This window comes from Heterodontus francisci, chromosome 2, assembly GCF_036365525.1.
Source record: "Heterodontus francisci isolate sHetFra1 chromosome 2, sHetFra1.hap1, whole genome shotgun sequence".
In the NCBI taxonomy this organism is placed as follows: Eukaryota; Metazoa; Chordata; class Chondrichthyes; order Heterodontiformes; family Heterodontidae; genus Heterodontus; species Heterodontus francisci.
The window spans coordinates 118,986,109-119,058,197 of NC_090372.1; the positions used below are offsets into that span (position 1 = coordinate 118,986,109).

Below are 72,089 nucleotides of genomic sequence, written 5' to 3' on the forward strand. Positions count from 1 at the left end.
CCTCCCTCACTGGGAGTGGTGCCCACTGCTGGGACTGCAGCCCAACTGAGTACATGGAGCTAGGACTGCAGGTAAGTTTGGGTTGCCTCGCCGAGGGTAAGCAGTCTTGCCTGGGCGAGGCAAGGGTGGTCATTTGGGGGGAAGGGGGGCGTCTTTGGTGGGGAAGTGGGGGCAGCCCTCAATCAGACACCCTGTGCCCAATTATCAGGGCCCCCATCCCTCCCCATCCCCCACCCCCACCCCGTGAGCGCTGAGAGGCCACCAACTTTCACCAGGTGGCCTTTCCCGGATCCAGGATGCCCACTTGCCATGGGTAAAATCCCCGTAGAGGTGGGTGAAGGCCCTTAAGTGGCCATTAGTTGGCAACTTAAGGGTCTTGATTGGTCTGGGGCGGGCAGCCCATTTTCTGCCCCTCCCCACCCTATGTAAAGTGGGGCAGAGGCGGAAGCGGGTCGGGAAGGCCTCCCAGAGTCTCCCGCTCCATTTTACGCCCCCCCCTCCGCCTCCGTCCAGCTCACTGGGGTGACGAAAAATTCCGGCCATTGACTTCAAATGTACTTCTTTGGCTATGACGTATTTAAGGATGTCTTCAGCTCATGGTAGAAGCAAGGTACAAGGTTGTTCTTTATTTCTAGGTTACTTTCACTTGTGAGATTAGAGTTCAAAACAAACCCAGATTGAATCATAGAATCATGGAATCGTAGAATGGTTACAGTACCGAAGGAGGCCATTTGGCCTGTCATGTCCGTGCTGTTTCTCTGTAACAGCTACTCAGATAGAATGAATGTTCCCCCTGTAGAGCCAGATCATGAATACTTGAGGCTTTGGGCACCAAAAGCTTCAGGGCCCACCTGCATGCTGTGCACAACACCTCCCAACATGTATAACAGAATCTGAAATAAAACGAATCTCAGAAATAATGGGCTGGATTTTACAGAGGCCTAGATGCCGGGATCTGTGGTGTTTGAGGGGGGGAACATAAAGATTGCCCCTGATAAGGACTGCCACGGACCTCAATGCCAGCAGAGACCATCCCGATATTGCACCTGCCACTCGGCAATGGGACCGTAATTTAAATATTCAAATAAATTTGCTTACCTACATTAATGATTTTCCGTCACTTCCTGAAGTACCGCCGCAATTTTCATCCCGGGGGCCGGCACTCTGTGCCTTTGGATCCCCATTCAGGGAAACAAGACATAACACTGGTGGGGAGAGGCGAGGAGGTAAGTTTTTCAGTGTGGGGGGTGGGGGGGGGGGGGTGTTGGTGGTGTGCGGGGGTTGAGGATGGGGTCAAATGAATGTCGTGTGCAGGGATTGGTGGGAAGGGTTATAGTTGAAAGTTTGTGCAGTTTGCAGGGGAGAAATATCAGATTGTGAAGTTGTTATTTTTGAGAGGGAAGGGCAAATAATTAATTTAATTGATATGGGGGGGGGGTGGGAGGGGGCAAAAGAAATGTATTTATTTTCTTTCATTTCTTGTTTCTTTAAATATTTCAATTTACTGGTGGAGCTAACAGCAATTTAGAAACGGTGTCAGCGCCTGCACGCAAGCTGCTGACGCCATTGCCGGGGATGGGCAACCCGCCTCCTACACTTGATCGGTGGGGGTTGGGGGGAGGTGGTTAGCCCGCCCCGGCTATTTAAATGAGCCGCCACGATTGGAACTGTGGCCGCTCTTTGACGATGTTTTCACCTGCCACCAATTTCAGCGGCAGGCTTATAAAATTCAGCCTATTATCTTCTATATTTAGAATTGGTAGTTTGCTGCTTTCCTGTCACAGAGTTTTGTCTGATTATCTACATTCTCAGTTTACTCTATTAACTGCCAGCACACTTATATTATCATAACAGGCTGAATTCTATCGGCACGCCGCTGAGAAAAATTCTATAGGCCCGCCTGCCCGGTTTGCATGCCGAAGAGCCACTACAGCTCCAAGCATGGCAGCTCATTTAAATAGTCGGGCGGGTCCCCCCCCACCCTGACCACATGGAGAGGTGGCCCGTCCGTCACTGGCAATGGCGTCAGCTGCCTGTTCGCAGGTGCTAACGCCATTTTTAAAGGGCTTTGAGTCTTTCCGTGAATTTTTAAGAAAGCAGTAAACATTTATTAAAAAAAGTTAAAATCGGTATGTTTGCACCTCTTCCCCGCGCTCCCACCCCCTCCCCCCGCAATAACCACAATATTCAATACTTGCCCTCTCCAGTCCGAAACAATTTCCTTTTTCAAATGACCCTTCCCTCCTCAAAGTGCATCAAATATTAACTTTACCCCTACTCACCATCCCCTCCACCAATGAGAAGACTTTATCGCTGCTCCCCCCCCCCCCACCCCGCACAGAAAAACTGACCTGCTCCCTCCTCCCAACCAGTGTGGCACCTCAATTCCCCGGATGGGGATTGGAAGGCGTGGGAGCGCCGGCCAGTGGCACATAGATCACAACGGGACCGGAGGTGGAGGTGGGCTTGCAATTATGTCAGGTATGTTGATTTATTTAAACAGTTAAATTCAGGGCCTGTCGCCAAGTGGTGGGGGGCCACCATGAGGCCTCTCTGCCTCCGTGGAGATCGGGCCAGGCCCTGCCGGCGCCGAGGTCTGTGGCAGGCCTCATCTGGGGCAATCTTCATGCCCCAACCCCCGCCACAGATCCCGATGACGAGGCCTCTTTAAAATCAAGCCCGAGATGTTCCGTTTAAAGAGAGATGGCAGACAATTTTGTCCTACAAAAGAACTAAGTTATACCCGCTTTTACTTCACTATCACTGTAGCCCCATGAGACTGGGCATGAAAAGGTTTGGTGCCAAAAGTTGCTCCAAGAACTGGGAAGCGCATGCAAATCACAGGCATGAGTGAACCACATGCACAACATGCACACGCTACTTTTAGATTTTCTCCCAGGCTGCTGATTTATAGCAGTGCCCAAAAGATTATGGGGTTCCATATTTATCCGTGTCCCTGGGAATGGGTATTAAAGGCATGTGTGTTAATCCACTCCTGATCCCTTGTCTGCTGGCCGCATGTGAGAAAGGTTTGAGCAGTTTCCACCAAGGCCCTAGTGGACATGAGTTTCTACAGCGCAAAATGATCACAAATTCAGCACTAAGACTGTTGTTATGCTCAAGTGAAGTGCAGCGATTGACAATACAAGAACTCAAACTGAAGAGTTATAAACAATGGACTTTGCTTTTTAAAAAAATGGACCATGTGCTTCAAAATGACTGCCAAAGCTCCAAAGACCTGCTCTTGTATATTCAAACCGTCTTACTATCTGGCAAGGACAGAAGGATACATTCCAAAGGTAATAGGTGTCAATTACATCAATCCTAAACCCATCAAGAGACATTTTTGAATTGAATGGATTCTTCTGAAACAAAGAAGGTGTGAATGAGCCACATCCTGGGCCATTGTCGGTCACCACAGGGAGGAAAATGTATGTCTCCCAATAGAGAGACTTGAGAGACTTTCAGCTTAAAAAGTAGCTCTCTGGAGAGTGAAGGGAAAAGAGAGAGCCTGTTCCAGCTGGGAGAAAATCCAGCAAGCCAAGAAGAAGATGCCCTGCTGTGAATCTACACTTTCTACACTTCAACTTGTGCAGCAGAGAACTGGAAGTGATCCCCTGTCTTCAGACTGAAATTTCAACCAGCAGAGAAATCTACAAACAACACAGGCCTGCAAACTTTAAAGAAGAAATTGACCTCTGAGAGCATTCAACAGGTTACTGGGAACCCTGAAATCCTGCCTCACTTCAAACCCCTTTCCTCTATTCCCCTCTATCTATTTCTTGTGTGTGTGTGCGTGTGAGTGAATGCATGTGCAGGTGCTGTTGCGACCATTTTGGGAGTGAATATTTGCTCAATAAATATTTAATCTTCTGTTTTAAACCTACAAGAAAATCTGTCACTGTCTGTTTATTTGACAAATAAAACACAGAAGGGTTAAAACCCTAATAACAAAAACACTTGCTGTGGTCAGGTGGAGTTGAACAGTGGGGACCACCCACATCACTCACCACCTGGCCATAACACTGTTGTAAAGGATAACTGGTGTGAGAAATGATAAACTGCCACACTAGTGTAGTAGGGTATGCATCTTGGATCAGAGCTGAAGCATATTGTTGAGGCAAGGCAGAGGAAGCTTTACTTTGCATCCAGCTATACTTGATCTGATTTGAGACTTTTGATGCTGTCATTGGGACCTAGTTTTGCCTTTTCATTGCTGATTTATATGAGATTTATTCAATAGAAAACCATGAACAGCTTGGGCCTGATTTTATGATAAGGGTTTCTGCCTCACCAAACTCTTACAATAAGGATCATAATCTACCCATATGTGCCCGAAAGCAAAACTAGCATCCCTCAGCTTGATGAACACTGAAATAATTTTTTTAAATTACATTTAGAAAACTGCCCAGGGGTATGGGAAGTAAATACAGAATTGTACTTGGATCTTCCAAATGCTGCTTCCCACCTTTGTATGTTCTATTTGTCAAAAACGGAAATGTCTAGTTAACTTCTTTAACTTCAAAATTAATCAGTACTTTAAAAAATCCGACTGAAAGAAAGCTTACAGGTTAAATAAATGATAACTATGCAGCAAGGCTGTCATATCCTGAAACGTTATCAGAACAATCATCAACTGCGAATACAGAAGTTATTTACGTAATATTTACAGCACATAAACAGGTCATCCAATCCAACAGGTCCATGCCAGTGTTTATGCTCCACAGAAGCTACTCCAGCCCTTCTTCATCAAACTCCATCAACATATCCATCTATTCCTCTCTCCCTCATGTCTTTATCTTGCTTCCCCTTAAATGCATCTATGCTATTCGCCTCAACTGCTCCTTGTAGTGGTGAGCTCTGGTATCATCCTTGTACATATTTTTTGCAGCTTTCCCCAGTGTATCCATATCCGTTAATGATATGGAAGACAGACTGATTACAGTAGTGTAAGTATGGCCTAACCAAAGGTTAACAAAGCTTCTCTGCTTTTCAATTCTATCCCTCTAGAAAGGAACCCCAGGGCTTTGTTTGCGTATTAACCTGCATTGCTGCTTTTAATGATTTGTGTATCTGTACCCCCAGATACCTTAGTTCCTCCACCCCATTTAGACATTTATGTTCCAAGGAGTATGTGGCTTCCTTATTTTTCCTACCAAAATGTACTACCTCACACTTTGCAATATTAAATTTTATTTGGTAATTACACACCAATTCTTCAAGTTTAGTACTGTCTTCATGTATTTTATGACATTCCTTGTCTGTATTAACTATATCCACCAATTTGGTGTCATCTGCATATTTTGAAATTCTAGTTGCAAATCCCGAGTCCAATTTTTTTCTGTAACTGTTGAACAACAGTGTCCCCAGCAGCAATCGCCATAGAACACTACTTCACACCTTTTGTCAATTTAAATAACTACCTTTAACCTATTCTCAGTTTTCTGTTTTGTGGATAGCTTCCTATTCATTCTTCTACATGTCTCCTGGCTCTGGCCTTAGTCCTGAGTCTACTATGTGGTACCTTATCAAAGGCCTTTTGAAAATTAAAATATAAAATGTCTACCTCATTATCCTCGTCTACCCTTTTAGTTGCTCTTCAAAACATTCAATAAGGTTGGTCAAGCATGACCTCTTTTGAAATCCCGATTATTACATTTTCAGTTTCCAGATGTTTTCCTGTTAAATCTTTGAGTAAGGATTCCATTATCTTTCACTTCTTGGCAGATTAATCAATTGCTTGAGTGTTGTTAAATTTCCAGCAATTTCCCTCAGTGCCCCCACCATCCTCTCCAGCCCCACCTACAACTTCACATTTTATCCCAAGTAACATTCATGCCACACAAGTGCCAGGCAATGATGATCTCCAGTAAGAGAGAATCTATCCATCACCCCTTGACATCCAATGTATAACCATCACTGAATCTGCATGATCAACATCCTGGGGGTTATCATTGACCGGAAACTGAACTGGAATAGCCACATAAATACTGTGTCTACAAGAGTAGGTCAGAGAATGGGAATTCTGTGGCTAGTAACCCACTTCCTGACTCCCCAAAGCCTGTCCACAATCTACAAGGCACAAATCAGGAGTGCGATGGAATACTCTCCACTTGCCTGGATGAGTGCAGCTGCAACAACACTCAGGCAGCTCGACATCATCCAGGACAAAGCAGCCTGCTTGCTCAGCATCCCACCTACCACCTTATTCATTCACTCCCTCCACTACTGATGCACAGTGGCAGCAGTGTGTACCATATACAAGATGCACAGCAGCAACTCACCAAGGCTCCTTCGACAGCACCTTCCAAACCCGCAACCTCTTCCACTTCGAAGGACAAGGACAGCAGACGCATGGGAACACCACCACCTGCAAGTCCCCCTCCAGGCCACACACCATCCTGACTTGGAAATATATCACCGGTCCATCACTGTCGCTGGGTCAAAATCCTGGAACACCCTCCCTAACAGCACTGTGGCCATATCTGAACCAGATGGTTTGCAGCACTTCAAGAAGGCAGCTCACCACCACCTTCTCAAGGGCAATTAGGGTGAGCAATAAATGCTGGCCTAGCCAGCGCTGCCTACATCCCATGAATGAATAATAAAAAATAATTAGAAGGATAGATTTTGGACTTGGCTTTACTACATGATCAACATCATCACTATTCCATGATAATCCAACAGGTTGCTTTGCTTTAAGGTTTTTTTCCAGGATGGAGTTCTTTGCTGCTATAAAGTGATGTATCTGAATGATTAGCTGAGAGTTCATGGAACTTGCCCACAGACCATAGGCAAACTCGTAGGAAGATCATCCAATAAAGACCATTATGGATCTTTGTGATTCATTTGGCCACTCATTAAATGTTTTAAAAATTATAATTCTACATTTCTTGTACCAACTAATTGCTTCTTTCACCAAAATATTAGGCTAAATATTGTTGTGGGTGCAGAAACTGGCCATGGCCCTGCATGGGAGTTATGCCGCCGCGATCCGTGGCGGGCAGCCACTTAAGATATTGACAGTGACCACCCCCCTCAATCATGTGGCAGGGGCGGGCTTGGCAACGTCATGAATGGCGTTACCTGATGTGAGAGCAGGTGCTGGTGCCATGTCTAAAAGGCTGCCAGCCCTGCATTCAATCTCTGCCTGCATTGCTCTGAAGTTAGCTGGAGCAACAAGTCAGGATTGTTGCAGAAATCAATCAATCATTCATCAAGCAACACCACTGGGCACCTCTGGTCATGGCAGAGGGCCGGGCAAGGGTGGCTGCAAGGTTCAGTGATGCCTCCCTGCTTATTCTCCTCCAGGCTGCAAGGAAAAGGCGGGAGGTCCTTTTCCCCAGAGATGGTATTAGAGGTCCTCTCGCCTGACCAAGCAAGCCTGAACGGAGATCGCAGAGGAGCTGAGCAGCCCTGGGGTCACCCCATGAGACTGGGTCCGGTGTAGGAAGAGGGTCAATGACCTCCTGTGCTCAGCAAAGGTAAGTGGCATCTTTCAAAAGTGCTCAGTGTAATCTGGTTGCCACTACACGGTATGCCACATAGGTGCTACTGCCATTTCATAGACAGGGTGGTCAAGGAGGATTCATGGCACATGACTGACTGCATATGTAAATCAAGTCTCCCTCGTGAGTACCTCAGAGCATGTCATACCCATGACAGGGTGAATCTGTATGCCAAACAAGGCATCCTCCAGTTGTTGATGAACAAGTTATTGTACCCCATGCTGGTACAACCATGATGTTGACGTTTTGCAATGTTCTATATCTGCATTCTTGCTTTTTCAGGAGAAGAGGGCCACATCAGTAAGAAGGCGTCCAGGACCATAGGCCGGGTGTCCAACCTGAGGCCTCTTTTGTAAGCTGAGGAGGAGGCCTGGAGTTAGCTGGGATCCAAGGAGCACGTGCCATCTCAGACATGGAGCTCGGGGCCCCAGTTGAAGAGCATGATTATTGAAAAACATGGAATGATTCCAAATTTACATCCCCTAGCAGACGCTATGCTGCCATTATTGCAACACGTGTACCACAACACCTTAATGCCTGTTCTTCACATTGTATCTTGCAGGGCGATGATCGGAAGTGGCCCCTAGAGACCCTGGAAACAGCAAGCACCTCTGTGGAAGACACACACTTAGAGGATGCATCGTTTCAGGACACTCCTGCACTTTCCACCAGTGCAGATAGTCTCACCTTGCTAGGTATCCGATCGTAATTAGATTTGGGGTCACGAGCTGGTGAGACCACAACACCCGCACCCAAGCAGCTGGCACAGGCTAAGACAGCTGAACCTCTGACAGTTGGAGAACTGTGGGTAGCCACGCCCATGCTGAGCCCCAGGCTGATGGTGTCAGCACAGGGCACGCGAGAGCTGCAGGGAGAGGTGAGGCAACATCTGGTTGAGGTACCGGAGGCCAAGTGCAGCCTTAAACAGACAGTGGGGGAGGCCATCCATGCCATGACAGCTTCCATGTCACAGGCATGTGAGCTCATGGCTTTATCCACGGACAGGGTGGTGCCCCTCAAGGAGAGCCACATTTCACGGTGTGCCATGACCTGCAAAGCATCACCTCAGGCAGGAGTTCAATTCAGCAGTTGCTGGCTGAGAGATGGACCAGGAGCATTGAGAGCATTCCCGCCCATGGTCCTTCACCAGAAAGCAGGGAGGTTCCAACGAGCCTTAAGTGATTTGAGGAGAAGACGCACTCCACATCTGGGGTCTCCCTCAGGGTGATTCGAGTGTGGACACCGGCTCCTCAGCCCTCTGCCAGTGAGTCCAGCTCCAGCAGCCATGACACCTGAGGACAGTCCTGCACTGCTGCGGGAGGCCTTCAGGCAGCTGGATCCTCCAGGCCTCAGGCGCGCAGAGGACGACCGCCGAAGTCATCCCAGGCCAAGGCGCATCCTGACCAGCAGCCTGCCTCCAGTCCAGCTGCTAGTGCAGAGGTCATACCACAAAGGAGCACCCGTAAAAGGTTCAAAAAGACACCTTGACACATATGGGTATGCAGGGTGCGACAAATATGTCATATGCACTTTAATTAAATGTGCTTTTCTGCCAATCATCAGCCTTTTTTATATGAATAACGCACACCATCGTGCATTTCCATTACATCATATGCCTGACAGTACTGCCAATGTAAGCAATAAGATTATTGCCATGCCAATATGCATGATGTGGCACTGCACGGATGCAGTCACACCAGCAATGGCTCAGTCAGCTGCTGCCAGTCATGCTGGAGAGGCAGATGTTACAGAGGCAGAAGACTTCAGACAAGATGCATGATGGTGGTTTGTGGTGTGAGGAGCATTTGTTGCACTTCAGGGATTGTGGAAGTGCTGAAGAATCAGGCGCTGTCTTGCCTCCCTTGCTCGCTGCTCACCATGTCGGCCCTCCATCACTGCTCTCTGTGCTCTCATGTGTAGTTGTTCCTGGTTTCCCTCTGTGTCCTCATCATCTAAGGATGTCTCCTGCTCCCATATCTCATCATCCTGCAAGGCCTTCCCCCTCTGTACTGCAATGTTGTACAGAATGCAGCACACAACAACGATGCGCCCAACCCTGTCTGGTGCGTACTGTAGGGCTCTACCTGATCTATTGAGGCAGCGGACGTGCATCTTCAGCATGCAATGGCCTGCTTGATGGCTGCTTGGGTTAAGCTGTGGCAGGCGTTGTAGAGCTCTTCAGCCTCATTGGTCGGGTTCCTCATTGCATCAGAAGCCATGTCATCAAGAGGTATCCCTTGTCCTCAAGAATCCACTCCTGAAGGTGAATGGGTGGAGCGAACAGTGGCGGAACCTGGGACTGGCACATTGATTGGATGAAAATGCTTTCTGTTTAGATTGTTCCATGGGAGCCTTGATGGCCACATGCGTGCAGTCGATGACTGTTTGCACCTGTGGGAATCCCTCAATGGCCCCAAATCCAGCAGCCCTCTTGGCATCACTCTCATGGTCCATCCTGAAACACACTTAGTTGCTGGCTCTCCTATACAAAGCATCAGTAACATCCTTAATACAGAGGTGTACTGCAGATTAAAAGACCCCACACAAGTCACTGGTGGATTCCTGGATTGATGCAAAGGGGTAGAAGTTTAGTGCTACAGTAAGTTTGGGGACCATAGGGTGACCACCAAAGCCCATTGGTTGCAGGTCAGTATTCAGCAGTGCACGGAAATGTGTGACAGCCTCTCTGCTCAATCACAGTCGTCACTGGCACAGGCATCCAATACCTGCAGGTATGTCATCTGAGTCCTACAGACTCACTGGCATATCTGGGCTACTCTGTGCCTTGGTGGCTACTGTTGCTCGCATCTGGGAGCTTCCTTGTGGGCTACATCTGCCCCTTGGTCCCACCTCTGGCGGAGATGCCTCATCACAGCAAGAGGATCCAGGAAGACACGGTTTATCATACCCATCTTCATACCCATCTCTATGCTCCTGGTAACTTTGGGTTCCTTCACAAGGTCAATGACACCTATCTGGGCAGAGAGTTGTGTTCATTCTTGCTTCAGCAGTGTCCCAGCATAAGCTGTGTGGTATGGCATGAATTTGCCTGCACAAAAGCTAAGTAAGTGCGAGCCAGTCTGATCACTGTTATATCATTTTTGTTGCCTGCACTGGACCACCAACAACAGGAACGTATAGAACTTCCCAGTTGTGTGCCCCTCCCCCCAGCAAAACAGTTCATCCACTTCCAATGTTGTCTCCCTCCCCCCCCAACATTGGTGCCCTTCATGATAGAACCTCCCTTCACAGAGCATGGATGTAGTGTTACAACCCTTCCCCCCACACCTTCTCAGAGCATGGATGCAGTGTTCCAACCTTTCCCTCCCAGCCTCCTTCATGGAGCATGAATGTAGATTTCCAACCCCCCCTCAGGCGATTTAACTTGGTGTCGCAAAGAAAACAGAGGAAAACAAAACATTCATTTACCAACCTTTACAGGCACCGGAGACTCTTGCTTCGGTGGCACCAGCTTTTCAAGGATGGAAGAGTGAAGGCACTCCAGTGCCACACATTGAGCTCAAGATTGAAAACTGCTATTAGAATTGGGGCGGATTACATTTGTACATATGTACGCAAAGAGTTATTTAACATATTTAAAGTAGGGTCCCATCGCAGAGCAGCAAAGGTGCTGCCACGGAGCCTCACCACCACCCAGAAGATCGGAATCGGCAATCCCGGTGTCGGGCTTCATGACAGCTGGAGTTGTTCTGATTCTTCAGCCCCCCCCCCCCACCCCCCCGCCACCCCACCACCATGAAACGTGACGTTGGGCTGAGAACAAAATCCAGTCCGCTTTTTCCTGGATTTGCCGACATTATTCATCCCCATTGTATCCTTGACAAACTGTTCCACACTTCCAACACTTTCACTGTAAAATAGTTGAATGTAACTGTCAGGCAAACCCCCCCCCCCCCCCCCCCCCACCTGCCAAGACTGAGGGACATATGATTTCATCACATGAATATTGAAAGTTAAAATTGCAAGCCCCTGACTGGAAAGACATTTGCATAATACCAGATAGTGTTGAAACAAAGGAACCAGTCCCTGCCCCAATACACAGAAGAGACCTGGTCAAACCAGTCAGTCATGTGACCATCTGCTGACCAACTAGTGGAGTTTTAAATTGGAAAAACGGAATTTGAAATGAGAAAGACGTGCTCCTGGAAATGAAGCAAGAATTACCTCCTCTCCTGTCTGCCTGCCTCCATCTCTTTGCCACGGAACTGAATCTTGTGAAAACATGTGAACCTCAAAGAGAGAGAAAAGTCTCCAACGTGAACAAGGTTTAAAAGGAACATTGGGCCCTGATGAACAGCAAGACTGCTGACAATCAAGTGAGCTTGAAGCACAGTAAACAAGAAACTCTTCTGATATTGCCTCAAACCCCTCTCTACTATATTATCCTCTTCTCTTTGCTGTCCCTATTTGCATGTGTGTATCCCATGTACATACTAGCGTGGGCACGTTGTATATCCATAGGCTTTAACCGTATTAGAGTTTAAGTTTAAATTTTAATAAAATTTCATCTTTCTTCTTTAAACCTGAGACAACCTGGTGTGTTGCTTTCTTTGCCTTATAATTGGAAAGCTGTGAACAAGGATTCACAAAAGGGGGGGAACTCAAAACACAGTGTGTTTAAAAATAAAACCCTGTTACAATAACACCAGGTAAAGACCGCAAAAGACCCCTAGAGACATTTCTCACCTGGTCGTAACAGTAACTTTGAAACTTTGTGGGATAAGAGTCACTTATCCTGGTTACACATGTAGTGAGTATATCAAACAATTTGTCACAGTGGATTTTAGCATCAAGGCATTGCCCTGAGGAATGAGCCAATGAACAGCTGTCACTTATTTTGTTTAGCTGAACCATGTGCAATGTTTGTGCATGTTCTTTCTGGATGCAAAGAACAGGGCACTGTGTATTAATATATAATATAAAAACAAGAAATGCTGGAACCACTCAACAGGTCTGGCAGCATCTGTGGAAAGAGAAGCAGAGTTAACGTTTCGGGTCAGTGACCCTAGTGTATTAATATATGTAGCTTCCAGTACACTCAAATGCGCCACACTGCCAGCCTACTGACAATCTTAAATTGGTTGTCAGCGTAATTCTTAGCACAATGTCAAATGTTGTTTCCTACATTAAAAATACATACAAAATCCATTTTAAATCACCATTACCAATGGAGATCTTCCCTTTCGTGTTTTATGTCTTGATATTTTTATTCCAATATAAACGATGGAGTGGTGTGTATTTCTACAGCTTAATTCACATAACCTATGCAACCACTTGTCTCCACACGTCTGCACTGTTTTTGACTTGTACGGCTGTTGAGCTGTACGACAGGATTTTTCAAAAAGCGCATAAACTCTACACTGAAAAATCCAGCCACACATAACGCGGGTTACCTAACGGTACAGAACAAAAATTATATTTTGGTAAAAATTATGGGAAATATAATTGTGGATGATATAAAACGTGCATTGGGATAGCAGACATTGTGGAAATTATATGGACCATTGATTGCACTTTATACTGGTTTCAGAAAATGATGGCAAAGTTGAAGTTGACGTCATTGGTTTTCCAGTTGGAGTCACATTGGAGCATCTTTGAGCCAGACTGACAGCAGTGGCCGGAAAACCCGCTCTATAAATGTACCAGGTTCGAGCATCAAGCGAGAGACTTGAAGAGTCCACTTGATTCCTCTGATCCAGTGTCGCCTCAAGTCACGAGTCACAGCGAGAAATTGACAGCGAAACTCAGTCTCTGTCAAAATCATGAAGTTGCAGCTTTTCACCATGATCTGCGGCATCTTTCTGCTGGCTCAACAGTTTGGCATGACGTTGAAAGGTAAAAGGTTCAAAATTTTCTTCATTTTCTTAAAACAACAATGATAACAATTGTAACTTACTTAAAAGTAGTTGCGCTGTGCTTTCGAAGGAGAAAACCAGGACCCAAATTGAGAAGTTTCGGAACTGAATCTTCGCGGGGTAGTCAAGTTTATCACAGCCCCTGCTCGGGGGCTAGAATTTACCGTCAGCTTTGCTGGTAAAGCAGCAGAAACGAAAATACACGAAAATGTGGAGTGTTCTTCCGTGCTTATTAATAAAGTAGGAAACTGGTGAGCTTGTACTTCGGTTTTGTAGAATTAGGGATTATCAGTGATGTGATATCAGAGACTGGCAGAATCACTGAATTTCAGCATCAGACACTTTGGTAATTTACATCCATTAGATTTACTCAGTATACTGGAAGAATGTTAAACGAAGTCAATTAACAACATCCTTGCTTGAATTCACAGTGGAGTTCATCTAAACTGTGCCTCAAAAATCTCCCTAATCAGTGAAGGTTTTTAAGGCACAGTTTGGACTAATTTTATTGGAATGAGTTCACACTTGAAGACTTCCTGTTTATTATTTGTAACTTATATTACAGTTAACGTTTTCATTGCTTCTCCCCACATTCCTCTTGGAATAATTTCTCCAATATCTTTCTTTTCTCTTTCCCACCCTGGAAATACTTTATTCTACAGTGGGGATTACGTTTCCTGTATTGGAGAGACTTTCCCCAGTGTAAATGCAGCTTTAAACAGTCATAAACAGAAGACATGCGTATTACTGCTAGTTTTAGCACCTAGGTCTGTGTTAGCTGATGTGATGAAACTTCTGTTTAAAGCATGGCATTGATGACACTGCTATTCTGATGTCTGAAGGACTTGCAGTTCCAGTTCTCTGGCTTACAAGGCAGAAATTCCAGGTGACCCATTTTAGACATTAGCTACACCTTGACTCCAAAAGCTATAGCCAACATAACAGATTCTAGCTCAAACTGACCCATGTTGTTAGCTTAGGATGTGACTCAGGATAGAAGTTTGTCAATGCCACTCTGTACTTGGTATTTTGTATTAGACTGGGTCAGCATTGCATTTGATCTGGGACAAATCTGGAGGATGATTAATCCAACTAAATTTAAATTCATTTAATTATATTGAAATGTTTATACCTATTGTGTACCCCTTTCATAAGAATTTGATTAAACACAACAGAAGTCATACTCATAATATTCAATTTCTAAGTGTCCTACGGTAGAGTTCATTAATGTATTTTAAGCAGTTATCCTTGTATATACTTAAAACCCTGTGTAATTAAAGGGAAGTGACAGTTAAGTACTGTACTCCAACCTATAATCTATGAGGCAATGGGTGGAGTACTTCTCTGATACTTCCTATCCTCAAATCCATTTTGTTTTGACTCTCCGTAGAAATCTCCATTGGAGTGATAATGACTGGTCCAGATTTTGTGTCAAAGTAACAGTGAAGCTAATGGCATCATTGTCGTTTGTGTGCAGATGGTACAGCAACTTCAGGTCAGCAGCAGATGTGCAGTTAAACTCAAAAATCCAAAGTATGCTAACTGAGTTGCAAATCTCCACTGTTCACTTTATGAAAGTAGCATCTTCCTATCTGCCTCAGGACTAAAATGCATTGAATGGCATGAAGTTGCTATATTTGCACAGCAGATCCAAACTAAACTCACCACAGAAAGTTAAGGAAAGTCATTTCAAATCTGAGTACACTTTTAACAATGTGATAAGCATTAATTACTGCCAGTAAACCTCTGTGGCACCGAAAGTTAACTATTACAAGTGTGGAGTCTCATTCCTTCCAACTTTAATTGCTGTTGGTGATTTTAAAAATGTACAATTTAATTTTTTGAAAAAAACTTTTCCTTTCTGTGTCTTGTTTCTTTCTTAATCAAATGAACCATTCCCTTTCCATTTAACTTTCTGTACCTGATTTAACATTGAATTCACCCACTATTATTTGCACTTTCTTTTCAGTTCTTGTGCAGTTACTTTCACAATCCTTTAATCCGATTGGTTCTGGAGACAGAAATTTGCTTGCCCTGTTCACTCAGGTTCCAGATGCAGCAGATCTTTCTGTTTTCAGAATACTTCCTGAATCTCATTTGTATTGGAAGCAAAAATGTAAAGCAGTGATGCATGGGTTAAAACAAAGAAAACTAATGGTAACTTGTTTGTATTCTGTAATTTCACATTATGCTCCTATATTTAAAAAGAAAAAAAGGTGTATAATGTAGAATTTTTATTAAGTGTTAAAATACAGACATTTATTGCCTTTTTTAATACATTTGCTTTGCTGATGTTTTGCCTGGCTAGATCAGTAATTTGTTTAGTCCAAAGAGCAATGCATGCCTTGAGATTGTGAAGTCATGATGTGTACTGGGTTATGAAGCATTGTATCAGTGCCAGGTACTGCATTGTAGTTTACAGAATGTTACTGTACTACCTGCATTCCATTTATTTATTGGTATCAGAGCAGTTGACATGGTTAGAGCTGATTTAGGTTAAACAGTTCTGTATTGGCACTTCTGTGCTGCATTAAAATCTGAAACCGGGCAGTACAAGCCTAATATAAGAGGATCACACACATTCTGAGGTGAATGACAAATTCACAATAAATCCATTACTTAATTAATGTTTGATTGCTTTTAAAACACACATAAGAAGAGTAAAGGATCATTTAAGTTATCAAAATGAAAATTAGATGCCCTGTTAAAGAAAAAAGGACTTGCGTTTATATTGCACCTTTCACAAACTCAAAATATCCCAAAGTGCTTTACAGCCAATTAAGTGCTATGGAAGTGCAGCCAACTTGTCCACAACCATAATCATGAACATATAATCTGTTTTAATGATGTTGGTTGAGGGATAAATGTTAACCAGGATACCGTGAGAACTCCACAGCTCTTCTTTAAATACTGCCTTGGGTACCTTTATAGTTATCTGAGAGGGCAGACGGGGCCTTGGTTTAGTATTTCACCTGAAAGACAGCACTTTCAACTGTACAGTATTCCCTCAGTACTGCATTGAAGCATCATCCCAGATCTTGTTCTCATGTCTCTAGAGTGGAACTTGAACCCACAACTTCTGACTGAGATGAGAGTGTAATCACTGTGCCACAGCTGACACCTGTTTTCACTAGATCTAAAGTTGATGTTTAATTTTTGCAGCTAAACTAGTCCAATGTTCCTAGTACGCAGTTATTTTGTTATGGTCGCTCAGACTTAAAAATTTCAAATGCTTAACTTGAAAGCTGAATAGGACTACAATGCAGATTTATGTTCATTAACATCAAATTGCTCCAAGTTAGAAAATGTTTTAATAACGCGTCAATATTTTATTTATCAAACACTGGAACTGGAAATGTGAATTGTTTCCTAAAGCCTTATGAATGGAGAAACTATTCTATTCACTATCAATATTTTGTGATTATGGTAAACTGTCACACAACATTTGACTGTGCCCTAACACCTATTAAGGCAGATCTTTTTAGTGCACACTTCCCTTCACATTTCAGTGTCAAAAGCTATTTTCAAATCATGCTCCAGTTATTCTCACAACAGGTCATCTAATTGTTTAGCTCGACACAGCAATGTTACTCCAGCTTGTCTCTCAACACAATGACCACATTTGTGTTGTGAGATTCACATGAATGTCAGAATTTCCTTCAATTGAACATTGAAAAGACCAAAGTCATCTTATTGAGCTTCTACAACTCTTGTCATAGGTCCATCCTTCTCCTAGTTTGTAGTTCAGACCCCATATCATTCACCCTCAAGATCACCTGCCTTCACCTCCACAACCTGTGACTGCCTTTACCTCAAGCCATTTGCTGCTGAAACCCTTATCCACAGTTTTGTTATCTCTGGACTTGACTTCTCCAATGTTCTAACGGCCAGTTTCCCATGTTCTACCCTTCACAAACCCCAACTTGCCCAAATCATGCAGCCTCTTTTTCCCTAGGGCTTTTTACCCATCACCTCCATCCTTGCTCACTTCCAATGTATTGAATTGAAAATCCTTGCCCTCTTTTGCAAATCCCTTCATGACCTAGTCTCACCCTAATTCTGCAACCTCCTCCAGCCTTACAGCCTCGCCCACACCCTTCAATTCTCTGAATCGCCTTCTGTGAAATCTCTTTAATCCTTTTGTCTGTTCTCGGTGGCAGAGCCTTCAGCTGCTTCTGCCCTACTCTCTGGAACTCCCTCCCTAAATGTCTTTGCCTTGCTTCTTCTTGCCCCACCATTAATAACCTCTTCACAATGTACCTTATTAACCATGTTTTTGGTCATTTCTCCTAACTCTTTCATTCCTGTTTGGCATCCATTTAACCTCTGTGATGTGCTCAGAATGTTTTCTACATTAAAAGTGCTGTGCAATTGCAAATAATGTTCTGATGAAAGATCATCGACCTGAAACACTAACTTTGTTTCTCTCTCCAAGAATGCTGTCAGACCAGCTGAGTATTTCCAGCACTTTCTGTTTTTATTTCAGATTTCCAGCATCTGCAGTATTTTGATTTTTGACAACCAGGTGAGAAAGGTGTCTCGGGGTCCCTCTCAGCCTTCACCTGATCTGACCCTAACAGGGTTTAATTTTTAAAACACCATGTTTTTAGCTGCCCCTTGGTGAATCCTTGTTCACCGCTTTCCAATTATAAGGCAAAGAAACCAGCATGACCAGGCTTTCTTAAGCTTAAAGAAAGCAAAGTTGAAATTTGTTAAACTTAAACTCTAATTCGGTTAATGCCTACAGATACACAATGCGCCCATGCTAGCATGCATATGCGATACACACATGCAGATAGAGACAGAACTGAGTGGAAGTGTTTGAGGCAATCTCTAAAGAGGGTTTTTGTTACCGATCTTTGAGCTCACAGTAGAGTCCTTGATTGTAGGTAGATCTTGCTTTTCGTTGGGGCCAAGTATTCTTCTTAAATCTTGTTTTCTCTCTTGGGGTTCATGTGTCTTCAGTGGATTTGGAGTTCCGTGAGAAAGACGTGGGAGCAGACAGGAGAGATCTTCTCAGTCCAGGAGCAAACAGTCTTTCTCTTCAAACTCTTTGTGGCTAGTTCAAAAAAACTCCTGGAGCAGCCAGCTAGTCATGTGACTAGCTGGTCCAAACAGTCCTGGCCCCTGTGGATTGCATTACTCATCAGGCCCTGGAATATGCTTCCTCAGCCTCTCACTGTCCGGTAATCAATATCCATTGTGGGTTGAATGTGTCAGGGAATGGTCCTTTGTCTACACAAGCACCGTCTGTTAGTATGCAAATATTTTTTCCAGCCACGGCTGATCTGTTCAACAAGTCATTTCCTCACTCCAGCAACAGTTAAAAATCAATGTTCATATGAACAAACACATGTGCCTCATTCTTGGCCATTCCATATTTCCATTTAGAGTTTTTAAATTGTAGGTGATATTTTCCATCGCAACAGTTTACTGTCTATTCTCATCTCTTTTCCACTCCTCTGGAAACAAAGACGGCTGCTGAGTTATGGTGTCACATGTGTCTGCTCCCCTCCAACACCTCACCCGAGTAGCCATTTTTCATATCGAACCCTAGCCAACCATAGGGGAGAACAGAATCACAACAAATTCAATCTACTCATGACTGAAAGTCCACACAAATGCATTTTCTATCTGGAGTCACTGCTGGTGATCAGAAATGGGAATCTGGCTGATTTTTTTCCGTGCAGCACAAGGGACTGAGGCAGTAATAGCGCACTCGATATTGCACTGGCTAAGGACAGCGTTTTGAGTTCTATATTCTGGAGGTACTTTTATTAGTCAGTAATTGTTTGGATTTACATTGTTTCATGTTTCTAGGCACCAGGACTTCTGTTTACTAACTCAGTCTTCATGCAATTTTATTGAAGTTACATTTGTATTTTTCTAGACAACCGAGAAGTCTGCTTACTGTTACCAGACATAGGACCCTGTAAAGCCTTGTTCCCTCGCTTTTATTACAACAGATACACTCAGATATGTGAGAAATTTACATATGGTGGCTGCATGGGTAATGAAAATAACTTTGAAACTCTGAAAGAATGCTCGTTGCATTGCCGAAGAATTAAAAGTAAGTTTCTGTTCAAGTATTGTTTCCTGTTAAGTAATATGCAGCTTTGCCAACAGGGCATGTTCATTTGGAAAAAAAATATGTGACAGGAAGGGCGAGAGTTCCTGCTTATTGGAACAGCTTTAAATAGAGTTTGAATGCCTGATTAAACTGAGCTGTGCAAATGATGCTTACAAACTACCAATTGGAAGAACAAAATATTATTTTACACTTATTCTCACATTAAGTGTTAATATTTAGATTTTTCCTGCTTTTTAAAAAATTATCTGCAAAGATTTTGCCAGATTATTTCATAGAAAAGTTTATATCTAGTGATACTGCTTTAAGATGATTTAAAACTACTTTTTCTGAATTCACATTTCCAAGAATGAATGCAAATTTGAAAAATCCCATCCTTTCTTTGGGGCCTTACTCTCTATGAGACCCTTTATTCCAATATTGAAATAAAAACAGAACACAGAACTAAAACATTAACTCTGTTTCTCTCTCCACAGGTGCTGCCAGATCTCCTGTGTATTTCCAGCAATTTCTGTTTTTGTTTCCGGTTTACAGCATCTGCAGTATTTTGCTTCTACCTGTATTGATGCTGTTTAGATAGTATGTTTGCTTAAAGTGCTTTCACAACACTATTTATAAGAAACGATTGTCTTTTTTTTCTGCGACACTTTTATTTCTTCTTCTTTGAAGACCTTGTTTCATGCTGAGGTAGGGATCCAGATGCCCTCTGGGACCTTACCCAAATAACCATTCTTCATATGTAAACTTAGACACAAATGTCAGCAGACTTTTCACAAAGCTTCACAATGAGCCTTATCTTGTCCTTACTTCTTGTCCCCAAACACACACTTTGCAACCGTAATCACTAGATCACAATAAGGGGTGGGAACCCAGACATCCTTCCTTTCTGATGCTTGAGGCCTGACATTAAAGCTGGTTGTAGCACCCCACTATTTCCACCCCAGCTGAGCTGAACTAATTCAGCACTGACCAAAAATTAAATTTGGGGCCTTCTCATTTTGTATGGTTTGGTTTCCCACAGGTTTGTGAATTTACCAACTGAGCCGCTAAGGAGTTTAAGTCAGTCCTTTGATAAAATACAGTATGTGAAATATAATTAATTTATTTTGCCCCAATCAAATAAAAAAAATGAAGAAAATGCAGACTTTGGTTAACCTTATTGAGAGGGAAAGTGAACTTGGGCCATTCTCTGTTAAAAACTGATGTGACCTGTAAGTAGAAATTGGAAAGGTGAAAAATCACATGCAACTTAGAGAAATTTATGAAGATTATCGGGAACTCTTGTACGGAATTCCACATTGTAATTAGTGAGATTTATCCCAATGCTTTGTGTATGAAAACACCTCTGACAGCTTGTCTGGTAATGGTGTGAACAATCCCTTTCAATGACGTCAGTGCACAAGGTGGGACAAACCAGAGTTGTAATGGTCAGTGATCAAGTTCAACTATGCCACAAATTATTCAATAGTGATAAATCAAAAAGTGGAAACTTCTCCTGTAATAATTATTTATATCTTCAATCTCATTAGAATGAACCCAGCATGCTATATCTGCTTATCAATATAAGATTTTGGCCATCTGCCCTAATGTCTCCTTATGTGCCTCGGTATTTAATTTTGTTTTATGATGCTCCGTGAAGCACCTTGGAACCTTTTTATAATGTTAAAGGCACTATATAAATAGATGTTGCTATTGTAAGTTGTTGTATCCCCATATCCCTTAATTTCCTTGACAGGACTGTTTCACTGGCTTTTTTGAATTACTTGCGTGAAATTGGTGGCAATAACAAATGAGTAACTTTTCTTTCAGCTACATTTAAACATATAGGGCTGCACTCCCCGACGTTGTGGGTCATGGCGAGGAGGGGCCCGGAAAATGCCTCCGGGACAGGCCTGCCACGGGCCTTGATGTTGTGAAGGCCCCGCCCCATATTACCGGCAGTGGCCAGGCCTCGTGGCGGCACCCCCCCTCCCCCACCCCCACCCCCCGGCCGCTCGGCGACGGGACATCCATTTAAATATATTAACACGTGTAAATGAATGAATAGTTACTTACCTTGTTGCGCCGGCCGTCCCACTCCGATATTATGGTCGATGTCTGGCACTTACACGCTGTCCAAACTCCAACCAGTGAAGTATGGCGGAACACTGGTAGGGAGTGGGGAGGAGGTAAGTATATCAGTGCGGGAGGTGGGGGGAGCGGGGTCAAACTGACATGATTGGTCTAGGGGTGATGGGGGGGAAAGTCAGGTACACAAGGTGAGTATTTTTGGGGGTGGGAGAGGGCAAGTGATGAAATGTAAGTTTATTGGGGAGGTGGGAGAGAGGCTGGGAACATTTATTTAATTATTTGGAATAAGTTTTAAATACATGTGTCTTTAAAAATTTAAATTACAAGTAAGGGCTGGGAGCCCTTTAAAAATTATGCTGGTGCCTGCGCAGTGGCATATAATATTTCGGCGGCTCGGTGGAATAAATCCTGTGTGTGCGGGCTGCCATCTTTGAAGCTCACCACCGAAATGGGTAGCAAGCTAGTAAAATTCAGCCTATAGTTTTACATTTGGCAGTAATATTGCCTGTGATTTATGATAGATGGGAAACAATGTGAACAAATTTAACATTTTTAATTGCAGAGATTCCTAAAGCGTGCAGGTTGGAGGCAGATGCAGGACCATGCCGTGCTTCCTTTACCAGATATTTCTACAACTTTACAACAGGACGGTGTGAGGAGTTTTTATATGGTGGCTGTAATGGAAATGATAATAACTTCAGGGAAATGTCATCTTGCCAGATGGAGTGCGAACCAAGATCATGTAATTATTTTAAAACACATTTTTCTTTAAGTCATTTTAAATGGAACAATAGTTTCCAATGCATAAAGTTAGATGCTTTCAAAGTTATGATTTCTTTACAGTTGTGCCCTCATTCTGTACCAAGCCCAACGATAAAGGATCTTGTACAGCTGAAATCCTACGGTTTTACTTCAACCAAGAGACCTGCACTTGTGAGACATTCAGTTACAGCGGCTGTGGCGGAAATGACAATAACTTTGTTTCTCTTAAACTTTGCCAAAAGATTTGTCAACCACGTAAGTCACATAATCCACATTACACATTGGCCCTGATATTTAGTGGGAGGTGTAGTGTTCAGAGTGTGGGGGCGGGGTGGTGTTTGCAGTAGTGGGGGGCATGGGGATGTGTTCTGGATAGGAAACATGAAAGTATGGGTTTTCTGGATGTTCTGCAGATATTAACTACAGGATATCTTTTACATTTTTCCCTGAAGGTCTCATGCCCAACAGCCAGCCTGATTGACAGGCTGGATGCTTATTGGCAGGGAAGGCCTGTGGCACAAGGCCACAACTGAGGAGTAGAGAGCAGGAAGAGAGGGAGAGAGAGATCACAGTTGCAGGGGGTAGAGCGTGGAGGTGGGGGGATCCTGGAGGGAGTTGGCAATTGTAGAGCTGGAAGCGGGTAAGCTTGTTGGACCTGGAGGAAATGCTCCGGCACCTCCTGGCTCACGATTAGTGCTGTAAGTGCATTTACCTTCTTGCCTCCTTCTACCAATTGGGTTTTCCAAGGTTCATGAAACCCAGGTAAAAGGGTAAGAAATAAAAAGCCTGCAAAAAAAAACTGGAAACATGCAGCCTCCTTACAAGCTGTTATTGACTGACCCATCTCCCGACAGTGGATTGGTCGGCCGTCTTTTTTGCACTTCTTTTAAAGCTGGAAATGGGCAGATGAAAGGTGGGTTGGACTGGTTTGAAACTTGTAAAGTTTTTACCTTCTCACCCGACCCAAACCTACAATGGCTGTCAAATTTTCTGGTAATACACTGCAATTTATTTCTAAATAAATTTGCAACTTCAAATTGCATTGTTAATCTTTAGTGCGGCCAGAGTTGCTCTCCAGTGAGAGAGCACATAAACTCTTCCACAATGACTTTCACTAGCTGCTGTAGCCAGAATACACCTCCCCTTTAAGAGGTGCTGGCTGACTTTAGGTAGTGCAGACTAGGTTTTAGTAATGTTAGCCTCACACAAACTTGGGCCCCTTGCTGAGACGTGCAGCCACTCCACAGCAAGTTTAAATTAGCAGCAGCATAAAGTTTAAACGGGTGCAAGTTAATTGCGCATCATGATCCCTGTGTCCATTTTCAGGAATAATCGAACTTTTAGCCCCTTTATTCTTTGAAACTCATTCTTTTTCCCACATTATTCCCTATGCTATAGTAGGGAGAAGACACCAACTGTGCAGCCCAATAAATAGGCCCAAGTGTGGTCCCAGCATAACATGCCTACATCGTGCAAAACTTCATCTTTTACATGATATTTTTCTCATATATAAAGCTTATGTTTAGAATAGCCATCTTTAACATATAAAACAATCTCTTTGTGGTTAGGCATTCAATACATATAACAAACTCAGGCTCATATAAACTAAATTAAGCATTAATCAGATGATTAATTAGATTAAAAAGATAGCGAAAAAGACATAAATGGTCAAATTAAAAAGATCCATACGTCAGAGCTAACAAGGATGCTTCAGAAACTTTTCTTTGCAACAATTTGTTTCAAAAATGAGAAACTAATTTCCAAGAACATTTGGACATTGATAAGGTGGACCTACACATACCATGGTCTGAAACAAGTGAGATAAAAAGCAGGTAGCTGCAGACAATCTAGTCAAGCTTGCTTTATGGGCTTTCTACAAGACATTGGTCCCAATGAAGGCAGCTTCAGAGCATAGGGGAATGAAATTGTGTGTGCAAAACCCAGAAGACATGTCGGTGTGTTGTGATCTGTGATCATAATTGAATTCAAGCAATAATTTTGAACGTATGGGTTTCCCTCTTCAAGCTGTGCCATGAGTGTGCTGTACACCTGCATGACATGACCTCAGCTGTATTTAAAGGGACTGTGCACAAATGGAAATTGGAGGTGTTTGGAATGGATGGTGCTGGGAGAGCAATGGCAGCTCCTAGATTCAATGATGTGTCACTGGAATGACTGCTGGGTGCAGTCAGGAGCAGGAGGGGCATATTTTAAATAGAAGGAAGAGCCCTGTGGCTCTCACCAAGAAAAGGTGTAGTTGGAGCGAGCTGAGGAGGTGAGCAGCAGCTGCATTGTGCCCCTGTCTTGGATGCAGTGCAGGAAGATATTTAATAACCTAACCAGGTCAGGAAAAATGAGTACTTTTGCTGATTAATCTACATTAATATATAATTTTACATTAAGTGTGAAAATGATATCGTTCATTTTGAAACTAGGGCCTTATATCTGAACAAAGGAAAGTATGCAGGTATGAGGGGCAAGTTGGCTACGATGCATTGGGAAAATACACTAAAAGATTTGACGCGATACAGGCAATGGCTAGTATTTAAAGAGGTATTACATGGTCTACATGGGGTGTATGGGGTGTTCAGATAGAGGTAGTACCTTCGTATTTTCAGTAAGCTGCATCCAATTTGTAGGATGGACTGGAATCACTGGTCCTCATCCACACCCAGCTCTCACTGCTGGCTCCAAGCGCCATACCCAGGTACACTGTCTCATCTGATGGGTGAAACGTAGTGAGGGGAGAAATGATGAACATAACACCACCTGGACGGATGTCCCTCTTGATAAATGTAACGGCCAGGGCAGGAGGATTCCAAGTGGCTCAAGTGACCATCATGTTCTGGACCAAAGGCGTACCACACCATATTGTGTGGGCTACGATTGTTGGTATACCAGCTATGGATAAAATAGCAAGGGAAGGAGGGTCTCTTCGAGCCTTCATCAGCAACCCACCTAGGAGAGGGAAACTCTGAATCCAAAACTACAACTTGGAGACCTCGCTGCTGCCATCCCAGTTCACTGGGCCATGATAGATGAGCTCCAGGCTTAAAGAGTGGGGTCAGTCAGCACAAACTGTACTCCACCTGAAAACACCACTGCACAGGCAGGAAGGCAATCCATCCACCCCAACTATAACTCAACAAGTAAGTCCTGTAGCGACGGGAAAGGGGTGAAAATGGCAGGTGCAAGATGGCACTGGCAGCCGCAGTTCCAATCCTGCATGCAGGCGGATCAGGATACTGTTCGTTTTGATGATGACCTAGAGACGACATCATCACCCGGTAGCACCCTGAGTGACCAAGCAGCCTTTCTGAAGGACAGCACTGTTTGCTCTGAAATTGGAGAGGGGCCTAAAAATGGTGGCCTAAACAAATGCTCGTCTCCCTACCACCCAGTTGGCTTGCCGCAGTAAATGGGCATCTCTTAATGCGGTCAAACCACGACAGAGAATAAAAGGCGAACTCTTAACCTCCTAACATCACTTCAAAACGTAGGAAAAGAAGAAAAATTCTGAAACTCGCCTGCTGAAACGTGAGAACAATGTTTGACTCTGGTGACAACAGCTGCCCCCAACGACGCTCAGCCCTGGTGGCCCATGAGGTAGCCAGACTAGACATTGATATAGCAGCCCTGAGTGAGGTCCGTTTCTCAGAGCAAGGCAGCCTGACAGAACACAATGCTGGCTACACCCTCTATGGTCAGGTAGACTTCAAGGTGAACAATGCCTCTTCGGTGTCGACTTCATGGTGAAGAAGACTATCACCACTAAACTTTCAAGCCTGATAATCAGCCACTCTGAACGCATCATGTCCCTGCTCCTGCCACTCCAAGCCCAGCAGCATGCAACCCTCATCAGTGTCTATGCTCCAACCCTGAAGGCTAACCCAGCTGTCAAAGATAAGATTTTTTTAATTCATTCATGTGATGTGGGTGTCGCAGGCTACGCCAGCATTTATTGCCCATCCCTAATTGCCCTTGAGAAGGTGGTGGTGAGCTGCCTTCTTGACCGCTGCTGTCCTTGTAAGGTAGGTATACCCACGGTGCTGTTAGGAAGGGAGTTCCAGGATTTTGACCCAACAACAGTGAAGGAACGGCGATATAGTTCCAAGTCAGGATGGTGTGTGACTTGGACGGGGACTTGCAGGTGGTGGTGTTCCCATGCATCCGCTGCTCTTGTCCTTCGAGGTGGCAGAGGTCGCGGGTTTGGAAGGTGCTGTCTAAGGAGCCTTGGTGCGTTGCTGCAGTGCATCTTGTAGATGGTACATACTGCTGCCACTGTGCGTCAGTGGCGGAGGGAGTGAATGTTTGTGGATGGTGTGCCAATTAAGCGGGCTGCATTGTCCTGGATGGTGTCGAGCTTCTTGAGTGTTGTTGGAGCTGCACCCATCCAGGCAAGTGGAGAGTATTCCATCACACTCCTGACTTGTGCCTTGTAGATTGTGGACAGGTTTTGGGGAGTCAGGAGGTGAGTTACTTGCTGCAGGATTCCTAGCCTCTGACCTGCTCTTGTTGCCATGGTATTTATATGGCTACTCCAGTTCAGTTTCTGGTCAATGGTAGCCCCTAGGATGTTGATAGTGGGGGATTCAGTGATGGTAATGCCATTGAATGTCAAGGGGAGATGGTTAGATTCTCTCTTGTTGGAGATAGTCATTGCCTGGCACTTGTGTGGCACAAATGTTACTTGCCACTTCTCAGCCCAAGCCTGGATATTGTCCAGGTCTTGCTGCATTTCTACACGGACTACTTCAGTATGTGAGGAGTCGCAAATGGTGCTGAACATTGTGCAATCATCAGTGAACATCCCCACTTCTCACCTTCTGATTGGAGGAAGGTCATTGATGAAGCAGCTGAAGATGGTTGGGCCTAGGACACTACCCTGAGGAACTCCTGCAGTGATGTCCTGAAGCTGAGATGAATTGACCTCCAACAACCACAGCCATCTTCCTTTGCACTAGGTATGACTCCAACCAGCAGAGTGTTTCCCCCCTGATTCCCATTGACTCCAATTTTGCTAGGGCTCCTTGATGCCATACTCGGTCAAATGCTGCCTTGATGTCAAGGGCGGTCACTCTCACCTCACCTCTTGAGTTCAGCTCTTTTGTCCATGTTTGAACCGAGGCTGTAATGAGGTCAGGAGCTCAGTGGCCCTGGCGGAACACAAACTGAGCATCACTGAGCAGGTTATTGCTAAGCAAGTGCTGCTTGATGGCACTGTTGATGACACCTTCCATCATTTTACTGATGATTGAGAGTAGGCTGATGGGGCGGTAATTGGCCGGGTTGGACTTGTCCTGCTTTTTTTTGTGTACAGGACATACCTGGGCAATTTTCTACATTGCCGGGTAGATGCCAGTGTCGTAGCTATACTGGAACAGCTTGGCTAGGGGTGCGGCAAGTTCTGGAGCACAGGTCTTCAGTACTATTGCTGGAATATTGTCAGGACCCATAGCTTTTGCAGTATCCAGTGCCTTCAGTCGTTTCTTGATATCACGCGGAGTGAATCGAATTGGCTGAAGTCTGGCATCTTTAATGCTAGGGACTTCAGGAAGGAGCCGAGATGGATCATCAGCTAGGCACTTCTGGCTGAAGATTGTTGCAAATGCTTCAGTCTTATCTTTTGCACTGATGTGCTGGGCTCCCCCAACATTGAGGATGGGGATATTTATGGAGCCACCTCCTCCAGTTAGTTGTTTACTTGTCCACCACCATTCACGACTGGATGTGGCAGGACTGCAGATCTTAGATCTGATCCGTTGGTTATGGGATTGCTTAGCTTTGTCTATTGCATGTTACTTATGCAGTTTGGCATGCAAGTAGTCCTGGGTTGTAGCTTCACCAGGCTGACACCTCATTTTGAGGTATGCCTGGTGCTGCTCCTGGCATACCCTCCTGCACTCTTCATTGAACCAGGGCTGGTCTCCTGGCTTGATGGTAATGGTAGAGTGGGGGATATGCCGGGCCATGAAGTTACAGATTGTGGTTGAGTACAATTCTGCTGCTGCTGATGGCCCATAGTGCTTCATTAATGCCCAGTTTTGCATTGCTAGATCTGTCGAAATCTATCCCATTTAGCACGGTGATAGTGCCACACAATATGATGGACGGTATCCTCAATCTGCACAGATCTCCGTAAACTCATCCAGAACGCCCCTCCCAAGGATAAAATTGTCATCCTTGGTGATTTCAACGCCAGAGTGGGCCGTGATAGCCTGGCATGGAAGGGAGTGCTCGGAAACCATGCAATTGGAAACTGTAATGAAAACGGATGTTTACTCTTGGAACCCTGTGCAGAAAAGCAGCTGTCCATAACCAATGCCTTCTTTCAACAAAAAGATCACTTCAAGACCACACGGATGCAACACTGCTCTAAACACTGGCACCTGATAGATTACATCTTGGTGCGCCAGTGTGACCTAAAGGATGTCCTGCATACTGGAGTCATGCCCAGTGCTGACTGTCATACAAACCAGCGGCTCGTCCGTTGAAAGCTGAAATTCCACTTCAAGCCTAAGCCCAAGAACAGGCCTAGAGATAACTCATCAAAGAAATTTCGAGTCAGCAACCTGCAGAAGAAAACTTCCCAGAGAGCCTGTGTGGTTTCAGAGCAAATAGACGCACCACAGACATGGTATTTGCACTCAGACAATTACAAGAAAAGTGTTGTGAGCAAAACAAAGGCCTGTATGTCACTTTCGTAGACCTCAGCAAGGTATTCGACACTGTGAGCAGAGATGGACTTTGGAAAATTCTTGAAAAACTTGGATGCCCACACAGGTTCCTGGCCGCGGTGAAGCAGTTTCATGAAAATCAAATCGGGACAAGTCAAGCAAAATAGTGACCACTCAAGTCCCTTCCGTATCTCCAATGGTGTGAAACAGGGATGTGTGCTGGCCCCGACACTGTTCACCATCTTTTTCAGGATGATGCTGCAGCAGGCAACGGAAGACCTTAAGGAGGGGGTTTACCTACGCTTCCGGACAGATGGAGGGCTTTTCAACCTCAGGCATCTTCAGGCTCACACATAGACACAAGAAAAACTCATCTGTAAACTCCTTTTCGCCGATGACTGTGCTCTCCTGGCCCACAGTCAGTCAGACCTGCAACATATAACAGTACATTTTTCCAAGGCAGCACAACTCTTCGGACTAAAAATCAGTTTAAAGAAAACTGAAGCCCTACATCAGCCTGCACCCCAAGAAGAATATAGACCACCAAGCATTGTCATCGAGGGAACCGAGCTGAATGCTGTCAAGCAATTTACTTATTTGGGGAGCGTCATCTTGTTTGATGCCACCTTAGACAAGGAAGTAGACAATCGGCTCTCAAAAGCAAACAGTACATTCGGCAGACTCTACAAATGAGTGTGGAGCAACCACAGCCTCAGAGCACAGACCAAACTCAAAGTATGCAAAGCCACAGTCCTCAACACCCTCCTGCATGGCACTGAGTGGTGGGTGATATACCACTGTCATGTACACCTTCCAAAGCGCTTCCATCAGCGCTGCCTCCGCAGCATCCTCAAGATCTGCTGGTAGGACCACATCTCAAACATTGAAGTCCTGGAAACAGTCAACATCACCAGCATCAAGGCCATCCTCCTGCAAAGCCAACTGTGTTGGGAGGGTCATGTTGCCCGGATGGATGACAGTCGCCTGTCCAAGATCGTGTTGTATGGAGAGCTGATCACTGGTAAAAGAAACAGAGGGGCCCCATGCAAACGTTTCAAGGGCTCCCTGAAGAAGTCCCTCTCTGTGTGCCACATCAACCATCACCAGTGGGAAGCACAGGTCAGAGATCATGATGCCTGGAGATGCTATATCAGGAAGGCTACAGACACCTTTGAGTCTGAGCAAAGAACCAGCGTGAAAGAGAAAAGGAGGAGAAGGATAGGTCGAATTTCCCCCAGCAGCGACTACACTTTCACTTGTACCCGCTGTGGGAGAATCTGCTGGTCACGGATAGGCCTGACTAGCCAGCTGCGGTCCAGCAACCGATGACTACAACTTTCCCAAAATCTCCGTCTGCAAAGAAATGCCAAGAGAATAGATGGTCTAAAACAAATATGCATTCCTCAAAGACAGGAAAACCTAACAGGAAAGATTAATTAACTGTGGGTTAACAAAAGAAGTGAAAGATTGCATTCAATCAAAGGAAGTGGCTATTGAGGTTGCCAGAAAAAGTGGTAAGCCTGAGGATTGGGAGCAATTTACAATCCAGCAAAGAAGGACCAAGAAACTGATAGCACAAGGGAAAAGAGAATATGAATGCAAGCTAACGAGAAACATAAAAACAGACTGTAAAAGCTTCTTTAGGTATGTGAAAGGAAAAGATTAGCAAGGACAGAAACAGGAGAATTTATAATAGAGAATAGGGAAATGGCAGAGAAACTAAACAAATACTTTGTGTCTGTCTTCACAGAGGAAGATACAGAAAATCTCCCAGAGATATTAGAGAACCAAGGGGCTTGTGAAAATGAAGAACTAAAAGAGATTAGTATTAATAAAGAAATAGTGCTCGAAAAATTAACTAGATTGCAGGTTGATATATCCCCTGGACCAGATGAGCTACATCCCAGAATGTTGAAGGAGGTGGCTATTGAGATAGTGGATGCATTGATGGTTATCTTTCAAAATTCTATAGAACCTGGAAAGGTTTCTGCAGACTGGAAAGTAGCAAATGTAATTACTATTTAAGAAAGGAGGGAGAGAGAAAATGGGGAACTACAGACCTGTTAGTTTGACGTCAGCAGTAGGGAAAATGTTCGAATCTATTATAAAGGCTGTGATAACTAGACACTTAGAAAACAATGATATGATTGGGCAGAGTCAACATGGATTTATAAAAGGGAGATCATGTTTGACAAACCTATTGGAGTTTTTTGAGGATGTTACTTGTGGCATAGATAAAGGAGAACCAGTGAATGTGGTGTATTTGGATTTTCAGAAGGCTTTTGATAAGATCCCACACAGGAGGTTAGTAAACAAAATTACAGCACATGGGATTGGGGGTAATATCCTGGTATGGATCGAGAATTGGTTAACAGACAGAAAAGAGAATAGGAATAAATGGGCCATTCTCAGGATGGCAGGATGTTACTAGTGGGGTACTGCAAGGATCAGTGCTGGGGCCACAGCTGTTCACAATCTGTATCAATGATTTGGATGTGGGGACCGAATGTAATATTTCCAAATTTGCTGATGACACAAAACTAGGTGGGAATGTAAGTTGTGAGGAGAATGTAAGGCGGCTTGGACAGGGTCAGTGGATGGGCAAGAACTTAGCAGATGGAATATAATGTGAATAAGTGTGAAGTTATCCACTTTGGTAGAAAAAAAAGAAAGACAGAATATTTTTTAAATGGTGAGAGGTTGGGAAGTGTTGGTCCAAAGGGACCTGGGTGTCCTTGTTCATGAGTCACAAAATGCTAGCTTGCAGGTGCAGCAAGCAATTAAGAAGGCAAATGGTATGTTGACCTTCGTTGCAAGGGAATTAGAGTACAGGAGTAAAGAAGTCTTGTTGCAATTGTATATAGCCTTGATGAGACCGCACCTGGAGTATTGTGCACAGTTTTGGGGTCTCCTCATCTAAGGAAGGATATACTTGCCAAAGGTGGGAGGGCAATGGAGGTTCAGCAGACTAATCCCTGGGATGGCAAGATTGTTTTATGAGGAGAGATTCGGGAAACTGGGCCTGTATTCTCCAGAGTTTCAAAGAATGAGAGGTGATCTCATTGAAGCATACAAAGCTCTTACATGGCGTGACATCCTGGATGTAGATAGGATGTTTCCCCTGGCTGGTGAGTCCAGAACCAGGGGACATAGTCTCATAACAAGGGGCAGGCCATTTAAGACTGAGATGAGGAGGAATTTCTTCACACAGAGGGTGGTGAATCTTTGGAATTCTCTACCCCAGAGGGCTGTGGAAGCTCAATCATTGCAAATGTTCAAGACAGAAATCAATAAATATCTGGATACTAATGACATCAGGAGATATGGGGATCGCACGGAAAAGTGGTAGAAAGAGGTAGATGATCAGCCATGATCTAATTGAATGTCGGAGCAGGCTCGATGGGCTAAATGGCCTACTGCTGCTCCTATGTTCCTTCCTATTAAGATCGCACCTTTCACACTGTCATGCCAAGTGTCTCCATCACAGCAGCACCTAGACTTCACTTTCACTTCACTACTTCCCCATTAACCCATCAACCATTGCAACTGACCTCAATCCTTATGTAATATGTGTTCTATAGTGTTGTTAACGTAGTTTGAGCATTGTTCACAGATATCTCAGCATCTTTGTATGGACAAATAGTAACTCATTTATTTTGTAACTATACTGGCGGGCAGCCATAAAGGCGGGCTAAAGTGTGGCGAGTCGAAGAGACTTAGCAGTTGGCTAATCTGCAGACTGTAGTCCATTTCTGACACAACCTTATCAGGGATACCATGCATTGCAAAGATTCCTGTGAAGCTCTAATAACAGATTCTGTTGTTGTTGAGTACAATCATTTCACTTCAATCCATCTTGAAATATAATCAATCACTACAATGTAAGGTTTTCCACTGTACATAAATAAATCCATTCCTAGATGTTCCCATGGTCTGGTTGGAAATTGTGTAGTTATCAGAGGTTCCCTCTGGTCTGGTCTGTGTACCATGCATACCTGGCAATTCAAGATCATGTTTTCAATGTCTTTGGATATTCCTGGCCACCAAATAGATGATTAAGTTTGTGCTCTACATTTTGCGATTCCCATGTGGCCTTGATGGTTTCTTGCCAAGATATCTGATCGAAGAGAAATCGAATGACCATTCTTTCATTGTACACCAGCAAATCATCTATGATTATGAAGTGTCTCCTGAATTCAAAGAAAATTTCATTACCTTCCCACTAGGACATTCCTGTGGCCAACCTTGTGTACAATAGTGTTGTATCCCAATGCATTCCTCATCCTGTTTTTGAGTTTGATGAATTTCTTGATGTTTCTGATGTTTCAGCCATTGCTACGCTGTGTACTGTGAAATGACTCTATCTCATTCACGAAGTTAACATCCTGTTGTTTAGGATGGTCAACAATTGCTCTTGATAATGCATCAGCAAATGTTTGCATCTCTCCCTGAACATATACCATTTCGTAGGTATGCATCATCAACCTCAGTTGGAATCCCTGAATTCTCGGACGCATCCTTGCAATTTCTTTCTCATCCAGTAAGGAAATCAAGGGATTGTGGTCTGTCTCAAGAGCCACTTTCAGGCCAATGATGGAATCAGAAAATCTCTCGCAAGCCCATGTGAGTGCAAGTGCATCTTTTTCAATGACAGCATACCTTGTCTCTGTCTCAGACAAAGCTCTAGATCCATAATAGATTGGTCTTCAATATTCATTTGGCTGTTCTTGAAAGAGGACTGCCCCTAACCCTGTAGATGTGGTATCTGCTTCAATTATAGTTGGTAATGGCAGGTTGTAATGTGCTAATATCTCTGGCGAGACCAGCATCTACTAAATTCTTAAATGCCTGTTCCAACAGCATGCTTGATCTTTTTTCAAGAGCTATCATAATGGTTCTGTTACTTGCGCCAAATTAGGTAAAAAGTTTACCAACTGATTCACCATTCCAAGGAATATTTGGAGATGTTGGACTGAAATTGGGATTGGGAATTCACGAATGGCTCTCTTCTTTTATGGGTCTGCTACTTACAATATGTCCCAAGAAACAAATAGACATTTTCGAGAATTCACAATTATCATTAAGTGTCAGACCTTCTTCATGAAGATGACTTAAAACTACTTTTACTCTCTGGTCGTGTGGTTTGACAGATTTCCCATGGACCAGGATTTCGTCCATGTGACATATCACCCCTTTAAGACCTTGCAGAATGTTTGACATGGACCTTTGGAAGATTTCAAGTGCAGATGTTATACTCAATAGTAAACAACTGAAGCAAAATCTTCTGGATGATGTGATAAACGTTGTGAGTAATCTTGACTTCTCGTCCAACGGAACTTGCGAAAAGCCACTATTCACATCGAATTGAGTGAACATTATGCTTTTGGATAGCTTTGCCAGGCTTTCATCCAGCGAAAACATAGGATGGGTTTCCCTTGCCATTGCTTTGTTAAGCTGCATTAAGTCCACACAGATACGAAGAGTACCATTTGGTTTTGGAACTGGAAACATAGCTGAACACCACTCTGTTGGCTTTGTGACTGGAGAAATGACTCCCTTCCTGGTCATCTCTTCCAGCTGAAGTTGAACTTCGTTCACCAATGAATCTGGGATCTTTCTTGCTGTAAAGATAAATACGGGTCTCGCAACTTCTCTTAACGTTATGCTATACGTCTTCAGTCTTCCTAGACCCAAAAATAGTTTTGCAAAGTCTGATTGAAAGCAACTGTTGGAATCTGGCTGTTTGATTTCATCCACTTTTTTAATTAGATGTGGATTTAAGCACGCTTTTCTGCTTAACAGAGAAAATTCTTGGTTTTCGGAATGTACAGGGTTTCCATTATCTGCCTTCTCTTGCATTGGAGAGTTGCTTGTAGCTTTCCCTTGACCTTCAGTTCAATACTTCCTGGACTGTGTAACATAGTGTCAGCTGGTTGTAAGCAATGCGTTGACGACCACGGCTCTTGGTCTGACAGAACTGTAACACTTGCACCTGTGTCCAATTTGAAGTTAGTAATTTGTCCATTTACCTAAATGTCTGCCGTCCAGAATGCCTGATTGGGGTCATTATTTTTCTCTCGGAAGTCTCCTGGATTGTCTTCCATAGGATGTTGTTCCACTTCATTCACAGCTCTATGTTTGAAGGCTTTTTGCTTGGCATTTCTGTGAGAAGGGGTCTTGCTCTGGCACGTCTTTCTAAAATGGCCTGTCTTATTGCAATTAAAGCATTCAGCAGGACACTGTTCACGTCTTTGGATCTTTCTGGCTCCGCAGCACTGACAGGATTTCACGGCGCCTTACTCCTTTCCCCCTGAGTGGACCGTCCTATCTCTAGAATGTTTTTCCACACTGGGCTTCAGGAACTGTACCGTCAGTGGATTCTTTCAGATCCAAAGCTTCTCCTCAGCCTGCAGGATGGCCCTATTTTATCTTCTGACCTTGGCCTGTCACACCATCTGAATCGGTTTTTCTAGAGGGAAGTCATCTTTTGATTGTAAGAGATCTGATAAAGACTCATCAACTATTCCCAGTACTATTAGGACCCTTATCAATTCAGGCTTCAGTTCTCCTTACTCACATCATAGAAACATAGAAAATAGGAGCAGGAGTAGGCCATTCGGCCCTTCGAGCCTGCTCCGCCTTTCATTATGATCATGGCTGATCATCCAACTCAGTAACCTGTTCCCACTTTCCCCCCATATCCTTTGATCCCTTTCGCCCCAAGAGCTATATCTAACTCCTTCTTGAAAACATACAATGTTTTGGCCTCAATTGCTTTCTGTGGTAGTGAATTCCACAGGCTCACCACTCTCTGGGTGAAGAAATCTATCCTCATCTCAGTCCTGAAAGGTTTACCCCATATCCTTAGACTATGACCCCTGGTTCTGGACTCCCCCACCATCGGGAATATCCTTCCTGCATCTACCCTGTCAAGCTCTGTTAGAATTTTATAGGTTTCTATGAGATTCCCCCCTTACTCTTCTGAACTCCAGCGAATATAATCCTAACCGGCTCATTCTCTCCTCATACGTCAGTCCCGCCATCCCAGGAATCAGTGTGGTAAACCTTCGCTGCACTCCCTCTATAGCAAGAACATCCTTCCTCAGATAAGGAGACCAAAACTGCACACAATATTCCATGTGTGGCTTCACCAAGGCCCTGTATAATTGCAGGAAGACATCCTTGTTCCTGTACTCGAATCCTCTTGCAATGAAGGCCAACATACCAATTGCCTTTTTTACTGCCTGTTGCACCTGCATGCTTACCTTCAGCGAATTGTGTACGGTCTCGCTGCATATTCCCCTCTCTCAGTTTATAGCCATTCAGATAATAATCTGCCTTCCTGTTTTTGCTACCGAAGTGGATAACCTCACATTTATCCACATTATACTGCATCTGCCATGCATTTGCGCACTCACTCAACTTGTCCAAATCACTCTGAAGCCTCTCTGCATCCTCCTCACAACTCACCCTCCAACCCAGTTTTGTGTCATCTGCAAATTTGGAGATATCACATTTAGTTCCCTCATCTAAATCATTAATATATATTCTGAAGTGCTGGGGTCCTAGCACCAATCCCTGCGGTACCCCACTAGGTACTGCCTGCCATTTGGAAAAAGACCCGTTTATTCCTACTCTTTGTTTCCTGTCTGCCAACCAATTTTCTATCCATCGCAATACACTATCCCCAATTCCATGCGCTTTAATTTTACACTCTAATCTCTTATGTGGGACTTTGTCGAAAGCCATCTGAAAATCCAAATAAATCACATCCACTGGCTCCCCCTCATCAAATCTACTAGTTACATCCTCAAAGACTTCTAGTAGATTTGTCAAGCATGATTTCCCTTTCATAAATCCATACTGACTCTGTCCGATTCTTTCACTGTTCTCTAAGTGCTCTGCTATAAAATCTTTGATAATGGACTCTAGAATTTTCCCCACAACCGACGTCAGGCTGACTGGTCTATAATTCCCTGTTTTCTCTCTACCTCCCTTTTTAAATAGTGGGGGTTACATTAGTGACCCTCCAGTCTGTAGGAACTGTTCCAGAGTCTATAGAATCTTGGAAGATGACCACCAATGCATCCACTATTTCTAGGGCCACTTCCTTAAGTACTCTGGGATGTAGATTATCAGGCCCTGGGGATTTATCGGCCTTCAATCCCATCAATTTCCCCAACATCATTTCTCAACTAATACTGATTTCCTTCAGTTCCTCCCTCTCACTAAACCCTGTATTCCCCAACATTTCTGGTATGATATTTGTGTCCTCCTTTGTGAAGTCAGAACAAAGTATGCATTTAGTTGGTCAGCCATTTCTTTGTTCTCTATCATAAATTCCCCTGTTTCTGACTGTAAGGGACCTACATTTGTCTTCACCAATCTTTTTCTCTTCACATGCCTACAGAAACTTTTACGGTCAGTTTTTATGTTCCCCGCAAGCTTACTCTTGTACTCTATTTTCCCCACATCCTTCAGCCAACCTGTACAATTCATTAATGAAAGGGTCAACTGATTCACCTAGTTTCTGGATCCTTGTATTAAACTTTGCTTTTTCCAGGATCTTATTGCTTCTTAAATTAAAGTATTTATCGAAGGCTTGTAAAACATCATCAAATTTGTCTGAAGTCTCATTGATGCCTCATTTTATGATCACGTCATCAGCAATTGCACCCATGGAGTATAGTAGAGTATTTATTTGCTCCATTTCAGATTTAGTGTGTAGCTGAGAAGCTATTCTAAATCTGAGAAATCTTTTTCTCCACCTAGACCAATTCTGTATCTGATTGGGCCCTTCCAAATTCTGAAAGCTTTCCGTCATTGCATATTTCAAATCCATTTTTTCCTAACTCTTTAGGATTTCTATTTCTTTTAAGAAATTTTTGTTTGCTTTAATGGAGGTGTTCCTGCTCTTTTCAGGAGTTCCCATACTTTTCTAAGGTTTCCCGCTCTATTTAGTGGTTCTGCGCTTTTCCTTTCCAGTCTGCTCAAATAATGGCAACTGAGTCCGGACTTGCCCTTGCATGAGATTGACTTTTTTCTCTGTCTTGCCTGCCCACTGCACCATTAAACAATGAATGCACCCTTTCCGAAAGGTTTCTCACCTGATCCCTGACCGTCACTTGGTACTGTGACTCGTAGCCCAATCGCTGGACCTGGTTTCTGATCGCTGGACCTGGTTTCTGATCGCAGGCGACTATGCTTCTGTGGTGCACCCTGAATGCCTGCATGGCTGACTCAATGACTGTCCTTGTCTTTCTTTGGCTATGGAGCACCTCTGGAGCTCTTCGTAATCTCCCCACGAGATCTGCCATTTTCTAGGTGCTACAGTACAAGGTGAGGTCTCTCAATAATCTTTGGTGTGTTCACCATTGCCACCATGTTGTATATTGTTGTTAATGTAGTTCGAGCATTGTTTAGATGTCGCAGAGTCTTTGCATGGCTACATAGCAACTCATTTATTTTATATACATAACTATTTACACTCTCATTAAGCATGTCCAGCTAGCACTTCTCATGATGTTTCTCACTTCTTCTAAGCCGAATATCCATGTGACTGTTACATCATCATCACAGTGGGAGGGGTTACTCTCCACTGTCTCAAACATTAATCCTTTCAGACCCTTATATTACAATGTGATGCATCTTTCTCATAGTCACTCTTCTGAATGAACTGCTTTCCTCTGTTGAATATTTCATTCAAAGGCCTTTCCTGTGTACAGCAAGTGTTGCAGAACGTGCATGAGAACAATTCTGCAAAAGGACTTCATTCCCTCTAATGGTGCATTGTCACAGGATGTACAGCCATGCAGCAATAGAAATACTTGAACTATGGTGGTTCCACTTTCCACTTAGACAGTTGGGTCTCACCTGGTAATTCACAATTCATAAGTGAGCATGAATAGACACTAGTGACAGGGATAGCTGTGGGGAGTCTGTGTTGGTGGGCACAATGCCCTCCAATTCCTGCTCTTTTGAGCACGGATGCTGAACCCAGGGGGCTATTAATGAGGAGAGTGCTCCAGATGCATCAGCAACTTAGCCAGGTATTGACAGATGTGTCACACACACTCTCCACAATAATGGAGAGGATGGAGGAGACCAAGTCAATCACGAGTGATTTGATAACATACCGAGTAGTGGGAATTTCAGCCATGGAGAGAGAGAGGCTGAGTCTATGGAGCTTCAAGCACTGCTTTCAAATGAGTCTAAGCAGGCCATGACCACAGGCATGCAGACTTTGGATGCCAACTTGTCTGTGTCTTAAATACAATGATGAAACCTTATCTGTGACTTTACAACAAGTTACTAATCTTCGCCAATCTTGTCTGTAGCAGACTGGTAGTAGTGATGTGATGATGATGAAATTGGGGAACTTCACTAAAAGCTCTCTCACTTCTTACATGTTGCCCCATTCTCAGCCAGTACCCAACATGCTACATCACCTCCTGATGGCCGAGCCTGCCCCTGCACTTTACTTGGTGAAGCAGTCTTGATGGGGCCTGTTGTGACATTTCTTTAAAGGACTTTGTAAATAGTGGCTGTGCATCATCACTGAAGGAAGTGATGTCATACAGCATATGACACGGTAGTGGGATTTGTATTGATCCCTAGTAAGATGTGCATGTAGAGCTCTCCTGTAACTTGTATATAGTATTCTGAGTTTTGGTAAGTGTGTGTGACGAGCTCAGTAACACAATATGGTGGCAGTGGTGTGTTTTTAAAGACCATATTGCAGAAGAAAAGTCAAAGTGCATCAGTGAAGGTCATAATTGTGGTGATTCACTTCAGTGTGGAGATCACAGAGTGGAGCCAGTCCGAATAGCGGGAGAAGCCAGAAAAAGAAACTGAGACAACAAAAGTGGTCTGTTAAAAATGGCTGAATGAATACAGTGAGACACCGGAAGGTAGAAGTAACCCTTTAAAGATCCGTGCTCAAATAAACAGTGAAAAAACTGACTAAGAGGATAACGGGATCGATGGTCAGTAAGAATATTAAGTTGGTTCAAAATTGGGCTGAAAGGTTGAGAAGCCATTGTGGTGTTGTGATGTGGTTCCTGGTGATAACAGCTTTGTGGGTGGTGCCAAAGAAAAAGCACACATTACAGCGCCACAGAGCTATGGCGATACAGAGCCCAGGGCTGGCGTGGTGAAGACTCAAGCTGCAGGCACAGCAGTTCTGCAGTACTGTTTAGTACTTCCATTGAAGGAAACCCAACCCACACTAAACCAGAAGGATCCTTGAGAGGCAAGAAGCATCGGAATGATGACTACTAAATTTCCCATCATGAATTGGATGACCACAGATATCCTATCTGAGTTTTAACTTTTTCACTAATGAATGGTATTATGTTTCTTGGATTTATCCATCTGGCTGAACCAGGCAGTGAAGATCAAAATAGCTGTCGGAAACAAGAGACTCCATCGAATTATTACATCAGGTCTATTCGATGAGGATCAAAAAGCCCTGTTGAAAATCTGAAGACACTGGAAGATCAACTCCGCGTAAAATATGGAGCCGTTGTGGCAGGTTGGCAATGCTTGCAAGTGTTGGGTGTGGCTATTACTATTGACAAAGTGGCCAAGGCACCAAAATGGAACAAATCTTATGGGCGGTGCGGTCTCCTACCCCAGCCACAAAATTGTCCGGCATTTCAAGACCACTGCATGGCATGCGGCTTGAAAGGACATTAGGCACGCCAGTGCAGGAAATCTGGTTATGACAGTGTGGTCAGAGGCTACAATAAGTCACGGTCAAATAATAAATGTTCGCAGCGTACTGGCAGCAGCAACAAGGAGTGTGCCAGAAGTCAGTGCAAGCACTGACACATACATGTGGTTGGTTTCAGGACAGATCAGCTGGAAGATGGCATGAAGGAAGCTCTTCAATTTAAAAATGAGTAGGCCTTCCACACCATTAATGTGGCACAATGTGTAGATGCAATCACACAGCTAGAGGCTTTTGCTACAATCAACATTATTTGTCCAAACAAGAATGGCAAACACATGCTCATGCCAAGATGGACACTGTTCTAGTGCTAACATTCTGCCCTTAAGAATCTTAAAAGACATGTATCTTGACCGATGGCAGATGGTGAAATTTGAATTCAATTAATAAATCTGGAATTTTAAAAAAAAGCTAGTCTAATGGTGACCATGAAACCATTGTTATAAAAACCCATCTGGTTTACTAATGTCCTTTAGGAAAGAAATCTGCCTTCCTTATCTGGTCCGGCCTACATGTGATTCCAGACCTGCACCAATGTGGTTGACTCTTAAATGCTCTCTGAAATGGCCCAGCAAGCCACTCAGTTCAAGGGCAATTAGGAATGGGCAACAAATGCTGGCCTTGCCAGCAACGCCCACATCTCATGAAAGAATTTTTAAAAATTGGTACCATCTATGACATCCAGGTGAATTGCTTACTGCTTGGGTCACCGATCCACTGTATCGGTACACTGACATTAAAATGCAAGTCTACGGCAAGTCTGCATGATCATTGCAAGTTTTCTGCTTGGTAGAAATGAATGGACTGGCACTAGCAGGATTACTGACATGTAGGGAGCTCAAAATTGTGACCACACATGGAAACAATAATGTATCATTGGTGGAAGAAAGTGTTAAAAATGACCCTATCGGGTCAGTCCATGACTTACAGCTGAAGTACCCAGACAGGTTCGATGCTGTGCGAGTTTTAAAAGGTGATGCTGTTTTGCATTTAAGAGACAATGCAATTCCTTCAATTGATCCACCTACAAAGTGCAGTGTACTCATCCAGGAACAGTTATAGACTGAATTAGATTATATGGAACGAAAAGGCATTATTTATCATGTGCAACAACACACTGATCGGTGTAGCTCTATTGCTTGTGTACTGAAGATAGATGGTACAGTTCAGGCTTTTTTGGACCCAAGACGTTTGAATCATGCACTTAAGAGGTGTCCACATAAAATTCTGACATGACAAGAATTAAACCCAAGATTTGCTGGAGCAAAGTTTTTCTCCAAATTAGACACGAAACATGGTTATTGGTTTGTGCATTTATCAGAAGGATTACAGGAACTGACCATATTTAGAACACCATTTGGAAGACATTGTTTCCAGAGATTACCATTTGGCTTATCTGTAAGTCACGATCTATTCCAGCAGCGCATGGACAAGATTACCGAAAATGTTCCAGGTCGCATATGTATAGCGGATGACATTGCAGTCACGGGTATCACTAAGGAACAGCATGATCAAAATCTGCATATGTTGATGGAATGGCAAGAAAAGGTCTTGGTTTTAATAGCAAAAAGAGCAAAAGAAATGTAAGCCACACCAACTTCTTTGATTTGATCTACTCCAAGAATGGAATATATCCTGATCCAAGCAAAATAGAAGACAAACAATCTATGTCTACACCCCAAGACCAAGAAGATTTGCAACAATGTTATTCAATTTTTTAGCACCCTATATTCCCAACTTTGCTGAGAGACCGTTGCCATTTAGAGAGCTGCTAAGAAAAGGTGTTCCATTTTAGGGCAAGAGAACCACCAATACGTATTTGAATGACTTAAGCAGTCATTGTCAGAGAAGACAAGTCTTCGTCAATACTACAATCCAAGAAAGGAAACAGTCTTGGAAGCTGATGCATCGCAGAAAGGGCTGGGAGATTGCCTTATGAGGAAGGGAAAACAATAGTGTTTGGTTCAAAGAGTCTCTCACCAAATAAACCCAATTACATGAACATAGAGCACGAGACACTTGCTCCAGTGTTTGGCATTATGAAGTTCCACACGTACCTTTTTGGGAAGCGGCTCATCGTGGCAACGGACCACAAACCGTTAGAAACGAGATGGCATAAACCCCTGAAAAGTGCGCTATCTCGATTACAATGGTTACTAGTCACAATCCAAGGATATGACCGTCAAGTTCATTATAAACTAGGGAACAAGATGGTTACATCGGACACATTGAGACGTTTGCCAAATCCGAGGAAAACAGTGGATATTCCATTCGACCTACAATTTGGCAGTATGGATATAGAGGTCAAAGATGTACTTAATGTTGACTTGATGAACTTTGGACAGCACAAGTGCAACCAGCTTAGAGAAGAAATAGCCAAAGATCCACTGCTGAAGACATTGTGGTGAGCTATTGTCAATGGTTGGTCTGATACAGAAGGCTCAAGACAACCAAAGATCGTTTTGGCCGTATAGGGACGAGTTAGGTATCTCAGATGTCCCATCACATCTGTGGTCGAGGATAGAATTGGATCTGTTCACTATTCATGATGACGAATTCCTCTTACTCACAGATTACTTTTCAAAATTCTCAATCATCAGGCACTTGAGGGATACATCGAGCACATCTGTAGCGAATACAATGAGTGCTATATTTAGTCTTTTTGGTACACCTGAGGAAATTGGATAAGATAATGGCCCACAATATAGGCAAACGATTTCTGGATATGTGTGCCAAGTGGGGCATAAAGCATGTAACAGCCTCTCCATATTATCCTAGATTCAACGGTCTTGCTGAGAGAATGGTTCGTATGGTTAGATCACCTATTGTGAAGTGCAGGGAAACAGAGCAAAATTTCCAGGTTGCTAAGTTGTATTTATGGGGAACATCATTAGACATGGGATCACCAGCTGAAATCATGTTCGGGAGGCAGATCAGAATGACACTTCCGAGTCATCATCTGTCCAGGCTTGCAACAGCACAGAAAAGACTACTGGAGAAGCAGAAAAAGATGAAGTCTACACATGATCGGCATGCTGGTGTGGAATTGCCTAGTTTACATGTGGGGCAAAAGGTTTGAATTATTCACCCAACAGAGGGACCTTGTTCCCCACAGAGGTATCTGAGGTTTGTAGTGAGCCAAGATCATACGAAGTCACAATACCCAATGGAGCGACGTTAAGGACGAACTGATGTCAACTAAGGGAAGTGTCCAATTGCATCTTATCCAATACTCCAATAGCACGAGAACACATTCGAAGTTGTGGAAGACCACTATGAACACAACCAGCACAATGCTAATGTGGAGGATATCCACACGTCTACATCAGCAAGTCAAGAACAGCATAGTGACGATTCTAGATCTCAGAAGAGTTTTAATATTATGAGGTATAGGTATTAGTAAACCACCTATACATTTTAGGGACTCTTAAATGATGGATGGAGGTCAAAATTTTATGTAAATAGTGTTCACAGCAAGCCTATTATGTTATGTGATTTATTCTTATTGTGTAATGTTCTACTTAGGGAAAAAGGGAGACGTTGTGATATTGCTTTAAAGCAATAGGTAAATAGTGAGTATGCATCATCATTGCAGGAAGTGATGTCATACAGCATATGAGACAGTAGTAGGAGTTATGCTGAACCCTAATAAGATGTGTATGTAGAGTTGTCTTGTAGCTTGTATATAGTATTGTGAGTCTTTCATAAAAACCCAAAGTATTTGTTACTATTCATCATTGTTTCATTGATACGTTTGTGTGAAGAACCCAGGAAGACAACAGGGCCCTCAGAAGCTCCAAAATCCAGAAGACATCAGTCAAAAGCATTTCAGCAGTCATGGCAGGGATCTGAGCAGCCTGCCTCCACCTCTGCTGAAACCACAGAGGATGCAGCAAACAGAAGTGGTAGGCAGTGTAAGTCGATAAATGGTAATTCACTAAGGGTATGCGCATGGGTATTTGACAAAAAGTTACATTAGGTTTTTTTTTAAACAATAGTTGATAATTAATAATTTGCACCACTTCTATATCGTGCCCATTATTGCATCCTGAGGGCCAACTCATTTCATGGTAAGTGTCAATACGTGGCAAACCATGTTTAGAGGGGAGGTGGTGGCGTAGTGGTAATGTCACTGGATTAGTAACTCAGAGACCCAGGCTACTTCTGCTGCAGCCCACATAGCACACCCTCTTGGGAAGGGTGCCCCGGTATGTACTGGAATCATGTGAATTGGAAATATCCTGATGTCACACAGCCCTACAGGCTGATGTGATGTCAAGATTCCTAATTTGGACTACACAGGTCCAGGGAATGAATTTGCACATCACTCTGCAAAGAACAAGCTTTGAGCTGCAAGATGAGCCCTTTACCAATGCTATTTAAAGGGACAGACACCCAACATGCAGGCAAGGTAATTTTGAAGAATTTCTGCTGTTGCAATGTGTCTGGAAGGATTCAGGAGTTTTTTTTGGAGATTTTGTGGTCGGTTCCTGGACTTGGCAGGGAGTGTTTCTGCATCCTCACCGGGATGGCAGAGATGTAAGCGACCTGTCCACACAAGGGCTACAGCAGATATGGGGGCTGTAGTTGCAGTGCTCTGGGTGTGCAGAACGACGGGGAGATGGGTCAGAGGATACCAAGAGGGAAAACTATAGGTGATACCCTCTGCCAAGTTGGAGCCAGACTCCTCCATGCTCCTTAACAGTGACAGGAGACTGTGTGGCAGGCCAGTCAATGCACCCAACATCTCAGTGTGCATGCCCATCAGCATTCTCCTGTACGCTGTTCCATTGAATTCCTCATCTGAGACCTCTGCGACCTCAACCTCTGGTGAGCTGGAAGACGAACTTTCCTTTACCCTGGGTGTGGCTGCAGCTCATTTGTACCTGGTGATTCACCAGGTGCTGATCCCAACTCTATAACAGCCTCCAAGGTATCTGAGCTGGTGGCTGCAAGTGAGAGATCAAGTGATGGGGCCTTGTCATCAATGCCGTTGTGTTCCTCTCTCTTTTCCTCCTGGCGCTGCAGTGGCTGAGCTAGTGGCAGCTCTGAAAGCAGAAAATCAGCAGGGAAAGGTTGGTGTGAGAGAAATGGGGTGGGGTGGGAAGCAAGAGGTCCATGATCACATCATGAGCAGCTTGTTCATCATGGCCCAGAGCTCAGGATGAGGGTGAGCTGGGAGTCGAGAATGAGGCAAAAGGCAGGAACCTACCATCATCCGCAATAATCTCAGTGACATGGGCTCTGTCACAGGCAGCCCCGTGATGCTGAAAGCCATCTCCTCCATAGGGAGCAACAGATGCAGACGTCCTTGTCCTCCATCAGAACTGCTCTTCTTCTATTGTGTGCCATCTTGTCCTGCAAGAGAGAGGGCAGAATGTCAGTGATTGCCAAGAACTATATTTGAGTGGTATGCCTTCCACAGCTGAATAGCTGGAGGTACACAGCGATTGGTGGGTATAAGGCTGGCAGCAATGGTAGGTGTAAGAGGGAGAGGTGGAGTATCTGGATGTTAGACATGAGTCCTGAGTGCCAGAGAGTGCTGCTGGGTGAGTGATGGGGGTGTGATGCATTGGGCAGCGTGAGGCTGGAGGTGTGGTGGGTAGGAGGTGTCATGTGAAGATAAATTCACAGACCTTGACCATCCACGAGGTCATTAGATGTCGTGTGGCACTGCTGCCAGGCCCTCAGGTCCAGACCCTGGCAATTGCCCGCCCTGGCCAACTCATCCAACTCATTCTGAGGGTGGTCCTTGAGGTGCAGCTTCCCTTTAAGATGGACAGACTCCCTTCAAGAAGAGCAGGCTGGATGCACCAAATTCATGTACTCCTTACCTCCAATTGAAGCAGAGCGGGCAAGTCGGAAATTGCAACCCCACACCTAATTAATGATGCAGAGAAACGTTTAGCCTATGGACTCTCTGCCAAACATTTGCCATGAGGAATGGCAACACCAGCTGTAATAAATGAGCTCTTATTCAGATGGGACAATCACAAGTTTAAATACCCACCATATGAGAATGGGGTATCTTTAAGGAAGAGATGCTTCAGGTACAGGCTAGGTACATTCCAACAAAAGCGAAAGACAGAGGAACCAAAACAAGTCTCCTTGGATGACGAGGGAGATTATGATGAAACAGAAAAAGAGGGTGTATAATGAATGTCAGGTAATTATTCAAATGAGAACCAGTCCAAATACATTAAGTTGAGAGGGGAGGTGAAGAGGAAAATAAGACTGGTGAAGAGAGAATATGAGAATAGAATAGCAGTCAACATAAAAGGGAACTCAAAAATCATCATCTGGCATATAAATAGTAAAGCAGGTAGTAAGAAGTGGAGTGGGGCCTATTAGAGTCAAAAATGGCAATATATGCTTAGAGACACAGGACAGGACTAGAATACCTAATGAGTGCTTTGTATCAGCGTTTACTAAGGAAAAGGAATCTGCCAAAATATCAGTAGAAGCGAAGAGAGTAGATGCGATGGATAGGGTAAAAATTGAGATGGAGGAAGTACTGGAAAAACTGCCTATGCTCAGGGTAGATAAGTTACCTGGTCTGAATGGCTTGCATCCCAGGTTGCTAAAGGAAGTGGGGATGGAGAAAGCAGAAGGCTTCCAATCTTCCTTGGATACAGGGGAAGTGCCAGGGGATTGGAGAGTGGCAAATGTGACACCCTTATTCAAGAAAGGGTGTAAGGAAAGTCCAAGCAACAGCAGGCCAGTTAGTTTAACATCAGCTGTGCGTAAGGTTTGAGAAACAAAAATCAGGGAAAAAATCAACAGGCACTTGGAGAGATTTGAGTTAATTAAGGATAGCCAGCACAGATTTGTAAAAGACAGATCATGCTTGACAATTCTAATTGAATTTTTTGATGTAGTAACAGAGAATGTTGATGAAGGGAATGTGATGGATGTTGTCTATATAGATTTTAAGAAGCATTTGATAAAATACCACATAAAAGGCTGGTTAACAAAATGGAGGTTCATGGAATAGGAGGGTCAGTGTCCAACTGGATAAAAAATTGGCTCGAGGACAGAAAACAGTGATTTGTGGTAAATGGTTGTTTTTCAGACTGGACGATAGTAGACAGTGATGTTCCCCAAGGGTCGCTGCTAGGACCACTGCTTTTTTTGCTATATATAAATGATTTGGATCTTGAAACATAGAGTAGAATTTCAAAATTTGCCAATGGTAACGAACTTGGAGGAGTGGCATACTGTGAGGATGATACAAACTGTCTGCAACAGGACATAGATAGGTGAGCAGAATGGGCAGACAAGTAGCAGATGAAATTTAATAAAGACAAGTGTGAGGGGATGCATTTTGGCAGAAGGGATAGGGTGAGGCAATATAGACTTTATGTTGCAGTTCTAAAGAGTGTACAGGAACTGAGGGATGGGGGGGAGGAGGGGCGGAGTTGGGGTGGTGCATGTGCATCGATCTTTCAAGGTGGTAGGACTTTTTGAGAGAGTGGTTAGCAAAGCATATGGGATCTTGGGCTTCATATATAGAGACATAGATACAAAAGCAGGAAATGTATGCTGAACCTTTATAAAGCTCTGGTTAGGTGCCAACTCGAGTATTGCATCCAGTTCTGGTCACCACACTTTAGGAAGGATGTGAGGGCCCTTGGGGGTGTACAGAGAAAATTTACCACAAGGCTTCCAGGGATGGGGGATTTTAGTTACAAGGTCAGGTTGGAGCAAAGAGATTAAGGGGAGATTTGATAGAAGTGTCGAAGATTATGACAGGCTTAGATAAGTTAGACAAGGATAAACTGTTCCCATTAACTGGTGGAACAAATGACTAGTGGACACAGATTGAAGGTTTCGGGCAAGAGATGCAGGGCGAATGTGAGGAAGAACTTTTTTACGCAGTGAGTGTAATGACCTGGAACTCACTGCCCACGAGGGTGGTGGAAGCAGGGACAATCAATAATTTCAAAAGGAAACTGGATGGACACTTGAAGGAAATAAACTTGAAGGGGCATGGGGATTGAGCGTGGGAATGGGACCAACTGGATTGTTCAGTGGGGAGCTGCCATGGACACGATGGGCCAAATGGCCTCCTTCAGTGCTGTAAATGGCTCTACGGTTTAGGCACTGCTATTCCACTTCATATCACTAATGAAAGGATGGAGGCAGTTTCTCTGATGAATCAACCCTACATCAAACTGAGAATGGTTACTAAAGGCCTGCTTGGGTCTGCAAATGAAACCCGACCCTAGCCTGACAGAACCACATCCAACCCAAGTCTGACCACTGGAATAAAGTTGATTATATTAAAGAGGTTGTGCTCTACCTTGGATGGAATCAATCACTGCAGACTAGTGCGGAATGTTTCCCGCCTTGACACCCTCGCTGTCATGGTGTCCGGCCCAGCCCGACCCGAGCCTGAATGCCGGACCCAGAAGAGTGGCCCGACTTGACCTAAACCTGACACATGTCATGGGGTCCCATCGGGTTCGGGTCGGGTAGCCATGCTCTAATGGTTACCATTTTATGATGGTCTCAAAATAAGCATATGGCATAACAACACCTTTGCAAGATAGAAACCCAAACAGCTCTTATTACCAGGATCAACATCCTGGTGGATATCTGTTTAGTTGCAGCATCTGTTCAATGTAATGCAGATACCACTGTTGCATTTCCTGTGGAAGGTTCTGTGTATCCTTTCCCAGATATCAGTAAATGACTCATTTGGATGCTGATTCAGTAATCAGCACACCCAGTATTTCCTATAGCAGGATCCAGATGGCGGGCTAGACATCACAGTTGCTGACTTATTCGTTAATGTGGTAGGTTGGAAATAAACATTACTGCTCGCATGTCAAGTTGCTCTATCTATAACAGAGACAGGATGATTAATATAACTAGTAAGTTTGTTTCTTCTAACACCTGACTCGCTTTTGGCTGATAAAACTTTGAACTGATCAACATGAACCCACTTATATCACTTCTTCTTTCCTGTCATAGGTATTTCTAATTGATTAACCAATGGTGACAACTAACAACTAACTAAGTAAGGTCCTTCCCAGATTGGTAAGAACTTCCTAACTGCATTGTTTTATCAACTGTATTCAACATCGCACACTTTGGAGGTGATTTTTGTCTTTGGGTTGAAGTCAGTTTGGTTTGCATTGCTCTAAGACCCACTGGAATCTCAAGTAATAATATCATTCAATTTTCTGGTCTAATCTCATTTGCATAAACCATCACAACTTCAAGTGCAAGCTCAGGTGGTGTGCCGAGGGATAACAGCACTTGGAGGAGAGGAAAATTTTGTGCAGCAAGAATAACAACTTACATTTATTTGATATCTTCAACAGAAAAATGTTGCAATGTGCTTCAAAGAGGTGTATGATAATAAATGAATCCCAACCCAAGGAGATATTTGCAGAAGGAATTAAAGAGGTGGGTTTTAACAGGGCCTTAAAGGAGGACAGGGAAGTGGAGAGGTGGAGAGATATGGGCAGGAATTTACAGGACATGAAGCCTAGATGGCTAAGGCATGGCTGTCAATGATGGGGCAAATGCTGGGGGGAAACGCAAGAGTCAAGAGTAAAGAAAGAGCTGGCAACAGGTGCTGGTTAGCGTTTAAGGAGGTTACAGAGATGGGGAGGGGCAAGGCTGTGAAGGGATTCAAAAAGAGCATGAGAATTTTAAATGTGAGGTGTTGGGGGACTGGAGCTAATGCAGGTAATTGGAGGTGAGTGGTCATATTATGAAATCTCACAGTGTTCATCCAGCTAGAGTTGGTCTAATTAATACCAGAGGTAACTTAACATTCGAGTTCTTTCCACTAGAGCATATATCTTTTTAAAGAAGGCTGTTTAACATATGCTACCTGTCCAGAGAATTGATGATGGTATGCAACGTGAAGTTTTTGTTTTACCTTTAGGGTATCCCAAATCTTCTGTATCAACTCTGATGAAAAGTAAGAACCCCAATCAGATTCTATGTGTAGGGGCTGCTGCCATCTCCTGAATATTAAATTAATCAGCAAGATGACAGTAATCTCTGCAGAATTTTTAGATGCACTCATGCATTCTCACCATTTGGTGAAAAGGCCCATAAACACAATAATGTACTTATTCCTTTTTGCAGTTTTGGTTACAGGTCCAACCCAACCCATCTAGGTGTCTGATTTAAAGTTGAGTTTCTGTCCTGTAAAGGGATCCTGTGGTGAACAGTTGGCTGAGCAAAATTTACAACCTATCAAATACCTCTGAATGTGGGTCTCCATGTCTTGGAACATGTGGGGCCAATACGCAGTTCGCTTTGATGTTTAGTAAATGTCTTTGGTCTGACCATGTGCTCTGCTCCGTGGAAATTCTGTAATATTACTTCCCTATGGCACAAGAAAATTACTTATTTACTTTCTCCCCTCCCCTTCCTTTTGGACATAAACTAAGAAATGCTTTTGTATCTGGAAACTTTTTTTACTTGTTAGATTATTTGTAATTCCTGATTGACTTCTAAATCCTTTGCAGTAATAGGGTACATAACACAGGATCTTGAACCTAGAGATATATTTTACGTACAGTTTTGTCCCCTTTCTGCATTCCAACTAATTCTACATCAAGCACATTTTGACTTAAAACAATAGCTCTCAGATATATCTTGGCTGTCACTTTCACTTCCACAGATATGTTCAGTCTCAAATTTCAAATACAAATTTTTGCAATTTCTTTAGCATCATAATTTATTTCTTCATCTAACCTGAGAGCTTTTGAATGACTGTAAATATTTCTCCAATAACCCTTCATTTATACTCCCAAGCTAACCTGTCTTTTTAATCTTATCTGTGGATTCTTAATGACTTTTGTTTTTTGCTGATCTCATCTCCTTGATCTTTCAATCGGACAAGGAGTTATACCAAGCTATTAGATGCATGGTTAGAATGCACATATTACTTTTTGAGTTGCTGCTTGGATCATCATCAGAATCCAGATGCTATCTGCAGGAAATCACAGCCTAGTGACGGGTCGCCAGGATTACTGGTTTCCATGGACATAATTCCAAAAAATGTTTAATGTCCTGAAAACAGTAAACAGACTCTGGCGGTATTTGTGCTCCACTTCACTCAACACGTTGCTCATATAATAAGCAACCTAGATCCAAGATGCAACTTCCTTTATGACCAAAAAGCAAAAATATGGCAGATGCTGGAAATCTGAAACAAAAATATAGTTGGCAATACTCAGTAGGTTAGGTGGCATCTGTCAAAAGAGCACATGTTAGTTGGCGATTTGGGCATGGGATCCTTCCTCAGAATCCAAAACATCAGCTAACTTGTGTTCTCTTCACAGATATTGTCTGAACTGTCTCCAGCATTTACTTTTTTTGTTTTAGTAGCTTTTCGACGGATTAAGTAGTTTCTGCATTCCTCTATGAAATACTAGAAGTAATTGCATAAACTCAGAAAACTCCTCAGTTCTGTCACATTGGTAGGTACCTCTAAATTGAGCGTAACCTGAATATGGTTGTGCTGTGGCAGAAATCCTCCCTACATACTTTACTCATGTACAACACCACTCTTCTTTCATCATGACTCCCTTTACCACAATCCATCTCAAGTGACTCAATATGTACTTCAGTTCTGCAAACTGATCAGATCAGATCTGCCTGCCTATCATAATGTCAACAATGAAAGTCAAGTAGAAAGTAACTAATAGTTGTGACTGCTGTGATAATCTAAGTGGTCTTGCATTTTTTTTTTGTCTTTCTTGCTGCTGACTGAAATCATTTTGCTGGATTATCACTTTCTGAAGGCTTCGGATAGACATGTGAATTTGAACCAACCTGGCTGAAAAGCTTTAAGTGAATTGGTTGGATCCAAAAGAAATCTAAGTTATTGTTTAATTTCAATAAAACTGCCAGTCAAACACCTATTTAAACAAATCCCAGAAGTTTGCATTTAAATTGAACGGCTTGGTTCCTTCTTTGAATACCTGTCTGAAATAAAATGACTAAAATTTGTAACATTTACTTGCAAGTTAGCTGGGACATGTTTTAGTGTGAATGAAACTTTTTTTTTAAATTGAACATTCTTATATACCATGACAATTTTAAAAAGCCATGTTCAACAAAATGCACTTCATTTGTGGCATGGGATTATTGGATATAATAGATATGCCGATCACTGCAATGTGTATCTTTTCCTTGACATTTTGTTTCCTTTGTGGCAGGTGACAAAAAGACAGTGAAAAACAAGGAAATTCCTGCTGCACCAGTGTATAAGATAATTAAACAAAATCGAAGAAAGCAGTTTTTAAAAAATCCAAAGCTGAAAAATTAAATGTTTATCTTTCTTAACAAGAAATTCCAGGTCTAAGTTTCCTACAATTTTTTCAAAATCTTGATTAAAAATCTAAGACCGAGAGCAATTTTTTCCTCCACATTTTTTGAACATGAAAGACGGGATACAATCTACATTGAAGCCTCCCAAAATATTCTTAGAGTAGTGATCTTTACAGAATGCACTTTTGTTACATTTGTATGGGTGTCATTAACTTTGCTTAAGAAAATGTAAAAGGACAGGAAATTAAAGCAAGTTGTAGCTTGTGGAAAGATTTGATGAACCTTTTGGAAGCTGTTAGATAAGTGTAAAATTTGCATATATTTAAGATGTGGAGCTTATTAGCTAAGGTTTTGCTGCAAGATATGTGCACCTTTTTCTTTCTTAAATGATTATTTAGTTGGAAAAGACGTTCCCTTGTAGCCCTATTATCTTCTCTTCAGCGACTTATTTCAGTTCATATAAATGTAAAACTCCTGAATTATTTATTCCTCTCATAATTGTCTCTTAAATTCATAACCACCAGTAATGTAACTCCTTTACTATAGTTGAATGGCACTAACCTCTGCTTTGGGCTATTTGTGACTGCCAGTGACAGCAGCATTTGTGAGCAGAGTTTCCGAGGGGAACTTGAGGTCTGCTTCAAAAGGAAAATCTTTGCAAAACCATTGATATTTTTGGAAGGTAAAATTACATTGTTGCTTTAAATGGTTAAGCTCTTTATAAATCCTATAATTCTTTAATGAGTTATTTGAATATGCTTTCTTAGTATTTAAATGCATATAGAATACATTATATATAGTAATTAAATACATATAGAATTCATTAAATAAAGATATATGAATTACTAGAATTTCTTAGAATAAGAGAAATCTGATAATTCATTAGTTTCAAAGATTCCTGGTGGAATAAATTTTGTATTGCAACTCTCTGTTATGAACTCTGATAATAAAACACAATATTTTATGTACTGAAAACTTAAAAAGTAAAATTGAATGAATTGCAAATGATGTAATGTGTGAATGTTTTTGTATCTACAGGTTATATGGTTACATTTATGAATCTCTTACGCACAACATTTATAACCCTTCCGTACAATTTTGGCTTTTGGGGAAGTGTTCTCAATGACTTCGCAGTAACTCCAATGAGTAAACTTTGTTTCTTACAATCTAGAAGCTGCATTTTTAATCTGCCCTTCCAAGAGTTGCATGATCAGAGGCTTAAAAGTTACAATACTTGGAATACACTGCTCTCTGGATTCTGAATACTTTGATATTAAAATTAGTCAATTAGGATAGTGTACATTAACCACAGTCCCAATTTTCCAGCTAAGACAACTAATGTGTTTATTTATACTTTGTTACAAATATGAAAGATAATAGTTCATCAAGTACTAATAGCACAATATAAACATTAATATGTAACTATTAGAAAAGTTAGCGATAGGTAACTTGCCTTTGAACACTTAAGAAGAAATATGAATCAGCATTGAGTAGTTTTGTCTTCAACTTATCATTCAAGTAGGGAATTCAAAGTGAGGCTTCCAGCGGGCCCGACTTGAAATTGCAAAAACTACAGAATGGAAACAAGATTTTATTTTTATCTATTTAATTCCTTTAAAATTTTACTTTTGCCAATTTGAAGGGTTTACTCCACAATCAGGCACTTCTAGTGAGGTGTCATGTTTGCAGGGATCCCTAATCATGCAATCATGGGGACCAGAGCTTACAGTTTTTCAGGCTGGAAGCCCATATCTTGAACTGTGCTCCCTCTGAGCATTGCTTCTCACTGGGAGTGTCCAATTTGCAGAACCAGCCCTTAATTATACTTACACTCATAAGTACACTGTAACATGCACAAAAATATAAATAAATGAAATAAAAACAGAAAATGCTGAAATACTCAACAGGTCAGGCAGCATCTGTAGAGAGAAAAACAGTGTTACCGTTTCGGGTTAATGATCATTCATCAGGATTCATTAACCTGAAATGTTAACACTGATTTTCTCTCTCCATAGATGCTGCCTGATCTGTTGTGTACTTGTAGCATTTCCCGTTTTTCTCCCCCCCCAGATTTCCAACATTTGCAGTATTTTGCTTTTTTATACAAAAAAATGTATTCATATATAAGTCATAGGATTTCAAACTTGTGTCCCAAGATTTTAGGAGTCCACAATGGGATCTCTTGTAGTCAGTGAGGCCACCTGAATTCTGTCCATGCAAACTAGGGACTGAATTTCATTAGTTCGTCACGTGTCCTGACAATGGCACCGGATGAGGCTGGTGTTGAACATAAGAAATAGGAGCAGGAATAGGCCATTCAGCCCCTCAAGCCTGCCCCGCCATTCAATAAGATCATGGCTGATCTGCCCCTGACCTCAACTCCTCTTTCGTGCCAGCTCCTCATAGCCCCAACTCCCCGATATTTCAAAAATCTATCCACCTCCTCTTCAAATACTTTCAGTGATCTAGCCTCCACAATTCTCCGGGGTAGAGAATTCCAGACATTCACTAGCCTCTGAGAGAAGAAATGCCTTCGCATCTCAGTTTTAAATGAGTGTCCCCTTATTCTGCAACTATGTCCCCTAGTTCAAGAATCCCCCACTAGTGGAGACATCTTCTTAACATCTACACTGTCAAGCCCCCTCAGAATCTTGTACATTTCAATAAGATCACCCCTCATTCTTCTAAACTCTAATGAATAAGGGCCTAACCTGTTTAGTCGTTCTTGATAAGTCAACTCCTTCATCCCAGGAATCAGCCTAGCGAATCTCTTTTGAACTGCCTCCAATGCCAGTATATCCTTTCTTAAATATTGGATCAAAACTGTACACAGTACTCCAGTCACAGCCTTACAAACACCCTGTACAGTTGTAACAAGACTTCCCTATTTTTAATCTCCAACCCCCTAGCAATAAAGGCCAAAATTCCATTTGCCTTCTTAATTACTTGCTGCACCTGCATGCTAACTTTTTGTGTTTCATGCACAAGAACACCCAGATCCCTCTGTGCTGCACTTTTTTGGAGTCTCTCTCCATTTAAATAATTGTCTGCCTTTTGATTCTTCCTACCAAAGTGCATGACCTCACACTTTCCTACATTAAACTCCATCTGCCAAGTTTTTGCCCACTCACTCAAACTATCTATATCCCCTTGCAGATTCCTTATGTCCTCATCACAACATGCCCTCCCACCTCATTTTTGTATTGTCAGCAAATTTGGATACACTACACTCTGTCCCTTCCTCCAAGTCATTAATATAGATAGTAAATAATTGAGGCCCTAGGACTGATCCTTGTGGCACTCCACTAGTTACGTCTTTCCAACCTGAAAAGACCCATTAATCTCGACTCTCTGTCTTCTGTGAGTTAACCAATCCTCAATCCATGCTAATACATTACCCCCAATACTGTGAGCTCCTATCTTGTGCAATAATCTTTTATGTGGCACCTTATTGAATGCCTTCTGGAAATCTAAATACACTACATCTACCGGTTCCCCTTTATCAACTCTGCTTGTTAGACCCTCAAAGAACTCTAGCAAATTTGTCAAACATGATTTCCCTTTCATGAAACCATGTTGCCTCTGTTTGATTGCATTCAGCTTTTCTAAATGTCCTGCAATTTCTTCATTAGTGATGGACTCCAGCATTTTCCCAACGACCGATGTTAGGCTGACTGGTCTTTAGTTTCCTGCTTTTTGTCTCCCTCCCTTCTGGAACAGGGGCGTCACATTAGTGGTTTTCCAATCTGCTGGGACCCTCCCGGAATCCAGTGAGTTCTGGAATATTTCGACCAATGCCTCCACTATTTCTGCAGCCACTTCCTTTAAAACTCTTGGATGTAGGCCATCAGGTCCTGGCGACTTGTCTGCCTTTAGTCCCATTAGTTTGTCAAATACTTTGTCCATCGTGATAGTAACAAGACCTTCCTTCCATTGGCTCCCTGCTTATCTGATATCTGTGGAATTTTTATAGTGTCCTCTACCGTGAACACCGATGCAAAATATTGGTTTAAATTATCTGCCATTTCCATGTTGCCCGTTATCAATTCTCTCGTCGCATCCTCCAAGGGTCCCACGCTCACTTTAACTACTCTCTTTTTATATACCCATAGAATCTCTTGCTGTTTGTTTTTATATTTCTTGCCAATTTAATTTCATAATCAATTTTCTCCCTCTTTATTAGCTTTTTAGTCATCCGCTGCTGGTTCCTAAAAAATTGCCAATCCTCTGGCCTACCACTAGCTTTTGCCACTTTGTATGCCTTAGTTTTTGGTTGGATACTTTCCTTGACCGCCCTTTGAGTTTATTTTATTAGAGTGCTGTTAGAACCTAGTTGTCAAATGCTTAAGTATATCAGTTAAAGTTGTACTCTATATGTAACATAATCACAAAAGCATGATTGATAAGCTCTGTTGAATGTTAACTAGAGTTCTGTACAAGTCATGACTTGTCGAGAAGTGATGAAAAGGACTAATTCAGATCATGTAAATATCCTTTGGTTAAAAATTGTTAGAATGTGGATAACCCCAGGGAGACTCAGCTTTTTAAACAGTAAAGACTGTGAGCATGTCTAGCCAAATAGCTGTGAAACGGGACAAGCGCATATCAATCTTGTTAAGTGGTAATTGTTGATGAATAAACAGCAAGGAAGCACAAATCTGGAGCCCCCCTGAATGTCAATGACAGTAACCTAAACCAGGCTCAAAGTACCATCATGGAATGGCAGTTAGGTAATGAATGACCAGTCAGATGGACAGAAATGGAGTTTTACCTAATATGGCACAGAACCAAGCTGGGAAAGGTGTATAAAGTAAGAACCTTTAATACCCCAAATGTGCGCATCAACATTCAGAAGACGACAACAGCGACTTCAATCAAGAGACAAGGCACTGCAGTTGACCGGAGGTTGAGGACTGGTGTTCCATCATGGACACCACTGCTGACCACTGCCCTTTGCTAAGTATCACGATTTTGTGCTTATTGTGGAAAACTTTAAAAAGTCTGTGAAGCTTGTGAAAGCACCCTCATACCAGTGTGGTTTTGCAACTAGTCTGAGCTGGAAGTCCCTTTTAGATCTGCTCTCCCAACTTAGACTGTAATTGTAATTGACCTAAGTCTTACAATTAAATTAAAGCAAGCCCTAGTTCTTACAAGTGGTGCTAAAACCTGGGACTTTGATTAGTACAGTAAACCGAGGATGCTGAAACAAGTTTCACAAACATAGGAACTTCGTTTGGCCAGTGATAATTCTTATGGGGATAACCTCTTAGGAGGGGCAGCAGATTAAAGTGATCCAGTGATGTCTCTTTAAAGGACAAGCTATGTGGCAAAAGACTAGTGTAAAGAAGGGCATGAGGAAAAGTTAGTCACTAAATGAAATATAGAGAGTATTCAGTCCCTGTTAGAAAGTGTGTACAAAAACATGAGCACGTTCCACTCAAAGAAATAATAGTTTATCCAGGCGCAGGTCTTAGCTAAATGTTGGAAGAGTGACAGGGTTTTAAATCTAATTGCATTAGTAGCATCATACTGTGCTCAGCACGATGAGGAAGTGACAGGCACAGGCAAAACACAGTGGCGCAGTGGTTAGCACCACAGCCTCACAGCTCCAGGGCCCTGGGTTCAATTCTAGGTGCTGCCTGTGTGGAGTTTGCAAGTTCTCCCTGTGACTGCGTGGGTTTTCGCCGGGTGCTCTGGTTTCCTCCCACTGCCAAAGACTTGCAGGTGATAGGTAAATTGGCCATTGTAAATTGCCCCTAGTGTAGGTAGGTGGTAGTGAATATGGGATTACTGTAGGGTTAGTATAAATGGGTGGTTCTTGGTAGGCACAGACTCGGTGGGCCGAAGGGCCTTGTTTCAGTGCCGTATCTCTAAATAAAAAATAAAAACAGATGGTAGCTCAAAGTGAACAGATCCAGCAGCAGCAGACACAACCGGAAATTTAACAAAATCAGCTAGCATCTTCTACTGCCATTGTACAGCAACAAGCGCTTAATGCAGTACAGGCTGGTGCAGCTCAGCAGCAGTTAGAGTTGGCGGACAGGCATATTGTCACTCTCGCGCAGGAAAACACCCAGTTGACCCAGAAGTTAGAGGACTCGTGGGTTGCCCTTAGGGATCTACAGGAGTGACACTAATGAGAGGCAGATCATGTATAGTGCAATTCTACCATTAAGTGGCTGGGCAAGCAGCAGGCAGTTTGTAGCAGCCATCATGAAAACAGAGTAACACATAGGTGACACTGAGCCAGGTCAGGAATCCTTGAAGAAGGATGATGATAGGGAAGGAAAGCCTTTGCCTGTCTTCCCTGCTAAGTTAACGACAATACAGAGGAGACAGGGGGGAAGGGGAACCAGGACCACCTGTCCAACTTGAGGAGGAGGTTACTGAGTCCACCACTTCCGTGCCCTTTAGCTATGGAGATTTAAAAGCATTAACTGATCAATTAGGCCCGATCACAACTAAAACTTGCCCCTTAGAATTAGCACAGCGTTTAATGACCTTTAAGAATTGCAATGCCCAGTTGACTGATGAGGACATGAAGTGAGTCACCCTGTCCGCATGCAAGAGTGATGTGAGGGATGCGCTTCCCCAGGATGTATTTAATAATGGGTGCCCTGGAAAAATTTTCAAAAGGGACTACAAAAGGCCCAGGGCTTGGAACAGTTAGACATGACTGAGGTTTTAAAAGGAACCACACGAGAGCCCTACGGCTTTTGCAGAAAGATTGTATACGGTCTTCAATATATGACGCAGGCAGATCCGGCTGACAACAATGTGCATATGTCATCTGCTTCTCTTAAAAAGCTATTTCTGCAAAGAATCAAATTTTCTCTTTGGAATGCTCTGGGACACACAGTAAGTGAGCAGTTAGTGTGGGATGGAATACTAGAATTGTCAGCGAGCGCTTGGACGTTTACCAGGAGTCAGGCAAGAACTGACACTGATAAAGGAAAAAACATGAAAAAACCAGTGCAGGTAGCAGAGAGATCTAAGGCCACCCCTCAGCTCCCCTTTGAAATGTTACAGTTGTGGAAGGGGAGGGCACTTGGCTAAGGAGTTAGGACCCCAAAGAAACAGGAAAGTGGGGAAAAGTGAGGTCCGCCACGGTTCGACCGATTGCAGGGTAGGAGATGACTCCCTGTACACCTGGATAATCCGCCTGATTATACTCCACACCCGTGGGATCAGATAGAAGCTCTTGCCAGTACTGTAGAAAAGTTGTCATCTGTGGTGCAGACAATGGCCACTACCCAAGTCCAGCAGCAGAACCAAAGATTATATCCTACTTGCCCAGCTACTACAGAGTGGCAAGGAGGACAGAGTACTAATTAACAGGTACAGGCCCCATAGAGTTGCTCTGAGGTGGGGTTCAGACGTGACCGACACGGGACACCGGTAATGACTACTCTGCTACCAGGGAGCCGATGGCAAACAATGCTAATAGATACTGGTTCTTCAGTGACTATCATTCATACCCCACATCCAGACAGTTAGCACTGGAAAAACCCCTCAATGGATTAAGGGAGTCATGTGGACAGAAACATTAGCATTCCCTGGAGAAGGTAATAAATTGAAGAGAAGAACTTAAAATAAGAGAACCCTTCTACATGGCTGCATCTGATACAAAAGGAATCCTAGGAAGTGATGCTTTAAAGGAGGCAGGAGTTACATTGATTGCACCCAAAACTGTTTGTGGTTAACACCCTTTAAAGAAGGTGTAGTCCAGATTTCAGATGTTTATTCAGTTTTTGTGATTAAACAGGCTGAGGCACTGACTCTCCTTGATCATTTGCTGCCAATAGTAAAAGCAGTAATCCAACAGAATGTTGAGGCTTTTGCTATCTTCAAACATGATTGTGGATGATTAGATACAGAGGGTCGGATTAATGGGTTCCACACAAGCCTTGCAAGCTGCATCCATCCCACGGGAAAGTTGTTCCGTGCATACGGACAGTCATTGCCTCATTAATGCAGCAAAGGGTTCTATGGACAGGATCTTTTACAACTAATTCCCCTATATGGCCTGTTAGGAAGCCAGATGGTTCCTGGAGCCTGACTATTGATTACAGAGTCCTTAACAAGGTAACACCTAAACAAAGTCCAACAGTCAGTCAGGCCTTTCCTTATTGTCAGCTATTCCACCCTGTGCCACAATCTTTTTCACACTTGCCATAGCTAATTGCTTTTGGAACATTCCAGTAGCAGAAGAATACCAATATAAATTCACCTTTACATTTGAGGTCCAGGGATATACAGGGACTTGGTCTCCCACAAGGATTTCATAATGTCCCTCTATTTTCCATCAACATATGGCACAAGCGATTAAGACTTTCTCTAAACCAGAAGCTGTTCTACAATAGATGAATGATCTGTTATTGGCTACCTCGAGAGTGGAAGAACACATTACCCTCTTAAATGAACGGTTAGACTTACTAAAGAGGGCAGGACTGAAAGTGAATCCAAAAAAAGGCAGTTGGTGCAGGATGAAGTTACCTTTTTAGGTGTTAGGATTTCAGCCACCGGACTCAAACCTGATCAACAAAAAGTAGCCACTATACAAAGGCCTGTATCTCAAACAGCATTACGATACATTTTAGGGTTAGTGGGGTATCAGAGGAATTTTTTTCCTAATTTCGTGGAGATGGCTCTATCTTTATATGAACTGTTAAAAGGAGAACAAGGAGAGAACATCCAACCCGCCTGGGGAGAAGAAAAGAGACAAGCTATAGAGAACTTGTAAAGGGCGACTATGCAGGCTACCGCACTAATGTCACCAGACCCAGAACAACCGTTCCACCAAGAGGTAGGCTCCACTGCATCCAGTCTCATGCTTGTCTTAAGCCAGCGAAGGGGCAAATCCTTGAGACCAATTGCATACACCTCCCAGCTCCTGCAGTGGGCAGGTAATAACTATTCGGCCTGTGAATGACTTTTCCTAGCTACCTTTTGGGCAATTAAGCATTTTACTTACGTGACTGGCTTACAGGAGATTATCCTTCACTCTCCACACACTCCACTTAACTCCTGATGAGGCCAGGAGACACAAAACTGTCCTCTCAGCCAATTAGTAAATGGAAACTCGAGCTGTTATAATGTGATTTAGATATCACTCCCAAACAAATGACACTACTACTCCTGATCCCAGCTTATGATGGGAGTCCTCACCAGTGTCCACTACCCTCTTTAGAGATGGAACTGAGTCTGACAGCACAGAATCTCATTCCAGAAGCCCAAGATATTTACGTCAATGGATCATCATATCCTGCTGATGGGACACCAAAAACAGGATGTGCAATGGCGAATCCTGATCAGTCTGTAGGGTTTCAAATTCCTGTCCATTTATCACAACAGGCTGAACTAATCCCAGTCATTTTACTCCCCACTACATCTCATCAGATCCGACTAGCATCGGGTCTGATATTGGGTATGTGTGTAATGCAATCCTGGCATTACCACTATGTCACAAGAATGGGTACTGTTCATCAGATGGTAAAGCTTTACTACATGCAAACCTATTACACATGCTCTGGAATGTGCTCAAACAGTGGAAAGCTCCATGTTATTTGGGTAAGGTAGCAGGGCATAGAAACGATTCCTGCCACACAAGCAAGGTAACAACCAAGCTGGCAATCTAGCTAAAGAAGCAACCGTGGAAGGTCTCACCCTTTTAGGTGAGTTCTATCTCACACGGCCTTAGAAGTTGCGGCTGTGTTTAAAGTAACTGATCCTAATGTTTCTGAATTACAGGACTCGTATGATCCCTACCATAAAGTTAAGGCCTGGCATCAGCAGAAGTGTCCGCTTCCACTACCCACGCCATGGGCTCATCTGACACGCATTCAGGCTCAGGGAGGTAACCCTTCTCTGCTGATGGTTTGCAATAGAGAAGGAAATCTGGTTCTCTGTCTGCCACCAGAGTTGAAAGAAGAGATGCTGGCATTGTTCCGCTCACACCCGACTGTAGGCCACTTATCAGCTCGCACTACACTCCAGAAGTTATCACATGTCTGTTGGCAGCCAGGGATGGAGGAGTATGTGGAACAATATGTGAACTGGTGTTTACGGTGTTTACAGATCAATCCACAATCTCAGTCCAACTGAGCCTTGCTCAAGTCAGAACCACACCCAGATGGCCCCTGAACGCACTTGCAAATTGATTTTGTCGGCGCATTCACTAAAGCTCAGGGGAATTATGAATATGCCTTAGTGGTAATTGATCAGTTTATTAAATGGATAGAGGCATTTACAACCAGAGATATTAAGGCACATACTGCGGCTCACATCTTGCTCAGTGAGGTGTTCTGTAGGTGGGGAATACCATTCCAAGTGGACAGTGAACAAGGTCTGCACTTAACAGGGGAGATTTTTAAAGCTCTACAACAATTGCTGCAAATTCAGCATAAATTGCACATAACCCACCATCGACGATCCTCAGGGATCATGAACAGAGGAAATAGAACCGCAAAGATTATGTTGAATAAGTTGTTATGAAAGTGCTTCCTTTTTTTCAATATTTTTTGAGGACTCGTGGTTTAGAATTGTGGAAATGGATTCCTTTGGAGGACAGAAGTGATTCCATAGAAGCTGGACTTTGTTTTTTTTTAAAGGTCACTGGAAGGACTTTGGGGCTTTGTTTAAAAACACTTACTGGAAGTTACTTGTCTTCACCTAAGTAAACAGCAGGTGTCTTCTGACCATGGGAGTTGTTTAGAGAGAAGTGACATGTCAAGACGTATGGTGGTCAAGAGTTGTTTTTGGTTTGGATATTGTTTTGAGTAAGTTGGATTTGCAGTCTGCTGAGAGAAGACCAGCTCATCCTTTCTCCACCTCTCTGAGAAACCCTGAGAATCAGTGTGTGATCACTGAAACCCCTGATGCTACATTTCTGCTGGAAAGCCTGCCAGATCAATCCTCAGCGTCACCTGAAGGGAACTGTTCCAAAAGGATCCCAATGACGGCCATCTACGTGTATTTGGGATGCCAGAAAAGGGACAACTGATATCATTCCATATATTATCATTTTCCTTCATTAAAGAAACCTGTTTGGTGGATTTCATTCTGAAATAAAAATAGAGTATATAATTGGCCATACCGGTAATTGGGTAAACATTTAAAGATTTGCTGTGATCTGTGAAGAAGTGGAACTAGAGAAAGACTGTGCACTCCTTCCGCTCAATCATAACATATAATTGGGGGCTCGGTGTGGGATAACCCAAACATCGATGACGTGCAATTGTAAGTGGGGGTAATAATAATTGAAAAAAGGGGTTTCTTGTGCATTAAAGTTTACACTACTGGAATGGCTTTGATAGTTGTTACGACCTTTCTGGAAAGGGTGGACTTATCCCTGAGTGATTTGAGAAACTTAATCAAGGCTAGGCTAAAAGAATTGGCAGCAAAGTTGGAGTTAGAGTTAAAACCAGGGGCTAAGAAAGCAAATATAATCGAGGTAAAAGCATCGCATTTGAAATTGGAAGAAGCAAAAACCAATCCAAATGATAATTTAGATAAATTAGCTAGAATTCAATTACACATGAAACAGCTTGAACAGGAAAGGGAATTGGAAACAAAAAACTTGAGCTTGAACAGGAAAAAGAAAAGAAAAAACTTGAACTACAATTTCAAAAGGAAAGAGAAGAAAGGCAGGAGAGAGAAAGAGCGAGAGAAAGAGAAAAAGAACAAATGGACCAAGAAAGGGTATTCAAATTTAAAAAAGCTAGAACTGAAAAAACAGGGTGGCCTTGACCTCGATGAAAATTCAAGTGAGGAAAGAATTGACTCCAGCCCAGGACCCAGCGAAAAGCTGCTTAAATTTGTGCAAACCCTCATGAAGTTTGGGGAAAGGGATGTAAAGGCATTTTTCATTCCTTTTGAAAAGGTAGCTAGACAGATGAAGTGGCCAAAGGAAAGTTAGACACTGCTTAGGCAAAGCAGGTTGATGGGCAGAGTTCATGAAGTTTATGCCATGCTTTCTGCGGAGGTCTCGGCAGATTATGAGATTAAAAAAAATCTATTCTCTCTGCTTATGAGTTAGTCCCCAAAGCTTACAGGCAGAAATTTTTGAACCTCCGGAAACAGCCTGGGCAAACTTGTATAGAATTTGAGAGGGTAAAACAAATTAACTTGATCATTCGATGCTGGCACTAAAGGTAGAGGCCATGTATGAGACCCTTAGGGAAATAATTCTTCTGGAAGAATTTAAAAATTCACTCCCTCTATTAGTAAGAACCCATGTAGAGAACCAGAAGGTTTCAACAACCAGACAGGCAGCTGAGATAGCTGATGATTACGAGCTTGTTTTCAAGTCCAAACCGTTTGTCCATCACCCCAACAAACCCAAGAAGCATAGAAGGTGGGAGGGTGAAAGGAAGGAAAGTAGCTGGGGACGAGAAGGGATAGCTGGGAACGCCCCACTATCTCCTCCTCAGGCCAGAAAGGAAGATGCTGAGGGTGGAAGTGAGGTCCAAAAGCCTAAGTGTTTCCTTGCCACAAAGTGGGTCACCTTTGTGCAGAATGCTGGAAGTTGGTGGGTTAACCCATGAGACTTATTGGGATACACAAGGCCAATGCAGAGAAAGGGGCCCTGACTGAGAGTACAATAGAGCAAGCTGTAGCTCTGACTGCAGCTTAAGACCAAGTACAAAAACCGTTGTGAGTGCAGGGGACATGAACAAGATACCTGAGAGTTATAGGGAATTTTTGTCAAAAGGAAAATTAACTCCTTATCCCTCAAGTGAGGCCGGTAAACCTATAGTTATACTTAGCGATACAGGAACCACACAAACTCTTTTGCTGGGGAAAGGCATAACTTTTCCGTCAGAGAGCGCACTGAATCATTTTAGTAAATGGTATTGGTGGGGAGTATATACCCGTACCTTTGTATCAGGCGCACCTGGCGTGAGACCTAATGTCTGGAAATGGTAACTGTAAGTGTTGTCCATAGTTTGCCGCAGACGGAGTTGACCTATTCCTGAGGAATGATTTGGCCGGAGCGAAGGTAGTAACTTCTCCAGTAGTCACGGAAAGATGAAGTGAAGTCAAAAAGCAGTTACAGGAAAAGGTTCCAGGAATTTTTTTTTCATGTGTAGTGACCCGAGCAATGGCTACACAAGTTCTATTGTCAGAGGTCAAATTGGCACCACAGACAGATAGCCAAATAGCTGAAACTTCCTTTGGGGATTTGGATAATCCGAAGAAATTAAGTCTTCTCTGATCAAGGCTCAGCAAACCGATCCAGAGTTAAGTAAAGTGGTGCATTCGATTCTAACAGAAGCTGAAGCAAAAGGAGTTCCAGAAGGCTATTATATTAAAAATGGAATTCTGATGAGGAAGTGGAGACCTCCTCACTGGTCTTTATTTTTTTTATTTATTTATTGAGAGATACAGCACTGAAACAGGCCCTTCGGCCCACCGAGTCTGTGCTGACCATCAACCACCCATTTATACTAATCCTACATTCCTATCCTGAGTGGTGTGAAACAGGGCTGTGTTCTCGCACCCACACTTTTTGGGATTTTCTTCTCCCTGCTGCTTTCACATGCGTTCAAATCCTCTGAAGAAGGAATTTTCCTCCACACAAGATCAGGGGGCAGGTTGTTCAACCTTGCCCGTCTAAGAGCGAAGTCCAAAGTACGGAAAGTCCTCATCAGAGAACTCCTCTTTGCTGACGATGCTGCTTTAACATCTCACACTGAAGAATGCCTGCAGAGTCTCATCGACAGGTTTGCGTCTGCCTGCAATGAATTTGGCCTAACCATCAGCCTCAAGAAAACGAACATCATGGGGCAGGATGTCAGAAATGCTCCATCCATCAATATTGGCGACCACGCTCTGGAAGTGGTTCAAGAGTTCACCTACCTAGGCTCAACTATCACCAGTAACCTGTCTCTAGATGCAGAAATCAACAAGCGCATGGGTAAGGCTTCCACTGCTATGTCCAGACTGGCCAAGAGAGTGTGGGAAAATGGCGCACTGACACGGAACACAAAAGTCCGAGTGTATCAAGCCTGTGTCCTCAGTACCTTGCTCTACGGCAGCGAGGCCTGGACAACGTATGCCAGCCAAGAGCGACGTCTCAATTCATTCCATCTTCGCTGCCTTCGGAGAATACTTGGCATCAGGTGGCAGGACTATATCTCCAACACAGAAGTCCTTGAAGCGGCCAACACCCCCAGCTTATACACACTACTGAGTCAGCGGCGCTTGAGATGGCTTGGCCATGTGAGCCGCATGGAAGATGGCAGGATCCCCAAAGACACATTGTACAGCGAGCTCGCCACTGGTATCAGACCCACCGGCCGTCCATGTCTCCGTTATAAAGACGTCTGCAAACGCGACATGAAATCGTGTGACATTGATCACAAGTCGTGGGAGTCAGTTGCCAGCATTCGCCAGAGCTGGCGGGCAGCCATAAAGACAGGGCTAAATTGTGGCGAGTCGAAGAGACTTAGTAGTTGGCAGGAAAAAAGACAGAGGCGCAAGGGGAGAGCCAACTGTGCAACAGCCCCAACAAACAAATTTCTCTGCAGCACCTGTGGAAGAGCCTGTCATTCCAGAATTGGCCTTTATAGCCACTCCAGGCGCTGCTTCACAAACCACTGACCACCTCCAGGCGCGTATCCATTGTCTCTCGAGATAAGGAGGCCCAAAAGAAAGAACATTCCTACCACATCCCCACCTGTCCCTATATTCCCCTACCACCTACCCATACTAGGGGCGATTTATAATGGGCAATTTACCTATCAACCTGCAAGTCTTTGGTGGTGGGAGGAAACCGGAGCACCCGGCGAAAACCCACACAGACGCAGGGAGAACTTGCAAACTCTGCACAGGCAGTACCCAGAATTGAACCCGGGTCGCTGGAGATGTGAGGCTGCGGTGCTAACCACTGCGCCACTGTGCCACCCATGTGGTTTGTGGACGAAGAATGGACAGTTGTTCACCAGATAGTGGTACTGCCCAAATACCATCAGGAAATATTAAGGATAGCCCATGAAATTCCTATGGCAGGACATGTGGGGATCTGGAATACCCAATCACGTATAGATTGACATTTTTACTGGCCAGTTCTTTCCAAGGACATGGTGCCGTTTTGTAAAATGTGCCATACATGCCGGATTGTGGAAAAACTGCAACCTGCCATAAAAGCGGCACCTCTAATTCCCATACCAGTTTTGGGGGAACCATTTAGTAGGGTGTTGGTAGACTGTGTGGGACCTTTACCGAAAACTAAAGGGGGAGATCAGTATGTGCTTTCTTTATGGATATGGCTATTCGGTTCCCAGAGGCCATTCCCTTGAGAACAATTTCTGCTAAGGTAGTGGTCGAAAAGTTAACCCAGTTCTTCACTCGATATGGATTACCGATTGAGATTCAGTCAGATCAAGGTTCCAATTTTATGTCTAAAATTTTTCAGCAAGTTATGGTAATCTGGGTTAAAGTCTTCAGCATTCCACTCACAGACACAAGAGGCTTTAGACCCTCAAAACGATGATCAGGGCATAGTTCTTTGGCCTCCTTGTCTCGAGAGACAATGGGTAAGCGCCTGGAGGTGGTCAGTGGTGTGGAGCAGCGCCTGGAGTGGCTATAAAGGCCAATTCTAGAGTGACAGGCTCTTCCACAGGTGCTGCAGAAAAATTTGTTTGGCGGGGCTGTTACACAGTTGGCTCTCCCCTTGCACCTCTGTCTTTTTTCCTGCCAACTGCTAAGTCTCTTCGACTCGCCACACTTTAGCCCCGCCTTTATGGCTGCCCGCCACCTCTGGCGAACGCTGGCAACTGACTCCCACGACTTGTGATCAATGTCACAGGACTTCATGTCGCGTTTGCAGACATCTTTAAAGCGGAGACATGGATGGCCGGTGGGTCTGATACCAGTGGTGAGCTCGCTGTGCAATGTATCTTTGGGGATCCTGCCATCTTCCATGCGACTCACATGGCCAAGCCATCTCAAGCGCCGCTGACTTAGTAGTGTGTATAAGCTGGGGATGTTGGCTGCCTTGAGGACTTCTGTGTTGGAGATACGGTCCTGCCACCTGATGCCAAGTATTCTCCGGAGGCAGCGAAGATGGAATGAATTGAGACGTCGCTCTTGGCTGACATACATTGTCCAGGCCTCGCTGCCATAGAGCAAGGTACTGAGGACACAGGCTTGATACACTCGGACTTTTGTGTTCCGTGTCAGTGCGCCATTTTCCCACACTCTCTTGGCCAGTCTGGACATAGCAGTAGAAGCCTTTCCCATGCGCGTGTTGATTTCTGCATCAAGAGACAGGTTACTGGTGATAGTTGAACCTAGGTAGGTGAACTCTTGAACCACTTCCAGAGCGTGGTCGCCAATATTGATGGATGGAGCATTTCTGACGTCCTGCCCCATGATGTTCGTTTTCTTGAGGCTGATGGTTAGGCCAAATTCATTGCAGGCAGCCGCAAACCTGTCGATGAGACTCTGCAGGCACTCTTCAGTGTGAGATGTTAAAGCAGCATTGTCAGCAAAGAGGAGCTCCCTGATGAGGACTTTCCGTACTTTGGACTTCGCTCTTAGACGGGCAAGGTTGAACAACCTGCCCCCTGATCTTGTGTGGAGGAAAATTCCTTCTTCAGAGGACTTGAATGCATGTGAAAGCAGCAGGGAGAAGAAAATCCCAAAAAGTGTGGGTGCGAGAACACAGCCCTGTTTCACGCCACTCAGGATAGGAAAGGGGTCTGATGAGGAGCCACCATGTTGAAATGTGCCTTTCATATTGTCATGGAATGAGGTGATGATACTTAGTAGCTTTGGTGGACATCCAATCTTTTCTAGTAGTCTGAAGAGACCACGTCTGCTGACGAGGTCAAAGGCTTTGGTGAGATCAATGAAAGCATGTAGAGGGGCATCTGTTGTTCGCGGCATTTCTCCTGTATCTGACGAAGGGAGCACAGCATGTCAATGGTGGATCTCTCTGCTCGAAAGCCACACTGTGCCTCAGGGTAGACGTGCTCGGCCAGCTTCTGGAGCCTGTTTAGAGCGACCTGAGCAAAGACTTTCCCCACTATGCTGAGCAGGGAGATTCCACGGTAGTTGTTGCAGTCACCGCGGTCACCTTTGTTTTTATAGAGGGTGATGATATTGGCATCGCGCATGTCCTGAGGTACTGCTCCCTCGTCCCAGCACAGGCATCGCATACTGTCATGAATATTCCCATGATTGGGACAAAGGGCTGGAATTTATTTTGTTTTCCACTGGGGAGTCACCTAATGATTCGACCAGTTTTAGTCCTTTTGAATTAGTTTAAGGACATGAGGTAAGAGATCCTCTAAGACCAATTAAAGAAAGGTTTTTAGATCAGAGGGATGAATCTTCTACGTTAGATTATGCATCCGTGTTCCGGGAGCGGCTCACGAGAGCCTGCAAAGTGATTCAGGAACACCTAAAAGCTTCCCAAACAGCCATGAAGAAAGGGGCAGACATGCATGCCAAGACCCAAACATTTCAACCAGGAGGAGGCAGTGGTGTACTGGTAATATCACTGGATCAGTAATCCAGAGCCCAGGCTAATGCTCTGGGGGCATGGGTTTGAATCCCACCAAGGCAGATGGTGAAATTTGTCTTTCTTTTATTAGCCGAGGTGTAGCATACAAGAGCAGGGAGGTTATGCTGGGACTGTATAACTCATTGGTTAGGCCACAACTTGAGTACTGTGTGCAGTTCTGGTCACCTCATTACAGAAAGGATGTAATTGTACTAGAGAGGGTACAGAGGAGATTTACGAGGATGTTGCCAGGACTGGAAAAATGCAGCTATGAGGAAAGATTGGATAGGCTGGGGTTGTTCTCCTTGGAACAGAGACGGCTGAGGGGAGAACTGACTGAAATGCACAAAATTTTGAGGGGCCTCGATAGAGTGGAGGTGAAGGGTCTATTCACCTTAGCAGAGATGTCAGTGACGAGGGGACATAGATTTAAAGTGATTGGTAGACAAATTAGAGGGGAGATGAGGAAAAACCTTTTCACTCAGAGGGTGGTGATGGTCTGGAATTCACTGCCTGAAAGGGTAGTTGAGGCAGAGACCCTCAACTCATTCAAAAGGAGACTGGATATGCACCTCAAGTGCAGTAAGCTGCAGGGCTATGTACCAAATGCTGGAAGGTGGTATTAGAATAGGTGGATAGTTTTTCGGCCAGCACAGGCACGATGGGCCAAGTGGTGTCTTTCTGTGCCTGAGCTGTTAGTATTACTGCCTTTACAGGGTGTACCACTGAAAGCACGATTCAGTGGACCATATAGTCAAAAGGATTGGTAATTTATTTGATTGACACCCCAGATCGCCAGAAAAAGAATCAGCTGTATCACATCAATATGTTGAAACAATATCACTGCTGGGAGGTGGATAAACAAGAACAGGTATGTCAGGTAGTAGGGACAAGAGAAGGATGAAAGGGATAGTGAGGATGAGGCAGAAGACAGCCTAGACAATTCTCAAATTGAACCTCCTACTATCCAGTTAGTTGATACTGAATTGTTAGGGAGATTAGACACTATGCTTTCATATCTAGATGCAGAGTAACTCGAAGACCTAACAAGGCTACTCACAGCATTTGAAGAAGTCTGTAGGGATAAACCAGGATGTACAACCTTAGCCATACATGATGTGGATGTAGGAGAATCCTTTCCTATAAAACAGCATCCTTATCGGTTAAGCCCAGAGAAACAGGCCCAGGTGAAAGCAGCAACAGTTTGGAAACCACCTAATTGAACCTTGTCAAAGCAGCTGGAGTTCCCCCAGTCGCATTAGCGCCTAAGCCTGATGGTTCAACTAGATTTTGCATAGAGAACAGAAAGGTTAATGCAGTAACAAAGACAGACTCCTACTCAATTCCTCACGTGGAAGACTGTATTGACAGAGTTGGCTGTGCCACATTACTTACCAAAATAGATTTGTTAAAGGGGTACTGGCAGGTTCCTTTAACATCCCAAGCTAAAGAAATATCAGCCTTTGTCACACCAGATGGTCTTTTCCAATACCGACTGATGCCATTTGGGCTAAAAAATGCCTCAACAACTTTTCAGAGAGTAATGAACCACATGGTAGCCA

General features: G+C 43.5%; 1 protein-coding gene across 3 annotated transcripts; it reads left to right on the forward strand.

Annotated features, from left to right (window-relative positions):
• Positions 1-13,100: 13,100 nt before the first annotated feature.
• tfpi2 (tissue factor pathway inhibitor 2) lies at positions 13,101-53,969 on the forward strand. 3 transcript variants are annotated; one of them, XR_010976939.1, is made up of 6 exons: positions 13,102-13,364; positions 19,275-19,454; positions 22,105-22,284; positions 22,386-22,559; positions 49,689-49,754; positions 52,904-52,990. XR_010976939.1 is itself a non-coding variant. In XM_068051343.1 (6 exons), exons 1-5 carry the CDS (start codon positions 13,292-13,294, stop codon positions 49,700-49,702), a joined length of 621 nt encoding a protein of 206 aa, XP_067907444.1. In that variant the 5' UTR covers positions 13,102-13,291; the 3' UTR covers positions 49,703-49,734; positions 52,904-52,984. The 3 variants fall into 3 exon arrangements, 2 of the variants coding, with proteins under 2 accessions (XP_067907432.1, XP_067907444.1); XM_068051343.1 differs by having other exon boundaries at positions 49,689-49,734; positions 52,904-52,984; XM_068051331.1 differs by lacking the exon at positions 49,689-49,754 and having other exon boundaries at positions 13,101-13,364; positions 52,904-53,969.
• The last annotated feature ends 18,120 nt before the right edge of the window (positions 53,970-72,089 follow it).

What these genes read in the sequence shown, in the direction of transcription:
- tfpi2 (XM_068051331.1), top strand. Translation starts at nt 13,292, where the DNA reads ATGAAGTTGCAGCTTTTCACCATGATCTGCGGCATCTTTCTGCTGGCT. An exon ending in GCATTGCCGAAGAATTAAAA is followed by an intron (nt 19,455 to 22,104) that starts GTAAGTTTCTGT and finishes TTTTAATTGCAG; the next exon opens with AGATTCCTAAAGCGTGCAGG. An exon ending in GGAGTGCGAACCAAGATCAT is followed by an intron (nt 22,285 to 22,385) that starts GTAATTATTTTA and finishes ATTTCTTTACAG; the next exon opens with TTGTGCCCTCATTCTGTACC.